The 69,512-nt window shown below is 39.7% G+C and overlaps 3 protein-coding genes across 8 annotated transcripts in view; 2 read left to right on the forward strand and 1 right to left on the reverse strand.

The window, feature by feature from the left end:
• The window catches only part of GCNT2 (glucosaminyl (N-acetyl) transferase 2 (I blood group)), a 16,866-nt gene extending 10,185 nt beyond the window's left edge, over positions 1-6,681 (forward strand). Inside the window, exons 2-3 of the mRNA XM_034429127.3 lie at positions 1,676-1,768; positions 5,105-6,681. Of these exons, the coding sequence (XP_034285018.2) occupies positions 1,676-1,768; positions 5,105-5,295 (284 nt within the window). The 3' untranslated portion in view covers positions 5,296-6,681. The remainder of the gene's footprint in view (positions 1-1,675; positions 1,769-5,104) is intronic.
• Positions 6,682-31,039: 24,358 nt separating this feature from the next.
• Positions 31,040-35,303, forward strand: LOC117672479 (transmembrane protein 14C-like). The gene is made up of 5 exons (XM_034429128.2): positions 31,040-31,349; positions 32,330-32,406; positions 33,381-33,482; positions 34,557-34,644; positions 34,847-35,303. The coding sequence occupies exons 2-5, from the start codon at positions 32,331-32,333 to the stop codon at positions 34,896-34,898; spliced, it is 318 nt and encodes a 105-aa protein (XP_034285019.2). The 5' UTR covers positions 31,040-31,349; position 32,330; the 3' UTR covers positions 34,899-35,303.
• A 4,689-nt stretch (positions 35,304-39,992) lies between these two features.
• On the reverse strand, positions 39,993-60,534 carry MAK (male germ cell associated kinase). 6 transcript variants are annotated; one of them, XM_087890317.1, is made up of 15 exons: positions 60,329-60,534; positions 59,622-59,676; positions 58,904-59,025; positions 57,969-58,048; positions 56,383-56,515; positions 56,133-56,304; positions 54,563-54,730; positions 53,159-53,479; positions 52,278-52,468; positions 51,055-51,182; positions 48,700-48,828; positions 46,611-46,682; positions 42,288-42,419; positions 41,082-41,174; positions 39,993-40,258 (listed from the first exon to the last, which is right to left on the reverse strand). In XM_087890317.1, exons 1-14 carry the CDS (start codon positions 60,427-60,429, stop codon positions 41,098-41,100), a joined length of 1,881 nt encoding a protein of 626 aa, XP_087746443.1. In that variant the 5' UTR covers positions 60,430-60,534; the 3' UTR covers positions 39,993-40,258; positions 41,082-41,097. The 6 variants fall into 6 exon arrangements, with proteins under 6 accessions (XP_087746443.1, XP_034285021.2, XP_087746442.1 ...); XM_034429130.3 differs by lacking the exon at positions 46,611-46,682; XM_087890316.1 differs by lacking the exon at positions 41,082-41,174.
• Between the last annotated feature and the right edge of the window lie 8,978 nt (positions 60,535-69,512).

Raw genomic sequence — 69,512 nt, forward strand, 5'->3', positions numbered from 1 at the left:
TGAAGTTACTGAACATCTATTCACAAATGCAGTTTTCTGAATATTAGTACTTGTGTTGCCATGTGTATTGTTACTTGTATGCTTCAGTTGATTGGCTTTTAGCCCTTGATTGATTTTTGTGAACATGTTGGGGCATGTAGGGAGACAGGAACTGAGCTGGGAAGCAGACTGTCACCAGCTTATTGTTGGCATTCATGTGGAAGTGGGTTTAAGGCAGGGGTCAGCAACCTGCAGCTCCGGAGCCACATGCAGCTTTTTGGGCCCTCTGCTGTGGCTCCCTGTCAGGTGATCCCACTGCTGGTTGGCACCGCCCCTTGCTTCCCCTCTCAGTCACTCCTCGCCTGGCCTGAGAAGGTAAGGGCAACAGCGGGGGATGGAGAAGCGGCCAGGGCAGAGACAGAGAGATACAGAGAGAAGGAGAGACATAGAGAGATACAGAGAGAGGGGGAGGGAGGGGGAGGGAGGGAGGGGAGAGAGAGAGAGATGTCAAAAGGATTTTGTGGTTTCCGGTGTTTTTTAACAACTGGTTCCCTGCCCTAATGACCAGCTGGGTAGGTAGTGGGGGGGGTATCATATGACTGGTGTAAGTGAGTGACATTGAGTTGGCCACACCCACCCATGTTTTCTGGCTCCCGGTGTTTTCTTTTTTGTGGGAAACAGGTTCAAATGGCTCTTTGAGTATTTAAGGTTGCAGACCCCTGGTTTAAGGGAAGGAGCAAACTCTTACCAGCTGGCTGCCAACACTTGCAGGGAGATGGGGCTGAAATGGTAAGTGGGCTTTAGTCTGTGAACATTCAGGGAGTAGGGCAGATGACCTGATGGACCTCCATAGACTACACTTGGAAAATCAGTGGTGTCCCAATCTGCAGGTCAACTGGGAGCTTTCCAAGGTCCTGATTTCTGATGAAAGAGATGTCTTTAGATTAGGCAAAAGAAAAATCCCACCCTTCACCAAAGCTCTCCTTTTTAAAACTATACTTAGCAGCACATATTTATTACATGTATACTATTAAAATTATTAACATTTAAATTCAGTTTATTAATAAGTTAGGGAGAATGGGGAATTGATGGTGAACTGTGTACACACCAGATTATGAAAGAATCTTCAAATAAGAATTTCAGTTATAAAATATTTGTACATAGAAAAAAGAGGTAATCACTTTTAAACCCTGCACACCTGACATAGGGTCACTGCTTCTCCAGGTTTGCATTCCAGATTATGACAAGAAGATAAAACAACAACAATACAGATAGCTCTTGCTTAATTACACTATTGGGACCAGAAAACTCATCATTAAGTGACACAGTCATAAGTAAACAAAAACACATGACCACCCTGTGTAGTGATGGCAGTTCCAGCAGTCCCAGTGGCCATTGTTAAGCAAGGACTGGACAGGTCATTGGATGTGGACTTCACATGACTGTGACGTATGACATCCTGCCAGCTTCCCCATTGACTTGCTTGTTGGAAGCCAGCAGGGAAAGTTGCAAATCACAATCACATGGGATATTGCAAGAATCATTAAGTACAAGGATTGGCCCTAAGAACCACTTGTTCAGCACTTGTCATTAGTTCAGCTGATCACCTGGCCATTAAAGAGCCTCCTGCAATTTACCTGGCACTTTAAGAATAAGAACTTGCAAGATCTTTCTCTTTCTTCTCTTCAAATCACAGGTGTCCCCGGTGCCATGCCGAATGCGACATGGGAAGGTAACTTGAGAGCTGTGAAATGGAGCGATGCAGAAAAGAGTCACGGAGGATGCCATGGTAAAATGAACATCATTTTAATGTTTGCGGAGGGTTTTAATATTTGAAAGATTAACAGTGTCCTAACAATGTAGTATCTCCTGCACTTGTTCTGGCACTGTTTGTCTTTTGTTTACTATGGAGATTAAAGGGATTGTAGAAAAACATACCGTGCATTGATTGAAAGATGCAGTGCATGAACCCAGAAATGCCCAGTTTGGGAAATGGAGAGCAGCAGGTTTAGCAACTTTAACCAAGTGGCTGTGGGGTTTTGGCTGCCCCGGCATCAGGGTTCTGCCATTTTGAGTTCTGCATGGGATGGTACTTCTCCAGACAATACATAATATGGGGGTCTTCCTAAGTTATTAGCTTCTGCTTAAAGAGCAGAGAATAGTTATGGCCAGGAAACCTTTCCCCAGATTCTTTGATATCTCAATTACAGCCTTTCTTATACCTGGGCTCCCTTTTTACAATCGCTCATGCCTTAAACATCTCACGTTTGGACTATTGAAAAGCAGGTTTTGTGGGGCTGCCCTTGAAGGCCAATTTGTGGCCAATTTCAGGCATGCCTCAGTATACACACGTGATTGCTGTGCAAGGTGCATTTGGTACTTGTGAACTTCAGGGTGCAATTTAAGATACTGATAGTGCCTTATCATCATCATCATCATCATCATCATCATCATCATTATCATTTTTGTGGCATAGGGCCTGGTTACTTGGGGAACCCCTTTCTCCCATTAACTTATTTTGCCCTGCAATCTCTGACAGAATAGGCATGCTCTGACTCCCGTCTTTGATACAACATCATCATCTAATACAGGGGTCTCCAACCTTGACAACTTTAAGACTTGTGAACTTCAATTCCCAGAATTCCTCAGCCAACAAAGTCCACAAGTCTTAAAGTTGCCAAGGTTGGAGACCCCTCATCGAATAGGTCTCAGGAAGCATCTCTTTTCTGGCCTGGCACCTGCCTTCAGAAAGAATATTTGTCCGGAAGTTCAAATTGTCCCAACCCCATCTTCCTTAAAAGTCATTCATGAAGAACTGGCTCTTCCTCCACACCCTGGGAGGGGCCATTGCTTTTATTGAAAGTTTTTCATGATCACTTCTTGTTTTTTTTTATTTTCCATTATTTTTTGGTTTGGTTTGCCTATCTAAATGGGTTTTAATTGTAAACTCTCAAGGCTTCATCAACTTGGGTGGCTCTGTAAATTCGGCAAAATAAATAATAATTAGGTTAATTTACCCAAAAAAACTCACCCACTTGCATTCCCCTTGGTACTTTGTGTACATGTACAAGCCACCCCGCATTAAGGTTTTTACAAACAATTCTTTGTTTAGATGTCAGCACCCTGTTTTCCAAATATATCATGGACTTTTATAATTGCATAATTGCCAGATTTAAATTTGTAACCACAGCAATTTAGAAAACTCATCCCCAAATACACATCTCAAACAGCAGAACATGGGGTGACTGGAATGACAGGGATTATAGTGTATTATCTGACTTGTTTAAGTTGCAGAAATTTTAAGCAGTTAGGAAAGACAAAAAGACAAGGAATGGAGGTGGGGGAAAGAAAAAAGAAATAAAAAGGAGGCCACAGGGAAATTATTAAAGAGGAAGAGGAAATGAATAAGACAGAAACTAAAGAAGTTTCAGACTATAAGATGCACATTAGCTTTAGAGGAGGAAAACAAGGGGGAAAAAATCTGCCTCTGCCTCCGTGGCCCATTCACCGCCGCCACAGCCTGTTCACCACAGCCCTTTCACCACTGCTGTGGGCCATTTGCCGCTGATCACCACGAATGGGTGGCAGTGATAGGCGGTGGCAATCCCTGCCGCCTAGAACAGTGGATTGGCGCCACACCAATCCCCCTCCCCTCCCGCCGCAATATTCACTCTATAAGACATACAGATATTTTCACCCACTTTTTGGGGGGGGGGAGCAAAAGTGCATCTTATAGTCCAAAAAATACGGTAATAGGTGGAAAACAAAGGGGAAAAGTGAAACATAATAATTTTTTGATCTGTTCTCCACCTCAGGATGAGCTGATGTCTTGTTTTAATATGAGGGCATAGCCATTAGAATGGAAGCAGCCTTGGGGTATACAAGTTGGGTGGATCTTAATTAATTTTCTTTTGTATTTGATGTTTTAACCTGTGCTGTCTCTAATGACACAATGCTAAAATTATAAAGCAAAACTAACTTTTATTTATTTAATTATTAAATGCATTTATATGACTGCCCATCTCACTGATCGTGACTCTGGGAGGTCTACAATCAATGCCACAAAACAATGCCACAACTGTTAAAACGCTTAAAAATAAATAAAAACAAGATTGTGGGAGAGTCCATATAAACATAGTGCAACCATTAAGCAGGTTGCCCATCGGATCCCCAAAGTCGGTAGAAGAACCATGTTTTCAGGGCCTTCTGAAAGGCTAACCTCATCTCACGGGGGTTGAGATGATGCTCCTGATAGCAGAAGCCACAGCAGAAAAGGAACATTATCTGGCTTCCATCAGATGTAACTCTTCAGCAGATGGGATCCACAACCTACCCCTCTGGCTTGACCTCATAGGATGGGTAGATAAAAGAGTCCCTCAAATAATCTAGACCCATGTCATGTAAGGCTTTAAAGGTCAAAGCTCTTCCTAGTATATAATCAGAATAATCTTTAAAATGTGTCTGTGTTTGAATAAAGTTTAAAAGCCATCAATAGACGTGGCTTAAATAGCTCATTTAACCTTTCCGTTAGTGAAAAACAGGAAAACCACATTGTCTTTTGTAGCTGAAACGTGCCTATTCTTCTAGACACACACCGGCTTGGAGTGGAAACTTTTCCTTTTGTCTGTATTTTTAATTGCTTGACTATAAATCACAAGTATAATTTGAGCACTGTTGCTTTCTGGAACTCTGTCTGTCTCAAGAATAAGGAGCAGCCCTTTAATTGTGCTAACTTGTAAGTTAAATTACTAAGTTGTATAACCTCAGTGTTGGATTCTTCCTTCAGTCTCTTGAGTCAGTTTTTGGTTTCAACAAAACCTTGTTAGCCACCCACAATTACTGGTAAAGTGCACAGCAATATAAATTGAACAAACAAACAATTAAAGCATGCAACCTAATAAAAGCTGAATATTTAGGGCCCACAAAGCTAATTTTTGATACTGATACTGAATAAGGAGAAGAGGATATGTTGTTCTATCCCTCTGTTTTCTTCAAATGTTATTAAAGTTGCCAGTACTTCCTTATTTCAGTATGATTAAACTGCAAAGACCTTAGTGCAAATATGCATCTTAATTCTTCTGTCCACAAAATGTCATTATAATATTGATATTTTATGCCTTGACAGGTCATTATGTCAGAAGCATATGTATCTATGGAACTGGTGACTTGCCATGGCTGCTGAAATCCAAAAATTTATTTGCTAACAAATTTGAACTCAAAACATATCCACCCACTGTAGAATGCCTGGAATTGAAACTTCGGGAAAGAGCATTGAATCAAAGTGAAATACCAGTTGAACCAAGTTGGTACTTTTAATTTAAAAAAAAAAACTTATTGGGGAAGACGGATAATAATAAAAACTGATCCTTTTAGAACAACTGTTTTTGCCTTGACATGAAGCATTTTTTTTTTTTGGGATGTTCAATATGGATACTTTTTTTAATACATGAAAAATCTTTGCATTTTACCGGACCTAAGGATTCTGCACCATCTTTATATTTCATTGAATTTTATTCAATTTTTTTTAAAAAATGTGGTGCTCATTTCGGAACAGGATTCTCCTTTTCTTCCATTTACTGTTTGCTAATACCCTCAGGGAATAAAAAATTATGAATAACGAAGTTAAAGAGTAAATTCAGATTATCTTACTAACTGATGATGGTTTAAATGGAAGGATTAAGACTTTCGTCATGGAAGATTCAAAGATGGGAGTTTGTCGTCTAGCTCAGCTTGCTATCTGCACCACCTAAGTTTGCTTCTACCTGTACTCTACCTGTTACTACTTGCTTCTGAATAGGCCAAATTCTTAGACTCTGCTTTTTCTATTATCTGCTAAATTTGGAAAAATGGCCTTCTGTACTACTGAAGACCTATCCACTTTAACAGCAGCAAATCAGCCTGTGAATCAGGGTAGGATAGAAGATCCGAAAGACTGAATAAGAGTGTATATTTTAAAGAGTAAAATATTCACTGGAAAAATACATTAATATTATATTGATTGTATGTTTCTACTTTTATAAAGTTTTGCTTGGCCACTTAATGATCCCAGAAATTATGTAAAGAAGAGCTTCTAGGTGTACAGAAATAATTTAAGATGGACCAATGTTTTTTTTATTTAGGAAGCTATCACTTATCTTCAAAGCAAAAGTGCTAACATTGTCTTTTATACCATCTGCTAATCTGTAAGTCATTTTCATTGTTCTTTAGGCAACCTTTCTGGACACAATTTGAATTTCATCCCATCTACTATGGAAAATGTAAAGGAAGAAATAGCAATATATACTAAAAGTTTTAGGGTGGAAAAAAAAACACTCAAAAGTCCACTTTTTCTGGAGCAACACAGAAAAAAAATCTTTATATTTTAGTTTGAATATTAAAATTCTACCAGGAAATACCATGAAAGATATTTATGGCAATCATTACACTAATAAATATCTATCTTTGCAGCAGTCCTTTAATCATCATATAATTTCAGTGTCACTATTTCTATTGTCTGTATATTTCTATTGTCTATATATTGTCTTATATTGTCTGTGTCCCCATTATTCTTTCTTAGTTGTTTTACTTTTAACTGAAATGGAATTATTTTTTCCCATAAAAACATGGGTTTGCCGACATTCACTGATTGAAGGTTATTGACTGTGATTCTTTTTTATTTTAAAAAATTCAGTTGGCTAATTTAATAAAGTAGTATTCATCAAACACTGTACAGACATTGCCTTTGTGACAGATTGCTTACCACAGATCCTTATTATATAGAGCAATGAGGTTACAGATAATCCTAATGTTTATGACTGTGCATCAGTTGTGGCATTCTAATTTTTTTTACTACCTGTTCTGTGGGCGTGGCTTGGTGGGTGTGGCTTGGTAAGGATACTGCAAAATCCCCATTCCCTCCCCACTCCTGGGGAAAGGGTATTGCAAAATCTCCATTCCCACTCCACTCTGGGGCCAGCCAGATGTGCCATTTTCCGGTTCTCCAACTACTCAAAATTTCCGCTACTGGTTCTCCAGGACCTGTCAGAACCTGCTGGATTTCACCCCTGCTGTGCATGCTTCAACAATGAACTAGGAGAAATGCTTTGGATCTCACACAACTACAGCTTCCTTTGTTATTTATTAAACTAGCACAGCTTTTTCTATCCAAGCAAAAAGATGCGGATGCTGCTTTAAGGATCATATTAACTTAAATAATCAGCCTCCTTATAAGAGTAGAAATTTTTTTCTAAGCAGCCGCCAGGGGCATTCCAGGAACATGTAACAGATCAGCAGGTATTTACTCCAAGGTCCCTTTGAAACCCAATTGGGTCCATCAGTTGCCAGGGTTGGACCAATCAAATGGGTCTGGCCTTTCCTCAGAGGAGGGGGGAAGCACAAGGGAATCTCAAAGCCACCAGGTGTGATCTGACCGTGTGACGGGAGTGGGGGCTAAACGAAGCTCCTCTCTCTGCTCACATTGCCTTTGCTCCAACAAGAATACTAAGTCCAAAATTAGGCAACTGTCCTGAGTCAATCCAAGAATGACCAGGAAAATGTCCATGGCCATCATGGAGGCCATGATCTCCTGGGCCATTTTGGAGGTTTACCCAGGGATGGAAGTTGAAGTCCCTCAGAAGCATAAATTTAGAGAACTTCATAGCCCTGAGATGGCTCCAGCAGCTCAAGCAGGGAAGTTGTTACACAACAGGGAGGCTCCCAACTGCTCCCTTGACCCTAACCTCAAGAACAGGGTCTCATCACTGGCAACTTGTGGAGCAGGGCCCCTGATGACTACTGGAGTTTCCCAGATGAATCATTCCTCCTCTGCCCTGCCCTGAGGACTTGGCTGGTGCCAATATTGCTGAGACAGCAATAACCGCCCACCCACCCACGACCAGCCAAGTCTTGGTAATATATACCAAGTCAGCCTGTTCCTCAGTTATGAAATCACTAATGAGGAATCTTGTTATTGACCAACTTGGAATGAAGCAGCATTAGTCGAAAACCCTGGGCCTGTCAGTCTGGTGATCAGGGCCTGAGCATGAGCACAGAGGGCCAGAATATGCTCTCTGATGTTAAGCACCAGGGGTGTCTTCCCCCATATGCTACCTGCAGGGCCGGATTTTCCTATAGGCTAACTAGGCTTCAGCCTAGGGCCTCAAGATCAAGAGGGGCCTACACAGTGGTGGGATTTGGGGGGTTCTAGGGGGTTCGGCCGAGCCCTTTGTTAAATTGCTGGCTCGCCCGCCCCTCGCCTCCCACCCGCGTGGCGCCAGCCTACCGTAGCCAGGAGTGGGCAATTGTGGCTCTTTTACAACCTGTGGACTTCAACTTCCAGAATTCCTGAGACAGCTTGGCTGTCTCAGGAATTCTGGGAGTTGAAGGCCACAGGTTGTAAAAGAGCCACAATTGCCCACCCCTTCCCTAGCCTGAGTTCCGCTGCCTGGGATCCACGTGGGCTGCCACGTGGTTCCCCACCGGCTCCGGACGCAAGAGAGCAGGATGGAGAAAGCCGCTTCCACGCCTTCACTCACCTTCACTCTCTGCTCTGTTGGATCGGCGGCCGTTCGCTTACCCCGCCCACTCCCAATCTATTGCTGCCTCCGATGGCTGGAGGAAAAAAAAAACTTCAAATTCTTGCTGGGGGGCTTCAAAGGGCCGCCCTAGAGCCAGTGCTGCAGCCGAACCCTTTGTTAAATTGCTGGCTTGCCCCGCCCCTCCACACCACTATTTATTGCCAATCAATAGTGGTGGACAAGGGGCGGGGGAGCCAGCAATTTAACAAAGGGTTCAGTGTTTTTTTTTGTAATTTTATTGGCCCCCGGAGCTTCAGCAGAGGCTAATTAGCCCTTGCTTAGATCGGCTCCCGACCCCCAGCTGATTTGCTCTCAGCTGTTTTGCTCACGGATCTGCTCCTTGCTTGCAAAGAGTGCTGATTTTTTCCCCCCTAGCTATACTGAAAAACAAAAGAGAAAGTAAAGCAGGCTGTTGGCTTTGCAGGTTGGAAAATTAGGCAGGCAGATTTCTTTTTCCTCACCAAAAAAGGTAGGTGCAAACAACAGGAAATTTAGGGAAAAAGAGGAGATTTTAAAACACAAAAGAAAAAAAGCTCTATTTAACTAGGGAATTGTAATAATTGAGATACTATTAATTGTATATTGTGTTGAAAGCAGAAATGGTTAAGTTGTGGTTTGGAGGAATATATGGGGGAAATTATTTGGTTTATTATTATTGGTAAATATAATTAATTGATTTATAAGAAATTGGATTGCATGGAAATAATTGGAATATTCATGTTCATATTGATTAATATACAAAAAAGGTAGTTATATAATTAATTGATTTATATTAAAATGTTGAATTCATATTAAACAACTGTAATATTACATAATTAACCAATGTGAGGATGGATATAAAAATAGATGACAATGGGAAGGGGTATAATATAGAATAGAAGGGAAAAATTGAATTTGATTAAGATTAGAGATGAGGATGAGGGTAATATTGGTTTTTTACAAAAATAGATGAGGAATAAATATGGCAAAAAGGAAATATAGAAATTGTAAATTTAATTGAAATGACTAAACACTGTTTAAATTTGTGAACCGGCCAAATACTCTGTTCAAAGAAAATACATTGTATGTTTGTATGTGTGTTTCTAATTATTGTTATTTATTCATATTTGTTCTCTTTTATTCTTTAAAGTTTAACAATTCATTCTTTATCTTAATATCTTTATATTTGTTTGGGGTTGGCTTTCTTCCCTTTCATCTTTTTTATTGTACAGCAATCTTTCTCCTCAAACCTACCACCTCTCTTTTCTTTCCTTCTTACTTTCTCTTCCTCCCCCTCTTCTCCTCCCTACTTCCTCTTCCTTTCTCCTTCTCCTCCTCTCTTCCTCCCTCTCTCTCCTACTCTAATTTCCCTTCCCTTCCTTCATCCCTCTCTATTGCTGTATCCTTTTATGCATATGGACTACTCAGAGGGCTGAAAAAGTTATTTCTGACTGGTCCTCGTACTTTTGATCAGTCCTCGAACTTACGACTGTCCTCACATTTTACATTTTTGCCCTATCTTGTCACCATGGTGAAGAGAAGCAGTTGTGAAATGAGTGACATGGTTGTTAAGAAAGCTGCACGGGCTTAAATGTGAGGATGGTCATAAGTGTGAGGACCAGTCAAAAGTGCGAGGCCCAATCAGAAATGACTTTTTTCAGCCCTCTGGGTAGTCCTTTTGTGCATATGGACTACTCAGAGGGCTGAAAAAGTTATTTTTGACTGGTCCTCGCACTTTTGACCAGTCCTCGAACTTACGACTGTCCTCACATTTTACGTTTTTGCCCTATCTTGTCACCATGGTGAAGAAAAGCAGTTGTGAAATGAGTGACATGGTTGTTAAGAAAGCTGCACGGGCATAAATGTGAGGATGGTCATAAGTGTGAGGACCGGTCAAAAATGCGAGGCCCAGTCAGAAATGACTTTTTTCAGCCCTCTGAAAAAAGTCTATGCACATAGCCACGCCCACCCGGTCACATGACGAGCTACCCACGCCTACACAGTCACATGACCAGCTAGCCACGCCCACCCAGTCACATGATTGCCAAGCCACACCTCCAACTAAGCCACGTCCACGTAACCTGTTGTTAAAAAATTGAATCCCACCACTGGTGAAAGGGCCTCATAAGTGGAATAGCCTAGGGCCTCTTTCAATCTAAATCCGGCCCTGGCTACCTGCCCTCTGGCTCTCATCAAAATGTCCCCCGTCCATCACCATTTAGATATAATGACCCCCGCCGCTGGATCTCCCAAAGATTTCATTACCCACTAGCCCTGGCCTGCTGGTTCCCTTACTTGAGAGGTCCTCCATCCCAAACATGCAACCCAGATATTCATGGTCAACTTGGAATGTGTGCTTCAGCCTCATTCTCAGCTCATATGGGACCCCTAATCACTAATTGCTCCTTCACCCAAGTGTGTCCCTCTTGACAAACTCCCTCACTGACTGGTGGGAGGACACCCAACTCGCTACTCCTCTTTTCCTGACTCTCACACATTTACCAGCAAGCACCTTTAGGCTCCTCCATGTCTCTTACCAGTGAGAGGGAGATCCACCTCTACCACACCAGAAGACACCCACCCCTCCCAGCTCTGCTTTCTGCATGGGGCATATAGCCGCAGTCCAGGTGGAAGTAAGTCTATCTACCAACTGATCCCTTTGTTGTTCCTTGGGCCAGTTATTCAGTGGTCTTTCAGACTGGCCACATTCCCAGGTGCTTCTCTGGTGATCCGGGAGCTCAGCTAGTTCACAGACTAATTGCAGCACCATTAAATCAACCAGAGATAATATATTGCAGACATTCTCAGAATTAAAACATTTTAAAAGACATGTTAAAGGGACTTCTTGGCACACTGTGGCTCTGGGGTTGCAGTGCGAAGCCCTTTACATTAGGAAGCCCAACGCCATCCTGGCCCAGCAGTACTGCACAAAAAGATTTCTTGGTGCACCACAACTCTGGAGCCACAAGAAGCCTCTGAGCTGCAGTGGAGTATGAAGCCCTTTGCAATGTGACCCAATTTGCCTATATTTATTCAGGATAAATTAATTAAATCTGTCTTATTCTTCATTTACTGGATTCAGTTAGTTAGCAGAAGTGACTTATTATATTCCAAAACAACAAATGACAAAAGGCACATTATACACAATAAGAGTGAAGGTGTGTGGGGTATAACTGAAGGGTAAATAAATACAATTGAGTTTCGATGAAATAAAATCTTTTCCCGCCCACATTTCACAAATGCAGAACACACAGTTCTATATACTGAAATTGGTAACATCTGACCAGGTTTTTCCTGGTTGCAACAGTACATTTACAATAGATGTCAAAATGTCATCCTGTGTATCATGTTGAAAAAATGTCATTCATTTGTTCCATTCAGTTTAAATGTATACTGACTTTCCCTGAGTCATTTTCCTCTCTCTCTCCCTCTCCCTCTCCCTCCCTCCCTCTCTCTCTTCCTCTCCCTCCCTCCCTCTCCCTCCTTCCCTCCCTCTCTCTCTCTCTCCTAAGGAAAGTAAAATTACTTTTGACTAAATCAAGCCTCTAATCACATTAAGTTTTCCAAAATGATAATACCTATATAACCTCATTTGGAATTGTGTTCCATTATAATATATGACACTTCTTTCTAGCATAAGCAAATGGAGAAACCAGTACCAAAACCTAAATCTTAGGGAAATTACTCTAGAAGGTGCATGATAATTGTCCTTTCAGCATTAGGCAAATATTATTTTATTGTCTGAGGCTTTTCAGTGTAGCTTTATGCTGATTTTATTTATTTATATCCATGCCCACACAATATATGTACAATACTTTATATTTACCTATAAGTTTGTCCATCTATCCATCCATCTGCATATCCACACATGCACAAACAGAAGCCTGAACTTAAAGTGTTCCAGGCACCCATATTATTCAAAACATTTTCCTTCGATTTTAATGTATTATAAGCTTTCCTTATAAAAATTGAGGATTTAGAAAGAAAACAAAAAAAAAAGGATTTGAAAAGTAAACAAAGGAAATGAACAGACCAGATGCACAGGCTTGTATAATTAAGGAGATTTTTAGAAGGAAAGGTTTTCTGGAAGTTAGGTTTGAATAAAAATATGTAAATAGAGAAGGCATTCAAAATGTAAGATTTGAAGGGGAGCTTACTTCCATTTAGCTAAAGCTCTGTGGTGCCTGCGGTACCTGAGACTAGGTAAACGGGTAAGAACCAAGATTTTAATGCTGTGAGTAAAAAGCATGATTTTCTAAAATACCTAAACACATTACAATTTCCGAGTCTAGCATATATTTACTTTGAAGAGTAAATTGATTAGGAATATGTCAATTAATTGAAGAAAGCCTGTTTGGTGTGGTAGTTAAAGCATTAACTGTGAGTTCTAGTTCTGTCTTGGGCACAAAGCTACCTGAATGACCTTGGGCTAGCTAGTGACTTTCTCGATTCTGGAAAGTGGGCAATGGTAAACCGCTTTCAAAATCTTGCCAAAAAAACAGCAGTAAAGTATCAGGAGTCAATGCTAACTCAAAAGGACATACCCCAAAACCCTAACTAAATAGTTGGATCCCCCGTGGAATTAGAATTTTGCATATTAGTCTCCCTGAAGTAACTTTTGAACAATTTTTATTTATACAAGTATGTTTATATATTAGGTCAAATCTGTATTGAAGAAACTACTGTGTAAATTATTTGGTATACTCAGCCAGTGATGGCGAACCTTTTAGGGACCGAGTGCCCAAACTGCAACCCCCAACCCATTTATTTATCACAAAGTGCCAACATGGCAATTTAACCTGAATACTGAGGTTTTGTGAGGAATTTCCCCTGCTCCCTGCTCCCTTCCCCCTATCCCCCACTTCATTCCACTTTGGGACAGAGGAGCATGTGCTGAAAATGCATGTTGGGGCAACATGGGAGCATGTCTTCTGACCCTCTGGCACTCAGCCCACAACTCTCCACACTCCTCCAGGTCCAGTTTGCTGAGGATGGGGGAGCAGCCCTGATGCCTCCACTGCCCCCCCCCGTGGTCTCAGCCATTGCTGCCTGGCTTCCTCAAAGGTGCAGTGCATTTCAAAGGTGGCAGCTCACGTCTGGACGTGCCAAAGAGTGTCCTGCTGCGAGAGCTGTGACAGGCCTCTCCACTGTCCGACTCGCCAATAGGTGCGCTTCTGTTGGGCCAGCCTTTTGTGCTTGGCACTTGGCTGGGGGAAGGAAACGCTTCCCCACACCATCCCCTTCTTTCTCTTGGCTCCGCCAATGAGGGAGGAAGAAGGCCAGGCTTGGGGGATGGCCCCACCCTGCAAGATCTGCCCCCGTTTTTTTTCACCGAGCCCTCTTTGCTGGTGGCAACAGCAAATGTACCGCAACAAAGGCGGAATGCTGTTGCCACGCAAAGGCAAGTGCTCACTCCCACACTGTCTCCGCCCATGACAAGGCGGAGCTCTTTCATCCTTCTGCCACAACAGGGTGACAGGGAGCCGCAGCAGAGGTGTGAAAGAGCCGCATGGGTTGCATTATGGCTCCACGTCGTAATGGGCTTCAGGATAAGGAGGGGACCCCGCCTCCCACATTGTGAAGTGCACGAGTGAAAAAGTTCACTCAATCAATTCCAACTTTGTGAGATCTTTTTCTTTCGTGAGAAGTTGGAATTGATTGAGTGAAACGCGATGAAGAAATGCAATTGGAGCTGGGCTGGGGCGACGGCGCACATGCCCATAGAGAAGGCTCTGCGTGCCACATCTGGCATGCGTGCCATAGGTTCACCATCATGGTACTAGGCTATTCCATCACTGCCCATAAACATCGTAGCAACAATATACTATTATTATGAAGGTGACTCTGGAAGCAGAATAAGAAGGAAAATAAATTATTTTCAGAAAGGAATTATTTAATTATTTTTAACTTCTAGCTAATCTCTCTCTCTCTCTCTCTCTCTCTCTCTCTCTCTCTCTCTCTCTCTCTCTCTCTCTCTCTCTAGAGAGAGAGAGAGAGAGAGAGAGAGAGAGAGAGAGAGAGAGAGAGAGAGATTAATTAGCCAGGAGTTAGAAGTAATTAAATAATGTCTTTCTGAAGCAAGTACTAGATATTTCTGATTGTCCTAATCTAAATAGAAATAGCACATCATCAAAAAAAAAAAAAAGGATTGTAAAGGATCAATTAAAAAAACCACAATAGTGGAACACTTTTGCTCTGTGAGAGAACTTGAAGGAATAAAGTTGACTTAAAATGGGGTGGGGATTATTTATACATTGTGGTAAAAATAATGAATGGCATGAAGGAAATGGAAAGTCTCTATTTTTCCCTCTCTGTTTCTTATAAGTATACAATGAACTGAATTCAGGACAAAGTGTTAAGTTGGGTGAATGAGGACGCAGCAAGCCAGGCAGTGAGTGACAACAGCTCTTTATTGTATGGTGAGAACCCAGCGACTGACCTAGGGAAACAGCTCCCTTTATATACCTTGCAGCTGTAGTGGTCAGCCAATCAGCTGAGGGTCAGTTAGTTCAAACTTCCCGCCAAGAAAACCTATTTACATAACACTCCTCCCCTCCCAGAAGTCACTTTGGGTTTTGTTTACATACAAAGTCTCTCAGGTGACTAGGGCGTGTACGTATCCTAGTCGACCTGCGCAGTTCAGTTGGAGGGGCGGCGTCGAGTAGGTCGGAGGGACTCCCTGTCTCTCCCTGCTCCGCCAATGGAACCTCCGAGATCTCTTTGTGGGTGGCGACTTCTACGGCCAGTGGAAACTCTTCGCTGGGGCGGCTCCGGACCCCAGGATCATCAGATAAGTCCCCCACTGCACTCGGGCTTGACGTAGTTTGTGTTTCTGGCTGATAGTCAGGGAGCGGTTCGTTGAAGTTTTCCTCAGCGTCTGTGGCGATTCGCCGTCTCAGTTGATCTATGTGCCTGCGCCAAACTCTCCCGTCCCCCATGTCTACTCTGTACAATTTGGGCCCCATGATTCCTGTGATTGTTCCTGCTTCCCAGAGTGGGCCCTTCCCGTAGTTCCTGGCATGGACTGGAGTCCCTATGGTGAACTCCCTGAGCTTTCTTTCCCCCCCCATAGCAAACAGCCCCCTTGCATTGTTAGTTCGTCCCATTTGTTCACGTACTGTTTGAATTCCCTGCTCCCAGTCTTTTCCGGCCATCCCCTCATCACCCAACTTGCGACCGTCTGGATCACATGGTCTTTGTTTGAGGCTCTAGCTACCTCTGCTGATGTGGTGGGCCCCGAGTCCAAAACGTCTATCAGCAGAATGGGGATGCTGGGTGTGGGATCTTCCAGCTTGTCTGGTAGTGGGCAGAGGCTGAGTGCGTCGGCATTTCCCATGTCCGCCCCTGGTCAATGTACCAGGCGATATGAGTAGGCTGCGAGGAAGATGGCCCAGCGTGTCATCTTGGGCGATAGGGCTGCCGGTGTTGGTCGGTCTCCTGCGATGAGACCCAGGAGTGGGCGATGGTCGGTGATTAGGTTGAAGTCCCTCCCGAACAGGTACTCGTGGAACATTTTTACTCCCAAGATGGCGGCGAGGGCCTCCTTGTCAAGCTGACTGTAATTCCTCTCGGCGCTTGACAGAGTTTGGGAGTAGTAGGCGATGGGTGCCTCTAGGCCATTCAGGAGTCTATGGCTCAGGACGGCTCCCACGCTGAAAGGAGACGCATCACAGGCCAGCCTTTCATTGAACACGTCCTGGAACTCCTGCATCAGGTCATCTCTCAGGGTGCTCTGGATGTTCCTCACTCCGGTGAATCCCGTGCCCAGGGCTCGAAACCAGTCCATGCCCAGGAGGCTTGGGAGCTTGCCGCTGACAATGGTGAGGGGGAGTCTCTCGCTGAACTCCCCGTATCGCACTTGGAACTCACCTATTCCTTCAACGGGGATGCGGTTTCCTTGATAGTCTTTTAGCCGGGGTCGCTGTCGTTGGAGTTGCCGCTTGTGTGCGCTGGGGATGGCTTTCTTGAGGTTGGCCCATGACATGATGGATATGGGGGATCCCGTGTCGATCTCCATCTGGCACTCACATCCCTCGATCTCGACCACAGTGTAGGTCTTCTCTCTGGGAGAGGTGCAGGTCTGGCCGATGCGGATGGTGTAGGCCTCAATATCTTCAATTTTCGCGCCCTTCCGGCTTCTGTCATCTTTATTGGGCCTCCAGCATGGCGTCATCTCAGATTGGCTAGTTTGGCCTCGTGGTTTGTGGCCTTGTGCTTGCTTGGCTCTGCAGACTCGAGCAATGTGCCCCTTTTTCTCGCAGAACCGGCAGATCGCATCCCAGAACTTGTGTCGGGGGTGGGGGCCTCTGCAGCTGGCGCAGTCATTCCTGGGTCCCCGTCGGTCTGGCCTGGACTGCTCTGTGCAGTAGACTTCCTCCTTGGACTCCCCCTCGCTCTCGGTGCTTCGGCTTCATGGTGCACGGTTGCCGACCTCTGCGCTGTCCGGCCATGGATGGTCCCTTGCAGTCTCTCGGCGGCCTTCACGGATGACTCTTGTGCTCTTGCTTCATCTAGGGTGATGTGCAGGGTCAGGTTCGATCTCACAAGTAGCCTCCGTTGTAGCCGGCCGTCCTTCACTCCACAGATTAGTTGCTCTAGGAGCATCTCATTTAGGTCTCGGTACTCACACTGGTTTGCAGCCTTACACAGGGTAGCGACGTACTCGCTGATCGACTCGCTGTCCTGCTGCAGCCTTTGCCGGAACTCGTACCGCTGGACGTACTTGGAAGGCGTTGGGGCATAGTGGTCTTTCAGCAGGGTCTGCAGTGTTGACCATGATATGGTGTGGACCAAATTCGGCTCCAACAAGGCTTCGGCTGTGTCGAACACCTGTGGTCCGCAGTGGCTCAGGAACAGGGCCTTCTTCCGCACGTCCGGTAGCCCTTGCTGGTTGTTGGCCACCATGAAGCACTCGAACCGGGACATGTAGAATCCCCACTTCTCCTCCCTGGGGTTGAAAGGCGCTGGTGGGATGTAGGCAGACATCGTTTGCAATTCTCCGGTGCTCCGCTCACTCGCCTGGCTGGATTCTGGCTTCGGGCTTTCCGCTTCTCTCTCGGAACGTGGTTTCAGCTCTTTTCGGTTGTGGCTTCAGCTCTTTCCTTGGCTTCTGGCCTCAAAATCCCATCCTCGTCGCCAATGTTAAGTTGGGTGAATGAGGACACAGCAAGCCAGGCAGTGAGTGACAACAGCTCTTTATTGTATGGTGAGAACCCAGCGACTGACCTAGGGAAACAGCTCCCTTTATATACCTTGCAGCTGTAGTGGTCAGCCAATCAGCTGAGGGTCAGTTAGTTCAAACTTCCTGCCAAGAAAACCTATTTACATAACAGAAAGAATGTTTGTCCAGTTGTTACCTCCCTGCAGTAAAATGACTCTTGGCAGTTTATGTAGATAATCAAATAAATTCAAAGTTTTGCAATCTGATTAGCCATCAAAACTTATACATAAGGGATAACAATCAATGACAAAAATAAGGAATAAATAATGATGCCATATATAAACTCAAGAGAATATATAAATAATAGATGGTTGTTATAGGGACAAGTGTCTTATGTTGCTTTATATTCTTTGTACAATGTCAATTCAATGCCATTTTCATCAGACTGTCATCAGAAAATGCAAATATCCAAGGCAGAGTCATGCAAAATAACTCACCAGAAAGCTAAGAAGTACAGCTTAGATGAGGTTTAAACAAGTATTTTATTAATCTAAAACTACCAGATTACCATGAGTTTAGCTCTTGATCCAGGAGCATCAAGAGCTAAGTTATAATGCGTTGCTGGTCTTCTATAAAAAATTTATCAAAGTCAGTTTAAGGGTAGATAAATACCAGTAGAAATACCAATAGCTGATGAGGATACAAAGTAATACTTGGAGAGATTCTTTATATAGAAAGAACAGAGGAGTGACTTTTAGATATGCAAGTAGCAGGGCTCCTTATGGCTCCTTTTTGCATTTAAAAAAAAGATATGCAAGGCTCTTAGTGGTCTAGCACAGGGGTCTCCAACCTTGGCAACTTTAAGCCTGGAGGACTTCAACTTCAGCTGGCTAGGGAATTCTGGGAGTTGAAGTTCTCCAGGCTTAAAGTTGCCAAGGTTGGCGGCCCCTGGTAGCAAGCTGTAAAATGCTTATCAAGAGTTAAGATGTACAACAATGCACATATATGTCTCTGCTTCTGTAGTTTAGAAGCAATTAGTCATTGCAGGCACAATCAAAAGCCCATTTATAAAATGAGATTTTATATAAAATATGGTACGAAATGTGTATGATACTGTATTAAGTATATGATTTCAGTAATTCAACCTGGTTTTTAATTCAAGTCTCCACAGCAGTGAAGTTAACCCAGATGCTTTCAAAATACAGCAGTCGGTTAGTTCAGAAAGATAAAAGTCCAAGAATTGGCCAAAAGCACCCTGGTATTGATGAGGTTGCTCAGGTTCTCGGTAATTCTATGGACCAACTCCCTCCACATTTTCCAGTCTTGTATGGCTTCTTTCGGTTGTTTTATGTCTGTCTGGTGTTGGTTTTGATGGTGTCTAGCTACTATGTTGTTTGGTGCAGTGGTGAAATGTAAAATTTGTTACTACCGGTTCTGTGGGCGTGGCTTGGTGGAGGGGGGGTAATGTGACTGGGTAGGCGTGGCCAACTTTTTTTTTTTACTTTTAAAAGCATTTTTTTCTACAACCTTAAGAGGTTGCAGAAAAAAATGCCTTTAGATGCCACTGACGATCAGGCAACTCAGCTGGGATCGCCAGAGGTTTTTAAAGGCATTTTTTTTTCTACAACCTCTTCAGCCGAAGGGGTTGCAGAAAAAAATGCTTTTAAAAGTTAAAAAAACAACCTCTGATGATCGCACGGCTCAGCTGGGCATGGGGGTGGGGCAGGGATTTTTGCTACCGGTTCTCCAAACCACCCACTGCCATCGCTACTGGATCGGGTGATCTGGTCCGAACCGGGACCATTTCATCTCTGGTTTGGTGGCCTCGTTTCCTTTTACCGCCAACCATTCCAAGTGTAACTGCCTCTTCTGTTGAGTTTGAATACTTGACATGGTTGAAATGAGTTAGAAAGGATTTTGTGATCATGCCTTCTGGCGATATATAATTTGTTTTATATGCTCAAAGAGGTGGAGGTGAGTTTTTGTCACCTTTGCTGTCCAAGGAACATGCAGGAGCCTTTTGCATAGCTCAAATGAGTCCATTTGCTTCTCCTGCCTACTGTATTTTTTAAGGGCCCAACTTTCACAACCATAGGTAACTATGGGAAGCACAACAGTGTGGACTACTCTGCATTTAGTTGCCAGGTTGATGTCCTTGCTTTTCCATGCTTGATTGATACTCATCATTGCTGTATGACCCAGTGTGATTTGATCCTAGCATTACCACAAGCCTGTTCCTAACTGTGTAAGAGTAAAATGGTTACAGGTGCTTATTCTGAAGTGGGAATGGAAGGGATTTAACTTGCCATCAATCTAGTTTACTTGTTGCCAATCAAAAGGTCCAACACAGGGGTGTCAAGCTCAAGACAGTCTTTCATCCACACAAAATCAGACAAAGACATAAGGTAGCCTGTTACTGGCAGATGATCACTATCAAAGAGCCTTGGTAGTACAGTGGTCTAAAGCACCCTGTTATTAAGACCAGCTGCCTGCAATTACTGCAGGTTCGAATCTCGCCAGGCTCAAGGTTGACTCAGCCTTCCATCCTTTCTAAGGTAGGTAAATTGAGGACCCAGTTGTGGGGGCAATAAGCTGACTTTGTATAAATATACAAAAGTATGAAGGCTATTGCTTAACGCATTGTAAGCTGCCCTGAGTCTTCGGAGAAGAGCGGCATATAAATCAAATTTAAAAAAAAAAAAAAAAGGATGTGAAAACCTGAAATAGAATTATAAACTTAAAGAAGCTTCCTGGCATGATTATATATTCAATGACTGATTTTATAACCAGCCCGGTAAGTGACTTCTGCTGGATGATCATTTGATAAGGAGTTGTTTAAATTGAGCCATCTGTGATAAAGATCTGCAAAAGTATAGACTTCTGATATTTGGAATAATGTACAAAGGAAAGCACTTGTCCTTTGGGGGAGGGGAGTAGGTAGAAATGATACAAGATATATAATGTGTTGTAATCTCGTCCTACACTAACATTGATTGAACTCATCTGCAATTGTGGCATAAGGTGAAGAAAAGAGCTTCATTGAAACCATTCATTATTAATCTCTGCTGGGCCCATGTTTCCTGAACTACAAATATATCATAGGTGGATAGAAATAGAAAAGTTGTGCAGGAATGCCACCCTGCAACATTTCAGGACAATAGGGATATTGCTCGTCTTCTGCCTGTCAGCTCTATTAAAAGCTTTTGAGAGACCAGCTTCTCATGTTGTTTGGTACATAGCTTTGATATCATGGAAGTCCATTTGACTAGATATGATCAGTTGTCAATTGGGTTTCCCACTTTGTCAGTAATGGCCATTGATCCAGTGCAGATTGCACATGAGGATTGTGTAACACTTCAAGTCAGTGTTGACTCCTAACGGCTGCTGGATTAATTCCTGTAATTTTCCGGGCAAGATTTCAGAAGTGGCTTGTCATTCCTTCCTTCTTACGGCTGAAGGACCAGTTTTGGCACATATGTCACAGTGTCCCCACAGTTATGTGATTGTGATTTGGGTGCTTGGCAACCATTGCACATTTACAATAGTTGCAGCATTTCACAATCACATGGTTGCAATTTATTATCTTTCCAGCCAGTTTTCGATAATCAATCAATAGGAAAGCTGGCAGGGAAGGTTGCACATCACAGTCAGGTAATATCTTACTTAGCAACCACAGCGATTCACTTAGCGACCATGGCAAAAACGTTTGCACAATGAAATCAGGTGTGGCATGTGATGCCTCATTTACAATTTCATACCATTTAGTGAAGAATTCTCTGGTCTCTATTACGGCCATAAGTCAAGGACTACTTGTAGTTTACTTACCGTATATCTGACAAATCCCAAGGATAAAACTGGTAACACAGTTTTGGTCAGTAGCAATTATAACATCTGACAAAGTGATTGTTTTCGTTATCTTTGAAACATAAATAGTTTATAGAGATAATGGTATGTGGGGAAGACCTTGGGAGATGGGGCAAAAAGATGTTGCCTAGGGAACAGTCAGATAACAGACCTCATATCTCGTAGCTGGATAGTAGTTGGAACAATAGGCTCAGAAGGAACTCTCCCTAGTTTCTTGGGCTGTAAAGGAGATGGCAGGAGAATTGTACTTTACGACTTGCAAGATTCTGTTAATGTATCTTTACAGTAAAGCAGAATTACCTTACAGTATCTGGTTGTGTTTCCTGTCTGGCTTACCTAGTAAGGCTGACAATATCAGGTTATAAATTTATGGGAATGATCTTTCAGACAAGTTTGGACCAAGTTACTTCTACCCATACTAAGAGATATGGGACCGTCTCTTCCCAATTGTTTCTACCTGGCAGGAGTGGCATGCCGCAGGTACTGCCAGCTAGGGAGTGACGGCTGGCAGGATCCAGAAGGAGATCTTTTTTCGCCAGGCACCTGCCTTCTGGAATGTCATTTTCCTAAGATTATATTAGCCCTTTCCCTGTTGGCCTTTTGTAAGCCTAGAAAACCTGGTTTTGTGCTTGAGCCTGGTTTCAGAGCCCATCTCCTGGTCAAAAATTCCGTTGGGCAGCAAACCAAAATGGCGGCTCCGCAGTGAACCCCAAGCTTAGGGAGGCGATGTTCGACATTTTCAGGGGTGTCGGGGATCAGTTAACCATCTTTTGACCCCCTCCCAGCGAGCCAAGGTGTTGCCGGCTCGATAGAGCCGTGGATGGAGCCCGAGGAACAGCTGACTGTCGGGGAGGAGGTTAGAGGACGGCAGCAGTACCTGGAGGCTTGGCTGCAAAGACGCCCCCGTTGTTGGTGGAGAAGAGGGCAGCATTACAAACGTTAGGATCCCTCAGTTTTTGAGGGATCTGGACACTCCCCCCCTTTTTTTCTGAAGCATGGAAGGGGTTTAATGGGCTGAATGGCCTAAAGATCAAGTTAATGGGGAAGGAACTGAGAATTGTCAGCTGGGGGATGACAGTTGGTCTCCCCCTTAACTGTTCCCCCTCCCCCCCTTATTAGGCTTAGGCCTAATAGGGACACTCAGCATAAATTTACAACTTTTGATTGATCTGCAGCCTTATTTGACCATTATTTGACCATCTTGTCCTCCCTGGGTTACCCGGATTATTCAATCATTTATTCCATCCTATGACTACACCTTGCTTTTTTCTGAACTAAGCCTCGGCTATCGCTGGTGTGAGAACGGGAGGAGGCACAGACACCGAGAGTCTTGGGCTATGGTGGGATGGACCATCTCTCATTTGACCTTATAACTCTGGTTTGGGTCACCTTGAAAGGGCGGCCTTTGAGACTTTTTTCCCCACCATTGAATAGACTTATTATAATCACAAGACTTCCCATCGTCATGATAGGACGATGATGTCCTGATGTTCTGATGTTTTTAGCATATTGTCTTCTCTTTAACATATTTTCCTCCCTTATTTAATCTACCTGTTTTTACCATCTCTAACACCCTTTAATAGAAAATGATCCTTCATCACTCTCAGCTCATTACTATTCTTTAATGTATTCAACTGCGGAGCTCCTTGCACTGCGAGACTCCCCCCTCTCGCAGGTTTGGCCCTCTCAACTATCGAGGGCTGCCCTTGATGACGGGTTTTGGAACCCCGAGAGGTGGTACGCTAAAAAACGGAAACTCTGGGGTTTTTTAAATAGATTTTTAGATCCAATTTTAAGGGGATCTGGGAGGAGGGTAGTTTTTAATAATAAAAATGAGACTGGGGGGTCTCTTTAATGATCAGCAGCTATGCCATTTTGACAGTCCCAGCGGGTTGGGGAGGTTAGGAGTCGTAGGAGATGCTCAGAGGAGGGTGGGACAAGCTATACCTGTGATGGTGGGAAGGGGCAGAAGAAATCGAAGTAGGGGTGAGGAGCATCACACCAGATGCATTCGGATGGTGACTTGCTCCCATGCCTCCTGCTCACCCTGCTTTCCTGGGGATATGAGAGCGAAGGACCCTGGTTTCTGTCTGATATGTGTGAATGCCAGGTCCGTGATGAATAAGGCTCTCCTCATACGAGATCTTATTGATGAGGAGGGTGCGGACCTGGCCTGTATCACGGAGACCTGGTTGGGGCAAGAGGGGGGAATCCCTCTCTCTGATTTATGCCCCTCAGGCTTTCATGTCCTGCACCAGCCGCGACACCAGGGAAAGGGCGGAGGGGTGGCAGTAGTTGTTAGAGAAAGTCTGAGTCCTAGGGAGGTCACTGTCCCTAAAATAGGCAGGTGTGAGTCTCTTCTATTGAAGTGGGACCCTGGAGTTCAGTCGGGCTTGTTGGTCACATACCTATCTCCCAGCTTTGTTGCCACAGCCCTGCCCACACTGCTCGATGTCTTGTCTGAGGTGGCACTTGAACTCCCCAGCCTTTTGGTTGTGGGAGATTTTAATATGCCTTCGATCGGTGAGTCATCTGAGACAGTCCAGGAGTTTATGGCCTCCATGGCAGCCATGGACCTGACTCAGGTTATTCAGGGCCCAGCTCATAGGGGAGGACACACACTTAACCTGGTTTTTCTCTCTGGGCAGTGGATAAATGGTCATGGTAAGGGGGAACTTTCCATCACTCCCGTCATGGACTGACCATTCCCTCCTTAGACTAGACTTTCAATCTGCCAACCCCTGCCGCTGGGAGACAGGACCCATAAAATGGTTCCGCCCTAGGTGCCTGATGGACCCAGAAAGGTTCTTGAAGGAGCTTGGGACATTCCCCACCTCTCAATCCTGCGATTCAGCTGAGGCTCTGGTGTCATCCTGGGAACGGGTGGCTACCGATGGCTTGGACAGAATCGCACCTTTGCGGCCTCTAACCCGACGCAGATCCCAGATTGCTCCTTGGTTTTCCATGGAGCTCCGGGAAACGAAACGTCGGAAAAGATGCTTAGAGGAGAGTTGGAGGTCCTCCCGATCTGAATCTGACCGAACACAGTTAACAACCCATATTAGGTCTTATCTAGTGGCGATGGAAGCAGCGAAACGTCACTACTTCGCCGCCCTCATTGCATCTGCAGAAAACCGCCCAGCGGCCCTGTTTCATGTGACCCACTCCCTCCTCAATCAGGGAGCGAGGGAAGACCCTTTGCAGGGCAGAGCTGAGGATTTTGTACAGTTTCTGCATGATAAAATCGCTCAGATCCAGATCAGATTGGACTCTGACTGGGCAGAATCCAATCGGGAGACTAGGGTGGATCTTGAGAATAATATCTGGATTGAGTTTGACCCTGTTTCTGTCAAGGAAGTGGACAGGATTGTGGGCAAACTTAGTTCCTCCACTTGCTTATTGGACCCTTGGCCCTCCTGGTTGGTTTCGGCTGCCAGAGAGGTGACTAGAGACTGGATCCAGGTAATTGTCAACACTTCGTTGAGAGAGGGGAACTTCCCCACCTCCTTAAGGAGGCGGTGGTTCGACCTCTCCTCAAGAAGCCTTCCCTGGATCCAGACTCACTTAATAACTGTCGTCCCGTCTCCAACCTTCGCTTCATCACGAAGGTTGTTGAGACTGTAGTGGCTCAACAGCTCCCACAATTCCTGGAGGAAATGGAATACCTTGACCCGTACCAATCAGGCTTCCGACACGGTCACAGCACAGAAACGGCATTGGTCGCTCTGGTGAATGATCTCTGGTGGGCTCGGGATGGGGGTTGTTCCTCCATCCTGGTCCTACTTGACCTCTCAGCAGCTTTTGATACCATCGACCATGGTATCCTACTGCAGCGACTTGTGGGGTTAGGGGTGGGAGGCACTGTCTTATGGTGGTTTTCCTCCTACCTCTCGGGTCGCTTTCAGTTTGTATGGGCGGGAGGGCAGAGATCCACCCCGAGGCCCCTTAATTGTGGGGTGCCTCAGGGGTCGGTTCTCTCCCCCCTGCTCTTTAACATCTATATGAAGCCACTGGGTGAGATCATTCATGGCTTTGGGGTGAGATATCATCAATATGCTGATGATACCCAATTATACATCTCCACTCCAGACCACCCCAGAGATGCCCTTTCCATGATGTCCCATTGCCTGGAGGAGGTACGGGCCTGGATGGGCAGAAACACTCAAACTCAATCCCTCTAAGACTGAGTGGCTGTGGATGCCGGCATCTCGGGTTTCAGAGGCGCCATCACTTTTGATAGATGGGGAAAAACTTGCACCCGTTGATAGGGCTCGCAACTTGGGTGTCCTCCTGGATGCTCGTCTATCCCTAGAAGACCATCTAATGGCCATAACCAGGGGGGCCTTCGGACAGGTTCGCCTGGTGCGCCAGTTGCGCCCTTTCCTGGACCGAGATGACCATTGCACAGTCACTCATGCCCTGGTTACTTCCCGCTTGGATTACTGCAATTCCCTCTACATGGGCCTGCCCCTGAGATGCACCCGGAGACTCCAGCTGATCCAGAATGCAGCTGCATGGGTTGTTATGGGAGCCCCTCGTTACTCCCATATAACAGCCCTCCTGCGTAAGCTGCACTGGTTACCAGTGGTTCTCCAGGTCCGCTTCAAGGTGCTAGTCCTCACCTATAAGGCCCTTCATGACTTAGGTCCGGGATATTTGCATGACCTTCTCCTACCTGCCTCTCACCGTCCTGTTCGCTCACATAGAGCTGCTCTCCTCAGGGTTCCGACGGCGAGCCAATGTCACCTTGCTGTGCCCAGGGGTAGGGCGTTCTCTGTGGGTGCTCTCACCCTCTGGAATGAATTACCTACTGAGCTCCAGATGGCTCCTGATCTCCGCTCCTTCCATCGGGACTTGAAGACTTGGCTTTTCAAACAAATAGGCTGAGACTGATTCCGGGCTTTATTATTTACTACTAATTAATTATTTGGATTAAATTATGATTTTATTGTACTTGTTTCTTAACTTGTGTTCGCCGCCCTGAGTCCTTCGGGAGAATGGCAGCATATAAATACATGTAATAAATAAATAAATAAATAAATAAATAAATAAATAAATAAATAAATAGATGATGGATTAGCTGGCTTGTGATTGAGCTTGGTGTTAGAGGCAAACCTTTTAGGCTCAATGTCAAAAATTTGGAAAATGCTTCAACACTGCTAGCATTAAACACACACACACATGGACACAGGCACACACGCACACACGCAGACACACACACAGAGTTCTCCATCTCTCCCCATCATAATATCCCTAAGAGAGATCAGATCTGCCTTCTGGTCTGAAATGTGGAGAACCTGGCTGATTATTAGCTTTGGGGAATTGTGGGATTGTCCCACAGCCCAGCACTTCGTAGGAATTGCTGCACACTGGTTATCTTCAAGCAGTGTTCTCTTTCTGTTGACAGGCCATACCTAAGGCAGCTCTGGGTTGCACGACGCCTTTGTTCTTGAATTAGCTCCAGAAAATGTTCTTTGGGGCCTCCACAGCCTCCAAAAACTGCACTAAAACATGTCCCATTCTCACAGGATTTTCAGAGACCCCACGTGATGAGAGCCTGTCCCTCTTGCAGGACTTCTGAAGGGTCTGGAGGTCAGGCAAGATCACACCCTCTGCACCCTCCAAAAATTGCAGAAGAACAACAGGAGTACTTTTCAGAATAGTTGTCAAATGTTGGTAAATGCTGGTGCATTACCCAAAATGTAGCATGTCAGCTTTACACGTGTAAATAGGCTTGATATCATTGGATTAGATCACACCCAGTTGTTACGTGTTTTTACTTTTGTTTGATGTTATGTATTTTGTGTTTTTTGTTTTATTGGTTATGGCTATATAAATTAAGAAGATAAATAGGCCTCCCGAGCACCGTTTTCACTGGCAGAGGGTTGCAGGAAGCCATCGCAGCTGTAAACGGAGCTTGGAAGCCCGTTTCCGCTGGCAGATTGCTCGGGCCACCATAGGTGCCCCCCGACATGAGTGACGTTGAGCTGGCCATGCCCACCCTGGCCCCCCAAGGTCAAAGACAACCCTGATGCAGCCCTCAATGAAATTGAGTTTGACACCCCTGCTCTAAGCTATCTTGCCAGGACCAGTATACATCCCCAATGGAAGAGTAAGTTAGGCAGTTATGCTCACGATGATGCTTTTACCAATTATATTGGCTTGAATGAAATACATTAATCAGGGGCTTAATATCTCAGGTGGTTTCTAGTCTAATTGGCCCAGAAGAATAGAACTTAACTGGTTTCACTTTGATTTTCTATTAAAGCCTCATTATCTATGAGGTTTGAAAAAGTCCAACAAATTATTTAAGCAAAGAATTTTACATGACGCACCAGCAGGTCCTAGTATCAGAAACCACTTATCCTGGAGGAGTTTTAAACATTTCCAAGCAGCCCCTTACTCATTTTACACATCATCTTACTCATCTAATCCTCTTGAAGCAGCATGGAAGCAGCATTTTTTTTGAGTCACCTTACTATTTTAAGTTTAGCGGTCTCAGAAGATAAATTTCACAATATCTCTAAGATCTGCCTTTTGGTCTGAAATGTACGGAACCTGTAAGGCTCATCGTATTCCTCTGTGTACTGTATAGGTAACAACATTGATTGATGACAACTATGAAAACAGGATGAACAAAGTACACTAGTAGAAGCATTAGCATTCAGTATTTTGGATAAATGCCAAGAACGATACATTTCTGCAGTTTTTTCTCCCCTACTGCTATTGGACAATACTAAACCTTCAAGATACAAGTGGGACTGTCGCCCCTGCCCTATGTGTCCCCATTAGTCATTCTGCAAAACCTGAGATATTCCATCACTTTCTGTGATTGAGAGAACAGGCATAAGCCTGGAGCATCAATCTGAATAGTAGCAACAGGATAACCATTGTAAAGATGACACAGATTGGATGGGAGGTGCCTATTTGTAATACAGTGCAAAAGGCTTGCTTTCCTGTCATGTAACTTTGACTATTTGCTCGGTAATGAGGTTTTTTTTAGAAAAAGGAAATAACTGCAGAAATCTGTAGTTTCACCTTTTGTGGGAACATCTGGCATCTACCGTACAGGGTAAGAGCATGAATAGATAGATCTCTTTACAGAGGTTTGACTTTAGCCCACTTTAGTTCTTGCTTCTTGGCCAAGACTGGTTGTCAGTTTTGAAAGTTGAAATTCAGCAACATCTGGTTGGTGAAAGGATGCTCATTCCTGAGAAGGAACAGCTTATGATCTCCTTTTTCCTGGGTTAAGAAAGCTATCTAGCTCTGATTCCAAACCACTCATGCTATTTGATCACTTTTCTGCTTCACTTTCTTTATTACTGCAGGGAAGATAATATGATTTAAGTCCTGATCCTTTTTCAGGTGCATTGTTTGATTCCCCTTTATCCAGTACTTTTATATCAGCTGCCCAACTTCTGGCTGAACTTAAAATCCCACATGCATGCAGTGCCCATTCAAATGGGGAAGGGCATCAATTCCATGGATGCGGACTGCCCCCAGCCCTCTGCAGTTGCCCCTGATCTTAGCTTAAGTAACTGAAGGAATTCTGACCAAGAACAGGATGGTATACAGAAGAGTGTGTATTTCACAGACCTGTGTAATTATAGAATGCCTAGCCCTGGAGCAATATTTTTCAACCTTGGCAACTTTAAGATGGATGAGGAATTCTGGGAGTTGAAGTCCACCATCTTAAAGTTGCCAAGATTGAGGGATATCGGCTTGGAGTGCTCAAGAGGTTGCATTTTCAGCTACAATTAGTTTTTGAAACAACAAATGCAGGGAAATAATATACGACATAACATAACCAAGCTCTGTGATGGCGAACCTATGGCACATGTGCCGGAAGTGGCACGCAGAGCCATTTCTCCGGGCACGAGAGCCGTCCAGTGTGCCAGCAGCTGGCGAATCTTTTCAGCACCGAGTGCCACAACGGGAGCGTGTGCTGATGCGCACATGCCACAAACTGGAAGAGCAGCTGGCCAGTGCACATGCGCACACTGGGAAGATGATCTTCTGGTTTTTGGCATGCGCCTGTGTACCGGTCACCTGGTCTTCCAGTTTCTGGCACACATGCAGACGTGAAGACCACCTGACCAGTGAGCATGCGTATGCCGGAAACTGGAATATCATCTTTCTGGCACGCACATGCCGGTTTTCCGGTTTCTGGCATATGCATGCTCACTGGCCAGCTTGTCTTTGTGCATGCATGTGGGCCAGAAACTGGAAGACCAGCTGGCACATTGGAAACCAGAAGTTCATCTTCCCAGTGCAAGCACGCCATTGGCTGACTGCTCTTCCAGTTTCTGGCATGTGCGCATGCGCGCATGCTCCCATTTTGGCACTCAGTGCCGAAAAGGTTTGCCAACACTGAGTCCTAACTAATTGTGAATAAAAGCATTAGGTCAGAAATCAGAAGACCCCAGGTTCTAGCTGTGCCTTAAGAATGGAAGCCAGCTACCATGTTTCCCCCAAAATAAGACCGTGTCTTATATTTTTTGAACCCTGAAATAAACGCTTGGCCTTATTTTCGGGGAGGTCTTATTATTTTGGGCGCGTGGAGCAAGATGGGCTCCTCTTGCCGTCTTACCTGATTTCCAGCTCTGTGTTTAAATATTTTTGGGGAGGGCTTATTTTCAGGGGGAGGCTTATTTTAACGCATACGCTCAAAAGTCCAATTGGGCTTATTATCAGGGGATGTCTTATTTTCAGGGAAACAGGATAGATGACTTTGGGCCAGTCACTCTTTCTCAACCCAACTCTCACCAGGAAAACCGTAGTAGCATGCCAAGAGTGACTCAAAGGCACAAAGGATTTTGTCTCCATCGATTTTGTCTGTGGAGAGTCTAATGGTCATGCTTGTCCCAAAGGTGTTTTTTTCAAAGGGCAGTTGGACTTCGTTTTTCACTGAAGATGTTTCGCTTCTCATCCAAGAAACTTCTTCAAGAATTGAGACACCACAGGATTTTAATTTGAGCAGGTGAGATATAACCATATCGTTCTCTTAGCGATATCCTAAGGCTTTAAGAAGCCTGAGTGGCACAGCAGACTAATGCTACTGTTAAAGGTAGTATTTAGCTTCCAGCTGCCTGCAATTACTGCGAGTTCAATTCTCACCAGGCTCAAGGTTGACTCAGCCTTCCATCCTTTCTAAGGTAGGTAAAATAAGGACCCGGTTTGTGGGGGCAATAAGCTGACTTCGTATAAATATACAAAAGGATGAAGGCTATTGCTTAACGCACTGTAAGCCGCCCTGAATCTCTGGAGAAGGGCGGCATATAAATCAAAATAAATAAAATAAATAGCGACAACCCCGAAGTGATTTCACGCTGCCTTCCTTGGGGATATTTTCCCCACTCCCCAATCTAATCCGCAGCATACAAGAAAAACAATCCCCCAGCGCTCTGCCCACTCACTCCTCAAGGGCGAGTCTACCGAAGTCTTTCCCATCAGCCACGGTCGGTTAAGTGCTGCCACCTAACGGTGCCTCAATTCATATCACACACCTATGGCCTATGCATGCCGATTGTGATGATGCAAACCTTTTCGGCAGATTAGCATTCAGATGTATGCAATTATGTAACCTTTTCCAAACCAAAAAAGAGCAGATCCCGTTGCATTTCCGACCAAAAACCTTGAGGGAGCTCCGATCCCGGCTCCGTTTGCCTTTTGACTCGGGGTTGGGAAACGTCGGGGGCGTTGCTGTGAGCCCGCCTCGACGCGACCTACCGCGAGAGGAGCCTGTGGGCGGGCAGTGGGACGTCGGTTCTTTCGCCCCGCTTTCGTCCCTGCACGCGCGACCTTTGCGGAAGGTTAGTCCGGATTCCCCTCGCGTCGCTTCTCTCTTGCTTCCCCCCCCACCTCCCCTTCAAGTTGCCTTTTTAGCGGGAGGGAGACTGGAAATAAACGAGCTTGGTTTGAGGGTGGCGACATCGACCCAGATTTGTTTTTAAGGAGAAGCGGGGGGAGAATTTCAGGAGCAAAATCGAAAATGTTTTGGTTTTTTTTTTTTTAGTTGCACAGGTAGCCCGGTGTGCACACTTTCCGATCTGCACCCTTTAAACGCGCATCTGGCAAGTGCATGGATCTGGCAAAAATGGTCAGGCGCAGGAAACATGCACCTGGCAAAATTGGTCAGGCGTAGAAAAGTGGTAGAGGTTTTTTTTTTTTTTTCCCCTTCTTCTCCAGCTTGGAACACGCCTCCCACCGTTATCTGTGGACTTTCTGCCTTTCCCTGGCCTGATAGGAGGTTGCGCAAACCCCGTGTTTGCGCCTTTGGTGCTTGCCCCCCACCCCCACCCCCACCCCCGGTCTGAAATTCGGGTTAAAATGTCGCGATGAAGCATAAACCGGTATCAGAAATGGGGTTTGTACAACCCATTCGGCTAAAACGTGTGCCCGATGCTCCGCGATCACAAGCCATGATTAATTTGCAAGATCAGTTGTCGAGACATGAGAACTAGTTTGGCATGTAGCTTGTCCAGACGATTAAAAGCAGCGTAGAAAGCATTCTCGAGTCCCAACACGTCTGGACCTGGTTTTGAAGAACCGCGTGTCTTCCTTCTGGCTTGCGAAAGTTTTGTGGGAATTTACTTTTGTCCCGAGATTTGGTATCATTTTTTTTCCCCAACGGAAAGTGTACACCGTTTTTTCAGCATAGGTAAACATTGCTCTATTTTTTTTCTTTTAAGTCGGTGGTATGAAATATTTACAAGCGGTTCACCTGAAAAGAAAGTCTGATTTAAAAAAAAAATCTGGATATGGTATTTATTTATTTATATTTGTGTTACAGCATGAGTGTGGATTGGATTGGCTATGGTTATGCTGCATTGGTCGCCTCCGGTGGAGTAGCTGGCTATGTAAAAGCAGGTATAGTATCCCCCTTGTTTTCTACAGCTTTCATCTTCTGTCAGTTTCTTGGCACAATTAAAATGCAATTTTTATTTGTCATGTTTATGTAGTGTATATTGAAAGTGGTGACCCTTTGAGAGCTCTATGCAATGAAATTTCATTTTAATGTATGCTGATAAGTGTACATTCAGAGTGACAATAAAGTTATTCTAAGACTAAGTCTATTTTGGAACGTCTTACTTCATTACAGTTTAAGATAACAAAACTGATTACTAGATTTGTCATTTTGCGAAAAGCTTGGGGTGGATTTTAAAAGTATAAGCAGTGCATGCTCCATTCTACCACAACCCAAGCCCTTCCTCAAGTTCCGGAACTTCTAAGAACAATGCAATTTCAATTTAATGCAATAATTTCAATTTAAAATATCTTAATTCCCAACTGCCAGAATGCTAGGATCCAGGACAAAATTCTTGGGCATGAATGCAAATAAACAAGATTACTATTCAAAGCTTGCCGTCATAAAGAGAATTACACTTGTTGCAGATTTCTCCTTGCAACAGTTTTGTACATGACTTTTTATAAACCCTGTGTTTATTATTCCTGATGTGTCCCTCCCCCAAGTTCTCTTTTCTCCAAAGAAATGGCTAACTTGTAGCTTTGATAAGAGAATTCCCTCCTACCAGAGCTTATCATAAGGCTTGCTATAATTTGTGATGGACAAAATTCAAAGGCACTCTGCAGTAAGCTTTTATGACCTCTCCCACTAGAGCAGAGGTGGGCAACTATGGCCCTTTTATGACTTCTGGAATTCAATTCCCAGAATTCCTGAGCTAACATGGCTGGCTCAGGAATTCTGGGGGTTGAAGTCCACAAGTCATAAAAGGGCCATATTTGCCCACCCCTGCACTAGAGTAAAGCTAGAAGAAACACAGCAGTTCATTGGGTTAACACATTTAATGTTGTAACCAAGTTTTGTTGTCTGCTTAAACTAGGCAGTGTCCCTTCCTTAGCTGCTGGTCTCCTCTGTGGTGGGTTAGCAGGATTGGGTGCTTATCAGCAGTCAACGGATCCAAAGAATATTTGGCTTTCTCTGGGTAAGGTTTTTTTTTTTTTTTGCATCAATATTCCACACACACAGACATGTTTACATCAATGTATGTTTGTGTATGCACCTACACTTTATGAGATTACCTTCAATACATGTATTCCTTTTGCCTTTAGCCTGTCCTGAGATTCAGTGTACTTGCAATTCAAGATTTAAATTAATGGCAAAAACATAGACCCATGAAGTATTTAGCTATCTAACAATGTGTTCAAGTTTTCACCAGTGATGTGTCATCTTTTTTGTTCACCTTGTAGTTTATATGCATTTTAAATTCTCACTTTATAAAGCATGCACTATTTCTACATTTATACATATTTGCAACCAAACCCTTATATCATATTCATACCAACCTTTTTTGTGGATCTTGGTATTCTTTTCCCACTTGTGTAATTTGAGGTCCAAATCACTTCTAACAAAGCAGCACATTGGAGACTAGTACAGGGAGTCCTCAACTTATAACAGTTCATTTAGTGACAGTTCATAGTTACAATGGCACTTTGTATGTGCTGTTACATACAGACTTATGACCATTTTTCATAGTTACAACCTTTGAAGCATCCCCATGAACATGTGATCAAAATTCAGATGCTTGGCAACTGGTTCAGTTATGACTGTTGCTGTGTCCCAAGGTCATGTAATCACCTTTTGCAACCTCCTGACAAGCAAAGTCAATGGAGAAGCCAGATTCACTTAATAACTGGATTACTAACTTAACTGTAGTGATTCACTTAACAACTGTGCCAAGCAAGGTCGTAAAATGCGGCAAAACTCAGTTAACTAATGTTTCACTTAACAGAAATTTTGGGGCTCAATTGTGGTTGTAAGTTGAAGACTACCTGTAATTGCATAACTAAGAGACAGTAAAAATTCCAGATTCATGGCTCTGAAAATAATGTATGAGGGCAGAAAGTAGCAAATTTCAGTATGATCCATACCCACATAAAAGGGGGTTTCTTATAGTATCAACCCTTTCCTGACACCATGATTTTATTTGATTGCACAGTCTCCCTTAAATATCATAATTAGAACACTTAATAATTTGGGTTGTCATTTTTTTTTCTAGCTGCATCGGGAACCCTGACTGTCCTGATGGGAATGAGATACTATAACTCTAGAAAATTCATGCCTGCAGGGTTAATTGCTGGTGCCAGGTACAATTCGTATTTTTCCATTGTTAATTGTAGGATTATTGTTTGAAAACAACAGAAAATTAGACAATGTGGTGGGTTTTCTTTGGATAAACACATGGCATAGCCAAGAACATATTGTGTAAGGATTTACTAGCAATTTACTGACATGTTAATTTATTATTTAAACTCTATTAATGGTGGATTTCTCTTTTTATTTAAACAGTCTATTAATGGTAGGCAAACTTGGACTACAGATGATGGAAAAACCTCTTTAGCCATAATTGTGCAACAACAAGAAAAAAGAGACCTACAGAGGACTGCCCTCCCAATGCCTGTTCAGAACAAAACTCAAGACAATATTAATGCTTTGTAAACGTTTACAATTTGCAAAGTTTTTAAACTTCAAATTCTGCTCAGGTTTTGTAAAGCATCAATCATTATAGAATTATAGTTTTCATATCTGTTTTCTCATGAATGCATTTGTCACAACTCCAAACATCTTATGATGATGAACATGTGAAACATGGTAAACAGGAAATACACTTAATTTTGTGTCATCATATTTCCAAGCTGAAATTAATCTCTCTGTATATCTGTAAGATGTTCCACTCAAAACAAAAAGTTTATAAGTTTTCTTTATAATTGACTAAAAACAATTAAATGTCTAAAAGCCTTTTGAATTGTGAGACTTATTCCTAATTTTAAACAAATGTGAATTCCAAAATTTTAAGCTGTAATCTTTTAGGGTTCAAGGCTAATTAGGCTAATTTTATGTTACCTGGAAACACACAGACTAATATTTTTATCAACATTTTTCAATGAGTACCTGTTTTCAAATATATTACTGAATTAATTCTGAATGTAATGACGCATTTAAAACTGTAATATCTGTACCCACAGATCTCCTGATCATTCTTCACATTTTTGTACAATTGGAAGTAGATACAAACATGCTTAGAGTAGTTCCATTGAAATAAAACGTCTGAGTTAATCATGTTTAATAGTTTTACTCCAGATATAAATAAATCAGAGTGCAATTTACTGCTTCTAGAAAGCTTGAGAACATTTTACATGGTAAGTCTTTATATGGCCAAATCAGTCTCTAAGAGAAATGGGCATCCCATTTGAAATTACTGAATGCTATGTATCAGGGGTGTCAAACCCTGAAAACAGCAAAGGACCGGCCCACAGTGCCTCTGCCAGCAAAAACAGAGCTCGGGAGGGGTGCATGTGGCCCTCCCGGGCTTTGTTTTCACTGGCAGAGCCCTGGAGGAGGCTGTCACAGCTGAAAACAGAGCCTGGAAGGACAATGGATTCCCCAGCCCCACCCGCGCCATCACAGGTGCCCCCAACACAAGTGATGATCTAGCCATGCCCAGGCAAACCCCCCCCCCAAGAGATCAAACCCAACCCTGATGTAGCCCTCAATGAAATCGAGTTTGACACCACTGCTATATATGTTTAATGTTGGATTAGGCTTTCCACACCCTACAGTTCACTAAAATGGACCCTGGTAGAGCGGCAAACTAAAGTATCAGCTGCCTGCAATTACTGCAAGTTCAAATGTCACCAGGCTCAAGGTTGACTCAGCCTTCCATCCTTTCTAAGGTAGGTAAAATGACCCAAATTGGGGGGGCAATAAACTGACTTTGTATAAAATATACAAAAGTATGAAGGCTATTGCTTAATGCATTGTAAGCTGCCCTGAATCTCCGGAGAAGGGCGGCATATAAATCAAATTAAAAAAAAAAAAAGTCATATGATTTGATCATTTTAATAATGTATATAAAATATAAGCAACTATCAACAGGTCACTTCTATTGTAAAGAAAACTCCGTTTCCCAATATTTAGAGAGTAATTGTGTTGAAAATGCAGACTTCTGCTTTTCTCAGGTACCCAGAAAAAAAAAAAACTTTTGTACAAACCTTTTTTAGATTTTCAACAGTAAACACTCAGGTAATACAGGATTCATTGCTGTATGTCAGACAACATGATGATGTCCTCTGAAGTGTTTAAAAGCATTTTAAAAACAGAATTCAGTATTACAGGTAGTCCTTAACTTACAACCATAATGGAGCCTGCTAATTTAGTTGTAAATTGTCATGATAAAGTGGGTCATTGTGTGATCAACCCGATTTTACCTTTTTTTTCTTTCTTGCAGCAATCATTAAGCAAATCCATTGTTAACCGTGGTGCATTTTCAAAAAATGGAAGTAAAAAATCAATTTTTGACAAAATTGTAGTCATGTAACTGTGGTAAAGCTACATATAAAACCATAAATGTGGGGTTGGTTGCCAAACACCCAAATTGCAGTCATGGGATTGCGGGAAGGACGGCCTTCGGAACCAGGTTAGAAGTAGTTTTTGTGGGGGTCTGTTGTAACTTTGAATGGGTGCTAAGTGACCGATCTTAAGTTGAGGACTACCTGTACTGTATTTTGATATACTGATAATACTTTATTGGATAAGAGCAAGAGCACGGATTAATTTAAGCACAAGCAAGGCCTTCTTTCTCAGTACAGAATTCCATCTCTTATTCAAGGAAAAAAGCCTCAGTTCAGCAAAAGCGAATGTTGAGCATATTTGGAGAAAACACTCATGTTTTAATAAAATTATGCCAAAAAAAAAAAAAAAGAGTAACAACAGAGTTCTTTGCCAAAACAACTATCCTGTAGTAATTTCTTCCCTTTTACATCACCAATTTAAACTATTTTATGTCAATATATGCAAAGGAGTATAAAACATCGGGATTAATTAACATGTCTATAATACACCCTAGTTAGCTCTATTTTTCAAGAGTATATAAAAAGGCAGAAAATTTAAAAAAATTATGAAGTGCAGAAGGCAGAAAATTAAGCTGCTGTTCACGTAATGATACCAGGATTACTCTTGGGTGTACTGAAACATATGCACAGCTTAATTATTTTCCAGGTGCCATTCAAAGGGCGTTTTTAATTTCTTAAACCTAATACGGTTTAGGCTTGATGATCTAAGAGATTACCTCTCTCTGGACCTTAAAGATCAGCAAACAAGGCCTCACAAAATGTCTAACTAAAATCCATTAATCAGGCACCTAGGACAGGCTATTCCACCAGTTCCAGGCTTTGAAACATTATTGCAGATTTTACACTTGACTATTTTTATCCCAGCTTATGAGAAAAGAATCAAGATTTTCCTCTTCAATCAGCCTTTTGAGCTGGCTGGAGATTATTTGTATAAACATATTTTATATGAATAAATTGTTGGGGTTTTTATTTATTTATTTAGCCTACCAATCATCTTCAAAATACCAGAAAATCAGGATGTACAAACAAATAAATATTAAGCTATAAATACATCACTTTTTCTGATGGAAGACTTCTATAATATGTTGTGTTCCTGAGAAGTTCACTTTATTTTTTTTTAAAAAAAGATTTTCAGTTGAAAACCAGCCTAATTGCAAAGGCAACTTTGTGCTGGTTTTTTAAGGTAGATTTCTTTAAGACAGCATTTCTAACACAGTGAATTATGTAAGTTTTGAAAGACTGAAATAAGTCAATTTAATATTACTGCTATTCTGTATTGGGATAAAATATTGCACACATAACAGCAACTTTAAAAATTATTCAGTAATTGGCCTTTATATTATTAATTCAAGGTTTCATTATGTAAATACACTTAACAGTAAATCCTACTGAAATTGAGACAGCATATTTACGTGCATTCTATCTTAAGTCTTAATTCAAATCAAATATGTCCTCCACAACAATAGTGTACAATTTAAAAAAATAAAATACATACAAAATACTTTTCAGTATGCAAATAACATTTTACAATTGAATAATAATATATAATAAGAGCTATTTTAACAAGGCTAGATTGTCAATTTCAGTATAACAAATTAAATGTATTTAGCATTTGGAAAAGCATAGTTTTAAGAGTGACTTCTGTTAGATAAAGCAAGAGTTCTTATATATTAAAGAAATCACTAAAAATATGAAGTTGAAATATCACATACATTTTGGGACATCGTACTTATGACATTCAAAATATGTCTTTAGGCCAAATAATGCTATCAATGCTATACTACAGAATTAAGTTTGAAGAATAATTTCTGGCAGTTATTACCAGATTTTAAGCAATTCCTTTAGGAATTAAGAGAGAATTCTGGAGTTATTCAACTCTGGTTACCAAGTGAAGGCACTATAGTTAAGTTGACTAATTCTGTGATCAAATTCAACTAAAAAAATTAAGGGAAAAAGCAAAGCTACAAATTTACTCAGATCTCCTGGAAATTATTTCTGAAATACCACCAGAATGCCTTCTTAGAGAGTCACAAGTAATAATTATTTAATTGCTTATTTTTGGTTAAATAATGTTATCTGGCATTCTTTCCAGGGAAGGATCCTTCCTGAATATCATTCACTCATTTCCCTGTTGCAAGGCCAAATCTGCATATAATGCCCTAGAAAACTTTCACCTCAAGCAAATGGCCCCACAGATGCATTAAGTTTCTATTTTCCAAACACTTCTGCAAATAAAAGTTTCCCTCTTTTCAGAATCAACAGTAACAGTTGATATATGCATATAAGTATATCTATGCAATACAGGATAGCCTGTAAGGTCTTGGAATCGGGACCAATGCATAGCACAGATGACTTATCTTTCTTTCCCGCCTAGAAGTTCCATAGTCATAACCCGAGACAAGTTGTTCACAGATCAAAGGAAAATGTTTTAACATCTTCATGTGTACATTCACAAGAATCATACACAAGAGTAATCCTATTCCTGCAAAATCTAAAATAGAACTGAACCTTAGGGGTACACCACTTTTTTACAATACTAGTAATAGTTGGCTCAGTGACTATGTCTTCATTCTCTACAATCAAAAGAAATAAAGGTATAAGTCAACCAATTAAGGTATAAGTCAACCCAAATCAAAGACAAATTAATTCAGCTTTAGTTTCTCTTGATTATAGTTGGGCAATACAGTGGAAAATTCATCTATTACTAATTTTTTGCTTTTATTGCTCAACTCAGTGTTATAGAAGTACCATATCTTGAAAGTCACTCTTTATTTTTATAATTTATTGCCTATTTAAATTAGCCATGATTGTCCAATGGCTAATATCTTTTACATGCCTTCGTATTTTTGACAGTTTTTCAGAAGAAATGATCAAAGGGACTGCAAACCAATTTCTGTTCATTTCAGTAAGAATATACGAATTTTTAGTTTTGGCAAGGTAACTTTATAGAGAATACTTCGTAATGTAAGCAAAACAAAAAAGCCTGCCTCAGAAGCACTATTTTTGAAGAATATTTTCTAAATAAATGTATTTATTTTCTATATTTTCCCCTTAAGAGATAATAAACTACAGGCTCTCATGTATTTCCAGAATTGTTATTCTATTAGTAGAAATATGCTTTAAAGTGTCCCGGAGGCAAAGAAATAAAGGATATAAATAGTCATGGTATGCATATGTGAGGCAGGAAAGGACTTCTACCGATGCCCTCCGTACTTGGCTACCCAGTCAGTTCTTCCATGTACAGGTTGCGCTGGTGGTGGGTGAGTTAAAATGTTCATGCCTTTTGTGGCGGGGCTGTAAGTAGGCCCTGGCAATTGGGCACGAGAAGCTTTGGTTTTCCAAGCATATTCTGAAAACAAAATTACAAAACCAATACAAGCAAATCCACTGACTATACATCCTGCTAATACTTATTCCCCTCTTAAACAGAATCGAGCTAAAATTCAAAGCATATACTTCCAAGTAAGGATCTTTATACAATAGATAAAACTATGCTATGTTCCAAAAAGGTTAGAACATAGTGATAAGAAAGGGGAAAAAATGTGTTAATTGTTGAAGAATGTTATTGTTTCTACAGTCACAGTAAGCCTTTGTTACTACAGCGATAATAGATTATGGAGCTCAGAAAGACAGCCAAACGGACACAGACTGACAAGGGATAAAGAAAGTGTCCAAAGCAGCTCTGATTCTATATACTGAGAAGTGGCAAAGTTCAGAAATAGCAGCATGATCAGGAATTAAATATATAATATGCTTTCAAATATAGATGTGTGACAGAAAAAATGGTAAAAATCATCTATTAATCACTCAGATGTCCAGAGAACTACTTTATGTATGAACAAAGAATTTGAATTGTATTCTGATTGCATTTGTGAAAATCAGCCTTAAGAATTCATTTTGTATTTCAAAATGATGATCATTAGTACACCATGGAGATTATTGAAGTGCTGAGCCACTAATGTGTTTATTTTATGAATTCAACAGTAAAGAAATGGGTGTTCTTTGCATATAATATCAGTTGACTAATTCACTTGGAATGGGGGAATTAAGTTCTATTAAGTTTCCCTCAATGTACATAGTAAACTTAATGTGTTTTTCCGATTTACCAAAGACCAAGCAGAGTAAAAAAGTCAGGTCTTGTCATCTCATATTGCTGTTCCAAGGTTCCCTACCTCAATACTGCTCTGCCTACACCCTGGGTCCATGTTCTCTTGCTAAAAATCCACTTCCACAGCCCTTATATCCAGGTGGAGGTAACGAGCCACCTGCAACAGCGAGTCAGTAAAAGACAGATTTTCTAATAAAATTGTCACTTTCCAGAACATGGGATTTCAGCTTGGGTTTTGCCCTGCACCCTATTCCCTTTGACATTTAAGCTTTTTTCAAGATAAAAAAATCCAATTAAATTTATACTATTCTGAACAGAAGAACATAAAAATAGTTTAGGGATGAAATGGTGCAAGCACTACAACAAATAAGCAAGACTATAGTGAGAATTCCAGTCTTGTTCATTGACTCTAACTGCACTGCTATGTCTGCCCATCTAATAAGGGTCAATTAATTGTCATGCAACTCTAAACTAAATATTGTATTATTCATGAATCACAGAGTAAGAAATTACTAAAACACAACTTAATACAATGCAATGTATGCCTGCTATATTAACATTTGGGATATATTTAAGAGGGAGCATTGGACATATTTTGGAATTTGCCAGTAGCAAAAGAAATGATTACTATATTTATCTGAAAGAAAGATGAGCCCTCCCAATGAAAAGCAGTCAGGAAAAAAATCTTACAACATAGACAAAAGTTATACGATGTCCACTTTCCACATCTTGTTAATCCTAGCTAAAATCCATCCTTAATATTTCCCTTCCTGAATAAATGCATGCATGTAATGCACTACTGTATGTATTTAGCAAATTTATTGCTAAATTTGTGCATTTTTATTTCCTAAGGGGCTAAAATAAAAAACTGAGCTCCAAACTTAACAAAATAGGCCTATTTGTGATTTTCCCATATGGTTCCCAGCCTGCAGAAGTTGTTCACAACAAACTGTGAATGGATTTTAGCAAATGGATGCTAAAAACAGGTCAAAATGATGGGGGTTTTTTCTATGGATTTGGAAAGAAACAAATTTTGTTCTGGAAAGGGAAGGTTAATTAAATTTTGGATGACGATAAGGATGATTGATAGGAATCTCCAATTAAATCTTGTTTAATATAAATTTAATTTAATACATTATATCCCGAGTATAACTCAGCAAATCTACCTACCTAGGCACCAACCCAAATCCTTTTTAAAAAGCACAACAGATGAATTAAACCTATATAACTTCATTTATTTCAGCACAATGTAAGTAAGATCATTTCGTACCTGTAACTGATGGACCAAGAGGTGCTAATTGTATCCTCTGACCTGCTGAACCAACCTCTTTTTTGTGAAATGAAGGGATATATCCTCCAGGAGCATTGTAAGCAGCACCAATAAAGCCAGCATTTCCTACAGCTTGATAAACAAAATTAAAATTCAGGAGGGGGCTAGATAGTAAAAACATCCTTGCAAATATGTTGCGTGAATGAGTAAATAAATCAGTCGATCAATATTATAGTGCTATTCATAAAGAGGAATATCTATTGTACTCTTTACTCATATATAACTAATTTTATTGTGTAATATATTATATACACATTGTATAATATATAACTTTCTCAAGAAAGCTTTACAACAAGAAGGCATGTGCAGATTGTCATTTTTTGCATGGGGATGGTCTCCCGGTTTATAGACTAGTGCCTTAACCAGTAGACCAAACTGGCCCTCAAAACTTTAAGCTATTATCAAAAAAGATGGAATATCAATCAATCAATGAAATAAGGAAAAGTACCTATTATAAAACATAAGGTTCAAAATTCTTCACCCCGAGTTAAGTTTTCCACCTACCATAGGTGGAACATAAAAGCCAATTATAGCATATTTTTTAAAAATTCTACCTCCATTCTCCCAGTGTTGGCTCCCATTACTACATCTTAACAAATATTGTTAGCCTATGAAGATAAGCTTTTGGCAGAGTCCTGCAAACAGGATTTTTGCTGTGCTAATCCAATCTAACTGATTTAATAATATACAGGTAGTCTTTGACTTGCACCACTCGTTTAGTGACTGTTTGAAATTATGATGGAGCTGAAAAAAGTCCAGTCCTCACATTTATGATGGCCTTCACACGTACCATCCCTATGGTCACATGATCACAATTCAAATGCTTGCCACAAGCTTGCATTTACAACCAATTATAGTGCCTTGCAGTCATGTGATCACAATTTGCAACCTTCCCAGCTGGCTTCCAACAAAGTAAGTCAAAGGGGAAAGCAAAATTTACTTAATTATTGTGTGATTGACTTAAAAACCATGGTGATTTGTTTAATGTAACAAAAAAAAAATGATCATAAAATTGGGCATGATTCATTTAATGACCACCTCACTTAGGTGTGGAAGTTTTGGTTCCAACTGTGGTCATAAGACAAGCACTACGTATATTCTTAAAATGCATTCCATAAACAACAGTAACAGAATAAGATGACAAAATTAATAATTTTGGATTAGCAATCTGTGACAACAGAAAGATATAAAGTGTAAATAAGCAGTTTTTTTGTATTTGGAGATATTCCTCAAGGGTACAAGATAGCTACTTTTTCATAAATTATACAAAACAATGGTGAAATAGATAAAGTAAAAAATCTTTATTGCTGTATATATAATACACAAATCAACAAAGCAGTTTTTGTTTTTTTCTGTAAATTTTTCTGCATTAGGAAACTAAACTAAACTAAAGATCTAACCGTTCTAACAGTTCAAAATGACTGTTAAGAGATGCAGATTAAGACAAATATGTTATTTATATACTGATGGGATTTAAGCAGAAGTTGAACAAATAGAAGAAAGATAATGAGGTTGAGACTGATTGCTCAGGCAAAAATCAATACAGGGATCTTTAAAAGACGAACTCATATCAGGGATAATCTAAAATTGTCCGGCTGTTCTTACAGTCATTTCTGTAATTATTTTACACAAGAACAATATATGATAGAGACATTTGGAAAATTGGATACTTCTTTGGGCATCCCACTACAAAAAAATTACCATATAGCTAAGAGTAAGCATAAAGTAGTAGATAAAATGAGAAGAGATTGGTGTGCTTGCCATTGAAGGAAACCCAACAGCCAAAAGAATTTGATGTTATAGCATTTATAAACTAATACTGGACAAAAATGGACAGATCAAAGATGTGATTTCCTTATTGTATACTAGAACCTGGGGCATCCCAATGTAATTGATTGCAGTAGATCCAGGACAAACAAAAGAAAACATTTCCCTCACACAACTGATGTGTGACAGTTCACTATTAAGTATAACTGTTGACAGAAATATGCTGAACAAAATAGTTCTTTGATCTGATGCAGCACGGTGAAATCTGAAACAGATATTGTATATCCTTTTCATTCACCAATATCATAAATGAATCCTAAATAGGTTTTAAAAAATAGATTGTGGAACTTTGGTTATTACGATTTACAAAAACGGAACGGAAAGAAGAAATGTATTTGGCAAGTGACAGCTTCAGCAATGTTACTTTAGAGACACTGGCCTTAATGTTTCATTCAAACTTTCCACAAGTGTAAAGTGTAACCAGATAATTATAGAACGGCATATCTGTAAATGAATGCATTTAATAAAGCACCCATTACATAGTTCTATCTGGTTATGTATTTGTGTATATGCTGTACACGATCATGAAGTAATTCTAGGCAGTAAGTAGGCAATCCTTCTTACTAGGGTTAAGAAAACATATAAGCAGTATATGCTGTATTCTATATTCATTAGAAGAGATTATGAGGGAATAAATTATTATGCACTACTTAGTGGCCTGTTGCAAGAGCTAAGTTTTTACAGCTATGCAACAGCTCAACAGTGTCAGGGCCATTCAAGGGAGGAGCTTCACAGGAGAGATGAACCTACAGAGAAAGTATGCCACAAGGTGACAATATTTTACAGCCTACGCCCTGAACCTCTTTCTTCTAATCCCTAGACTCGAATTTCAAAATCAATCCTTCCCAAGGCAGAATACTTCCCCACCCCTCGTACCAAACACAGTACATTCTCATATATTTATGTCACTTCTTTCAAGTGTGTTGGGCGAAATAGGAATAAATAATTGGATAGCATCTCCCTCAGAACTCAGTGAAAAAGGGAGGCAGGCAAGCAAACAATTTACTGGGACCAAGCCTGCCCTCTTAAGCTAGCTCTTCGAAGGAATTTTTTTTAAAAAAGTAACATCAAATTAATTGGCCTCACATAATATTCATCTCGGATCCTAATGACCTCTCCTGAATTCTTACAGTAAAAGGCAAATCGTGGATATCCAAGAAAAAACAAACAGATTTCTACAAGAAATGTAGAAGACCTATCCATTGAAAAACAAGGATTGTTTCGGCTTCTGAATTCCAAACAGAAGCACAGTAAAGTAACAAAGTGTCAATCCAGGTAGATTGGGGGGGGGGGGAGCTAAAGAAGTTAAAATCTATGTATGATTTATACTTCAATTCAAATTTAATTATTTAATGACTATATATTGTCATCCAAGAAGACTCTTTTTTAATACTGACATTGGTGTCCAGGCGGAGAACTGTTTACTCTTTGCAGGATGTCAATAAATGTTTAAAGTGCTGCCTTTCCCAAGAAAAATAAAATAAGGACTTAAAAGATGAAATGAAACAGCTAATATATCAGCAACCACACACAGTATTTGCTGGTACAGGTTTCTTTACAAATAACAGCAAGAATTCTTATGGGCACAATACATAAAAATACACAAATGTTATGTGTGATAGTTTCATTTCGATAGCAATGTTTTTGGCAAACAGAATGGTGAGTATATAATTTTCATTCATTAAATGGTATATGGAAATTTGCAAAAACATACTAATCTCTTCCGTCTTTGTGTGTTTACTTTTCTATTTTCTAGATTTAGAGAAGGAAGATAATAAAAATATGGATATTCCAACCATAAACTAGAAAGTATCAGGCATTATAAAGAAACAAATGATTACTATATCAAATGGTGTGAAATTATGTATTCACAGTTTTTGGATAGCATACAACAAAACAAGTAACTAGAAGGCTTCTTATGACTTGCCAGCCAATAAAGTCTATCAACTACATCCCTTTGATCAAAAAATATTTCAAAGGTAGTCCTTGACTTATGACCACAACTGATCCACTGCACCATTCACAAGTTCAATGCAATTCATCATTCAAAGTCACAAACGTTACCGGAATGTAGCAGCCCAAGTGGAAGCAGAAATGATATTCCATTCCAAAAACTAAAATTCTCCATAATTAAAACATATTGCAGATATGCAGGAAATGGACACCTGAGTTTTTATCAAATCACAACAATAATAACTCTACCTGATGTATTGTGTTTGATGCAAAACAGCACGATTAAAATACCATAATGCTTATGTAAAAGAAACCTTTTTTCACAAGGAAGATTTTCTATGTACATAAAACTGCTAAACTGAAGGAATGTTAAAGTATTATAGATTTTATAACTTACTGAGAAGTTAATTGTAATTATGCTTAGTTAAAAATAACAAATCTGAAAGGAAATAAATCATGTTATATGTAATTGCCATTCATTACCTTTGGGATCCTCTAATTTTTCATTCACTCTTTCTTTGCATGAGAGTTTTTCAATTGGTTTAATTAAGTTTTCTTCTTCAGAGAAGGCAATAAAGCAGATGGAAGAAAAGGATGAAAATAAATGCTTTAGAAAAATAGGAAAACTGGATGAAATGAATGGAAGAAATAATAAGAATAAGAAATAATAAAAAGGAACAAATCTGAAAATAAAGCGTAAACAAGCTTTGCAAATTAGTAGTTTCCTACCTACAGACAAGATCAATTTTAAAAACAGCAACCCTAGACCCGTGTTTTATTATAATTCCAAATAAAATGCATGCATTTTAGATTAGTAGAAATAGAAATGTATTATGAGAAGGTATTACTTTTAATAATCCACAAAAAGACTATTATAGAATTTTGAAATTGGTTTATGATTCAAAAAGAGTGCTTCAAGATTTTGGAAGAATGTGAACAGAACCCATCCATGTCTCATTAAAGAAACATTATCAAAGTCTAGGATCATGCAATGGCTGCAGAGAAGCTTCTGATGCAGTTGTGTGATCCTGGAAGTGACTTGCTTAAATGACTAAGGGGCAGGTGCTCTGTCCACATTATTTGCTGCTCTGAAACACCTTTCCTAAGTCAGATCAAGAATTGAGATGGGCAACTGTATAAATAAATAGCCCTATCAGAATATATAATTTACCCCAAGAGTGACGAATTCTGTCTGACTCCCAAATTCTTGATATAACCAGATTTTAATGTTATGCAAAGATATGAATTCAGTTTTTGTACTGTACAATTTTTGAATGCAGAATTCTTCCAGCCTTAGCCTTACATTTTAAGTCATCCACAAATGGATGGCCTCACCTTAGCCCCTATGAGCATTCATAAAAAAATAAAAATATCAGGTCATCCAATACTTCATTTTGAAGCATTCCCGGCCTTTGGGGAATGAAGGGAAAGAAATGAGAACAGGTAAAGTAGGAAATGAGATGGCATATCAAGAAGACAGTGAGGAATGGAAGGAATGTTGTTTGAGCTCTTTACACATGTTGTTCTGTGGGAGTGATGATATGTAGGAGATTTGTTTTAATGAGATATTCATAGTCTCTGGTCAATTTTAGGCAGCAGCTAGAGGGGTCTAATCAACTAATTAAGGTCACAAAGCTGAGCTTCTTAACTTTCCCTTAGCACCTTTTAGGTAAGTACTATGATGGGGAGAACAACAGTTCAGGAAGAGATGGCTTGTTTAAGCAATCTCTCTGCCTTGCCAGGGGGACAAACATGGGTCAGGCACAAGAAACGATACCACAGAACAATGGGCCAGGCATAAGAAACGATTTCACATTAATTGCTGAATGCAACAGCAGCAACCAGTGACCTTCACAGCATCTTCCTCTTTCTGTCACATGGCTGGCTTAAAGACTATGTCACTTAGTGAGCATGTCACCTGAACCAACTGCAGTCAGTCACTAAACGAGAGCTACCTGTATGTATGTAGTGTGTTTTAATTTGGAAATTTCTACGTTCTTCTCTGACCTGGTTTCAAACCAATGAAAGAATGATGGAAGTGAATTTGTTACGTGAACATGGTATATCAGCAATTTTCATTGGCTAGAAAAGAAAAGTCCTTCCAGGCTGTGCTCAACATTACATTTAATATATACTCTTCTTGCGTACAGTAAAATGAAATCAGTAATGTAGGGGGATAATAATGTCACAACTACGACTTAAATCCAGTTAATCTATTTATGCCATCTAGCAAGAAAGTTACACATCCTAATTATCTAAACACATAAGCACATACACACACTCTCTTACTTTTATCCATTTGGAGACACCTTCAAGCAGGATAAATAATATCTTGTGAACTTCAATATCTGTTTTTATACTGCTGAAAAGCTGAAATGTCATCAAACAGAGAAACAACCTCTGGGTACATATATGTTGTGATCATCTCTATGCAAAGCCAAATCCCTATTCAAAACTATGCATATTAAACTGGAAAAGGGCATTATGCTTGAAAATAATTGTGGAAATAATAAATTTTATAAAATACATTAAAAACAATATAGGATGTGTAATACTGTATTACATTAATTACCTGCATTGACTTGATTGAAAGCGAGACCTCCAATTGGTGCTATTGATTTTGAAAACAAAGGATTGTTGTAAGTACCATGGATTCTTTCTTTAGTGACCACTCCTGAGGAAACATTCTTAGGATTTACACCTTTAAGAAATTATTATGCTAAAGGTTAATATCTATCAGTCACTCAGGAAGTCACAGTATATAGCTTCATGAATACAGGAAGTATTAAAAAAATACTTCCTATTGAAACTAATTTTAGATTCAGAATTGAAAAAAAGTAATCCTTAAAGAAAGTCATAAATAATTTAAGTTACAGGTAGTCCTTGCTTAATGACTCTAATTGAGGTTAGAATTTCTGTCACTAAGTAAAGCAGTCATTAGGCAAAACATATGACCACACTGCTTAGCAACAGCAATTCTGGTAGTTTCAGTTGTGGTCATTAGGCAAGGACTATATCATTGTCAGATGAGGTCCTCATGCTTCTCTTATACTGTGTCTCACTCACTATACTGCTTCATCTCACTGCCTTCTTCCCAGCCATTACTATAGCATACAAACAAACTTCCAAAACATCTTAGATAAATCAAAAGATCTAGTAGACCAAGAAGAAAAAACAGGAGTCATCTATAACAGCAACAGTGCCCTAACAATTTGGGCACCAGGGAATGGTTCCATGGAGAGGTTTTTCTGTGGACGTAGTTTGTGTGCTGCCTGCATCTCATAGATGAGGCTTCGCTTGTTTGCACAGCTCAGTTTCTGCCATGCCATGGCCCGGTGCCAGTCCACCGACTGGGGGCTGCAGACCCTTGATCTATAATATACAGTTTAACGACTATTAACAGCCACTAAGTAAGACAGGCAGGCAGAAGATTAGTAGAGCACATCCGTGAACTCCAATTAGCAGTCAGAAAACACAATGAGGACTCTAATATCACAACACATTGACAGCCTCAATCATAGCTTCAACTAGAAAACTGAGCATCTTAGATCAAGCTAAATTCAAAAATGCTAGGGAAACCTGGCACTCATACACATCAGCCACCAATAGATACCTAGAGATAAACCGTATTTAAAAGAGACAACAAAAGCTGAGAAGGCGACAAAAAGATCAAAACATATCCTCTCCAGCAGCCTACACCCAGAGAAGCAGGGATTAACATTAGACAAACAACTGAGCAGAAAGCAATTCCCTAATCAGGGAAAATCACATCCCCACCAACACTGGCAAAGCAAGCTACTGTATATAAACAGGGAGCAAACCCCACCAACAAACATCTGCAAGCAAACCACCAAACTCAGAGAGCATCCAGCGCTCCACTTCTAACTGGAATGCAATGCATATGCATGGTATGGAGGCTTGGACCTCTGCTGATTCTTATGAAAAGTCTTCAAACTTTTCAATTAAAGTTAAAAAGAAAACGGAAAACAAACTACCTCCTGAAGGGACTGATCTCAATTACTATCAGTTGAGGGACAGACAGCACCTACTATCAGTTCAGGGACCAGCTGCTTCCTCAGCCCCCAGATCAGAGGTGGGTTTCAGCAGGTTCTGACCAGTTCTGGAGAACCGGTAGCAGAAATTTTGAGTAGTTCGGAGAACCGGTAAATACCACCTCTGGCTGGCTCCGCCCCCATCTATTCTCTGCCTCCTGAGTCCCAGCTGATCGGGAGGAAATGGGGATTTTGCAGTAACCTTCCCCTGGAGTGGAGAGGGAATGGAGAATTTACAGTATTCTTCCCCTGCCATGCCCACCAAGCCATGCCCACCAAGCCATGCCACACCCACAGAACCAGTAGTAAAAAAATTTTGAAACCCACCACTGCCCCAGATCTCCCATAAACACAAACATACCAGAACATGTTCACACAGCTCAGATTTTAGTCTGAAAAATACAAGAGAAGATAACTTCACAGACCCTAGATTGCAGACGATATTATGAAAATCAAGGCCAGTTACTACTGGCTTAAGTCATGTCCTTACCCTGCTTCACCCAGCTCTGAAAGAGAAAATGAAAACAGCAAAGGCGAAAGGGCACCTATTAAAGCTTACTGAGGGAAAAACTACTCTCCTGATGGGCTCCATGACACCTGATTTTCTTGGGCTTTGTTATTTTTGATCATTAATCGTCTGGTCATATCAGCTAACTATTCTTTTATTATTTCAGTATCCAGACATTTTAAAGTGGATTTTTTTTTCATATTCGCTATAGCAGTATATTGCATGGAATGAGATTACTGAATGAAAAACACTTAAGTCAAAAAAGGCAGCAAAAATGAAATAAACAAGCATATACAGTATATACATGCACACACACACACCATTTTATTAACTGAGTCTGATAATGCGTTAAATAATCTCCTCTTACCAGGAACATATCTTGATTGTTTCAAATAGTACTGTTTTGCCGAAGTAGTTGATATTCCAGAGTCGTTTCTCTTCAGAACTTTGTTTTCTCCTGACCTGCCAGAGGTAGGAGACTTAGACTCAGGAACGCTGAAAATAAAGATTATGGAACATCACAAATGAATTCCTAGTCTTCTTATGATCTTAGGACTCTTATATTTTAATTCAGCAAAGAGTTGAATAGCACGTAGCAAGAAATTACATGCGGGGATAGGAAAATACATGAAAGCAAATCTTTTCCAAATAAACTTAAAATAAATTTAAAAACACAGCATTTTTACTGTACCATACAGTACCAAACACAGATCCTTTCTAATCCTGTGGAGAATTATTGTGATGTATGTGAGTATCACTATAGGTAGTCCTTTACTTATATTCACAATTGGGCCTGGAATCTCAGTCGCTCATTAAGATGTCACATGACTGCTTCATTCAACAACTATAATCCAAGCTCTCCGTGTTGCAGTCATTAAACAGAGCGCTGGGGAGAAGGCTTGGGTCTCTCAGTCATAGTGGAACAAGAGGAGGATATGGGCTTCCCAGTATACCTGGGAGTCCAAGCCCTTTCTCCACCCGCCAGGGAGAATGATCATGAGAACAATGGCATTTGCTAGTATTTTTGCCAGATTTGACGTCTGTTCCTCCAGCGCATTTCCTCTCATTTTAAGTGTGTCCTAACTTTAAACAGTTGTCAAACAACTGGTTATAAGTTAAGGACTACCTATATTTATATGCCGTTGGACTTTCCTGCTTTTGTTTAAGGTGCTGTCTTAATAAAAAGGGTAATCATGTCACTGATCCAGTGCCAATTCCATATTCCAGGGGTTAGCAGGGATTGCCAGCCACAACCATGCAGTTATGCCTTTTACAATGTTTATTTGTACTATGAGCTGATAATTATTTGCCCAAGTACCTTTGTCCAAAAAAAAAAAAAAGATGCTAGCAAATGTCTATTAACTATTTTCATATTCCGGATTAAGTCTGTTCCTTAGCCTAACCACACCCTCTTTAAGTGGCTGGCATCATGTCCACATTCCAGAAGGAGTTCACAATCAATCCTACCTGTTGAGAAAATATAAGCTATATATAAAACAGCATAAAATACATATATTTAGCATTTATCAGGGCCAGATGGAGAGACTATATATTAATCACAAATAACAAAAAAAAAATGTAATACCTTACCTAAAAAGCGATTCTTTTGTTTTCTTTTCATTTAACACCACAATGCTAGGCTTCTTAAAATAAGAAATTCCAAATTCTGTATCATCAAAATCATCCCAACTATCCATTGCCTTTAACATAGTTTGACCCCACCGGCGTCGATTGTTTTTCATACCCATTGTACCATTTGAGGGTCCTATGGCTATGTGTTTCTGTTTTGATTACAAAAAATTAGAAGTTATTTCTGATATATTTTAGAAGTTTACATTACTATGTTGAACTGGAAAAACTGCAATATGTGTTTGGTGGGGGGTATTTATTTCTGAGTATAGAAATAAAATAAATCTTGTCTTCTTCTCACAGTAAAAAAATATAAACTACAATACTTTTCAAATACTATAAGAGAGAATTATAATAAATGACCCGTTATAATCATTCATTCCTGTGAAAGAATACAAATGCCAGGAGCATTACTGCTGCCAAATTAATCTAGGATTGGATATGGAAATGCAATGTATAGAAAAAAAAGAACACAGCTACAAAAAGGTTAACAGAGATAAAGAGATGTAGTTAGAGGGGAAAAAATGGGAAAAACATGTGGTATGCAGAAACAGCACAAACTACAGATGGAGAAGATTTTTTTATAAAATGGGAAAACCCAAGGAAAATTTTGTAATAGTTCATGGAGGAAATGGAGGGGGAGTGCAGAAAAACTGATTTATGAAGACAGGGTTAAAGAAATAAAAAATAGTAAACCAAAATGTCCTTGAACATTAACATGTGATGAAATATTTTTGAATTCACGAGAATATATTGTAAAACTACCTCTCAAAGTGGTTTGAACCGAGCACTTCTGGAGCAATTATAGACTTGGTCATAAGTTGTTTCTGAGTGCAACTTACTGATATTGAGTTTTTACTGATGGCTGGAAGGAATGACTGAGGCTGTTGCTGTACTGATGGTTGCTGACTCACTGCATTCTGAGGCAGCTGGATTGACTGGAGGGGATGTTGGTTATTCTTGGATGGACACTGTAGCTTATCAGTTACATCTAGTGAAGACTGAGATTCTGGCACAGATACAGCTTCTAATTTTGATATATGTTCAAGTTTGGGCAGAGATGGTTTTCGTTCTGTTAACTTGGGATATGGCTGTTTCTGATTGATGCATTGTGAAGGTGGTCCTAAAATCTGGCCCACTTGAAAGTAAGGAAACTTCAATGCCTAAGGAAAAAGACAAACTAATAAGTATATGGCAGCTAAAAGAATGCAACTAAAGATCTTGCCAAATAGAGGGTTGAAAAAATATATATAGGAGGTTATACAAAATGAAACAAACCAGAGTTACTGGAGTAGAACAGGACTTTTAATTTCATGGAAAACAAGACTACTGCAGTTTAGTGACTGAGAACGTAAGCTTGGAAGTTCAAATCTCTCATTAACCATAAACCACTTAAGTCATGCCTAAGCCACTAGCAATTTTCCAAAAACATTCTAATAATTTCTGTGAACCAACACTTTGCCTATGGTCTTTCCCTTCTACTTCCATATACCTTGTTAAATTTAATTCTTTTCTAGTTCATCATTCCTGCCCACATCTGGCTTAAGTGTAAGCTTGCCTGCCGATCATCAGTATCATCATCATCACTTTTAAAGTTCAGTATGTGGAAATGCATTTATACATCGAAAGGGTACTGTAATTAATAATATTTAAAATCTATTTTTGTTGACTTTTCTCAAATGCTCAGTGTACAGTAGCTGATAACCAGGCAGAGGGCAATTTTTTCTCTTTGTTTATCTAAAGCTTTGAGAAACAAGTTGTTGAAGATCAACAGGGAAAGACATACACATAACTTTTGGGAAGTATCAATTCATAAAGTCATTTCAAGCACCAAGAATGACAGATTTCTTGTTAAGAACTTCCTGATTTCCCTAAAGCAGGGTGGAAAATATGTAGCCTTCCAGCCTTTGTTGCGCTCCAATTACAGTCATACATATAGACACTTGTTTCTCAACAGAGTACATTTTCCATGTTGTTTTATTTAATAAAATTTCAAATACATTGCAATATGTTTTATAGTTAATCTTATGAAATAATAGGTTTTCCTTTCTTTTAAGATACTTGGTTAAAGAAAATTGCAAAAGTATTCTGTATATTGTGCAAGTGCTTCTAACAAAACCATTTTTGATTTTGATGAAGTGCTTGTAAATGACTCATGAGATTGTGAGCGGGTTTTTTTTTTGCAATAGCTTATACTCATTGTATAAGCAAAATTGCCATATTGTTAATACCACCGGCCTGCATACCTGACTTGCTGTAGGTCGTTTCTTTGGATCCCAGTTTAACATTTCATTCATGAGAAACAATGCCTCACTGCTGGCATTTGGAATGAGAGTCTTTAGATTTATTGAAACACACTGAGGGAATCGAAAATTCATGGCAGCAGCAAGCTGGTAACCTTCTGGCCAATCACTCTGTATAGGAGAACAACAAGGTAGTCTTTAAAACTAAAATAAGACAATTTTATTATTTATTGTTGAATGTGTACAACTATTATTTTTGGTTAATTTGTTTAACCAAAACCCAAACTTGTTCACAGGTAGTCCTCAAGTACTGATTGCAATTGTGACTGGCAACTCCATCACTTAAGTGACATGGTCACAACATGTAATGATATATGAGAATGACCTTGAGGGACAAAGTGAAGATATGTTGCCTAGGACAAAACAATGAGGAAGCCCCCAGTGGCTTAACAGTTAGAGGAAGAAACTTAGGATCTGCCCTAATTGATCTGGTGGTTAAAAGTGATGGCAGGAAATCTGTACCTTCAGACTTCAAAAATTATGTTAATGTAGCCTAACAATAAAATAGAATTAGTTCATCTAGTTGTGTTTCCTTTCTGGTTTACTTGAAAGAGCTGACATCAATCTTGCAAGTCTCAAAGTACACATTTCCTACTTGTGGCTTCCTTCTGGCTTTCCCCATTGACTCTGCTTGTTGGAAACTGACACTGAAAGTAACAAATGGTGATCCCAAGATCATGGGATACTGCAACCATCATACATGCCTTCTGATTGCCAAGTGCAACCACTTAACTGCGGGAACACCATGATACCAACTTCAAAGACCAGTCGTAAATCTTTTCCAGTGATGTCATTAACCCTGAATAGTCTCTGAACATGCAATGGGTGAGGATTACCTGTGCTATATACTGGAAAGTTAATTATAGTGATGATGCCAATCCCCACAATGAAAGAATGGGTGAACAAATAACAGAGCTAGCAGAGATGACAAAATTGATTGTTTTAATTAGAGAAAAGAATGCATCCAGCTTTGTTTCTTTCTGAAAATTGCTTCTGAACCTGATTTGGAGTGGCTGCTCCTGGGTGTGAGAGTGCTCAAAGGTGTGCGATTGGCAGAAGGGCATGGCATGAGCTCACAGGGACTTGGGGTGGTTGCTGTAAGGTGAGAGAGGGTACGCAAGTGGGGGAGGTATGGCATGAGCAAAGTGGGGCTTGGGGTGGGCATGCATGGAGGTGGAAGACTTACCTGAGCAACTTAAACAACTTTCCCTGCTGGTTTCCCCTTTGACTTTGCTTATGCAAAGCCAGCAGAGAACACTGCAGTTTGCAAACACAAGACCATGGAGTGTTGCAACTACTATAAGCAAATGCCAGGCCACCAAGTGCTCAGATCATGATTACATGACCAGGGCTGCTGGGACAGCCAGAACTTTGATAATCAATCTTAGCCACCAGTCATTAAGCGCCATAATTTCAAATGGTTGGTGAATGAGTGGTCGTTAACCAAGAGCTACCTGTCATTTTAATTTTATTTGCACCAATTGTAATAATATGCATTTTCAAAATACTTTACCTTCTTTGGTGTTCCTAACACCTGGCAAATTTTGAAAATTTCATCAACTTCACTTGTTCCTGGAAAAAGTGGTCTGAGTGTATATAGTTCAGCCATTATGCTACCAACAGCCCAAAGGTCAATAGGGGAACTATAAATAGAAGATCTCAATAAAACTTCGGGTGCGCGATACCTAAAAAGGGTGAAGAGAAATAATTGATAACTGGTCAAGAGGCTTATAAGTGAAATCCCCATTAAAACTCACACTTACCATCTGGTAGAAACATAATCTGTGTACGGAGGCTGAGATCTTAGTTCTCTAGCCAATCCAAAATCAGCAATTTTAACAAGTTCTGGACCCATACAAAGAAGGTTTTCAGGTTTCATATCACGATGAAAAAATCCTGTAAACATGAATGTAGAATAAATAGATAACAATGGAGTGGATTTCAAATTCTATTAACAATAGGATTCTTTATTTTAAACTACACGGATTGCCATACAAATCTGCTTTTAAATTTTGTTTTCAAACTGCACTAAATACAAACTTCAAAAATTTATCAATCAGGTATAACTGGGAGCTAACCTATTTCACAGATCTGTTACTAACTGGATCAAACTACATTTAAGTCACTGGGTCAATTACATTTGATACGGTTATCAAAACTTTAAAAGAGATATTTTTTGAGATATAGAATGAAATTAAGAATAATATATGTTTAATGAACAAAAGCAAATAACTAGGTCAGATATTTTCATGATTAAAATAAATTTAGCCTAAGCATCATTCAGCCTACATTTAATGTAAATTTCTTCATACCCCTTTAAATACAGCCAAAATTGTATATTTTAAAAGCATATCATTCACAGCAACAATAATCTTTGAAATTTGTTCTCCCTTTTTAATTAAATCTTGCAATAATATCACAAGTGGTATTAGAAATCAGGAATCTGATTCTCTGAAATAGATTGCAGCAAGACCAATGCAGGAGTAGATAGACGTATAGATCATCAAATGGCAAAAAGATCATAAAATATTACAAAATAAACAATAAAATTGAGAGAAAAAATAAAATGTCAGGTAGCTAACATTTTAAGATGTAACAAATCAAAAGTCTCTGTTTCTCATAATAAATTTATATTATCCCAAATCCATACACTCTGCTACTAAAGGAGTGTCTTCTATAGAGTTCTACAAAGCTGCACCTAGCTCTACAATTTCTGTTGGTGCAGAACACTGTAAAATGCACTGCCTGCATTCTAACAACACAAATGGATAGGAACATTTGTACCCTCTAATAAAAATTAGGAAGCCAAATATTATACAAAGGCATAGAACTACTTTATTCAACTTAATACCATCTCTTGGATACTATACAGTACACACTATGAAATATGACAGCCCATTAAATGTCAATAATCACAAATGTGAACAAAGTGAATTAGGATTAGTGTGGTTTTGGAATAAGTGTTGGCCATCAAAAATCTGATTAACACTTACAAAAAAGTGTCCCCTACAAGAAATCAAATGATTAAATCTAGCTCATACTTCCATTTGAAGTGACTTTTTGTGCCCAAATAAAGCACTGTTCTGGATGGAATCCTATGCCAAGAAACTGTAACATTGACAACCATCAATCAATTAATATAGTTTCTGGGATTCAGGTTCCGGAATATTTGATTCTCAAAGTAATCTGATTTTTCTCTAAAATAGTTTATTTAGCAATTATTTTAAACTTTTTATCACTGGACTATTGGGACCATATATCATATGTCTATTACTTCTCCTGTTTGATAAAGAGTACATTAGTCTATTCACTCAAATACTACACAGTAGTAGCAATATATTCTACTCACCATGTTTATGGATAAAAGCTAACCCTTGTAATATTTGATACATAATGTTCCTGATGACAGACTCTGGAAACAGTTTATTTCTGTAATGCAACAAATGAACAAGGTGAAGAAAAACAGGATACTTTTCAGATACAAACAAATATGCTTTATTATTTCATTTATTTATTTATCCAACGCCTTAATCACTTTTTCAAAAATAAAAATCATTGTAACAGATGTGTGACCTTAAAGAATTCAAGTTTCAATAAAAACAGATCCCCTTCTATTAATAAAAATGCCAGGAACCAGGAAAAGTTCTTAGTTGGAAAAAGGAGAGAGGTGCATTATTTCCTCTTTCAAAATCCTTCATAAATTCAGCACATTGGAAAAATATTTTAATCTTTGGATCTTATTATTCTAGTGCTTATGATGAAGTAGCAATCAAGTGTGTGGCTTATTCGGGGAGAAATAATAAAGAGGCTTAAGGGTAAAAATTTTACATTTTTTAAAGAAAAAAATATACAATTCATTGCTATCAAATACCAATAATATAATCTGAGAACAGCATAGGTTCCACTTTTGGCTTACTGTATAATATGAATTAATTATGATTTAGCAACCATTACATCTAACATGGAGAGTCAGTTTGATGTAGTAGTTATGGTGCTGGTCTAGAAACCAGGTAACTAGTCCTGCTTTAAGAATGAAAGACAGGTGACTTTGGGTCAATCACTATTTCTCAGAACAACTCAGTCATAGGCCTTTGTTGTGAGGCAAATAGGAGAGAAAAGAATATTATCTATGTTTGCTACCTTATTAATAAAAAAATACAGGTGGGATTTTTTAAAAAATCTAATAAATATCAAAAATTATACTTCATTAAACTATTGTGTATGTTTTGAATACACAGAGAATTATTAAAGCAAGTGAAAACAGCAGATTGGTTCTAAACATACCTGTCTTTCATTAGCTGATACAGATTTTCCTTCATATATTCAAACACAAAATACAGATGGTCATTTTCTCGAATAACTTCTTTCAGCTTTATTACATTGGCATGATTAAGTTTTTTCAGAGACTACAATACAAGACAACAAATGGGAGAGGTTAGTTCAAACTTGAATAGAAGTATTTACCAATCCTAAAAGCATACAGACTTTGTTTCTATTATGACTTAAGATGCAAACTAAACCTAATGTGGAGATCTTTAAAATTTACAAAGTATATTGCCCTAAAATCTATATTCTAGTTAAATTTCTCTGGGTGCCTTTTCTTCCTTGTTTATCTAATCTATACAATCCAGATGAAATTACTGCTCACAAAAACCTACCCTAGAAAAGTCTGAAAGGGGGAGAGGAGGTTCCATTTTAGCATAGACAAATCCATTTGCATAAACTATTCTCCATTTGTATAATGCAAACCAAACAAAACAGGACAAAAGCACAAATTATTAGCCTTTATTCAGCAAATAACTTCCTTCAAGGATACTTTAAGAAGCCTTCAATCTATAAATGACTTTTATCAATACCAATTAGCCAAGATCTTAACAATTCATTTTCTTTCTTTCTACATATTAGAGAAGAATGTTAATTAGAATAGCAAATCTGGAGTATTTGCACTGAACATAATTTATCAGGTCTAAATATATTATTAAAATTATACTACCCTAATTACCTTAACTTCCCTCAGATTCATACATTCATCCCAAGAATAGAACTTTCTTTTCATTCTGAAATAAAAGTTAAAAGAAAACTTTAAAATAAGAGAATCATACCCCCCAAAATTGTATAAAACTTGTTAAAATATACTAATTTTAAAATATTATTACATAGGCTCTTACTTTAAGAGAAATCCAGCAGGAGAAACACCCCTCTGTTTTTGAGGTTAATTCTTTTAAAAATCCAGAATTGAATAAAAAGATTCATTTGGGACCATTTTGACAGTTACTGTTTGCAATATCCAAAATCTCTCCTAATTCACCAACATGGTCCCAAATTTGTACAGCATCTCAACAAATTCAACAGCTAGTGCAGATTTATTATCTTCTATCAGTTTCACAAGGAGAAAATTCAATTTTTTTTCCCAAATGGGGGTGGGGCAGGAACAAAATAAAAACACTAGTTCTCCCTTATTTCCATCCTGTAGCCAAAACCTGGCAGAACAATAAATAACCTGAAATTTCCATTGTCAAAATGCTTTAAGATAACAGGTTGAAGGTGAGCAAAGGTAGCAAAGTGGGGAAAGATATGCTAGCACAACCCTATAATTTGATCTCACGGAGATCTCACAAGGTGATATATATAGGACTGTGCCGTTAAGTATTAAGTGAACATCAGGATATATCCTGATTATATCCATTATATCAGGATATAATGACATACCTTTTGATGGCCACCAGCTCCCCTGATTCATTGCTCTTCCCCATCAGAACACTGCCATAGGTTCCGTCCCCAAGTTGCTTCAGAGTTGTATAACGATTCATTTTGTAAAAAGTAAGATAGCCAAATGCTCAAAAATCTTAAGTGTTTCTTTTTTCAGAATGGTGCTGTTATACCATTAGTAAACTGTCATAGTAGTTGCTTAAGTCATCAGTCTTCTTTCAATATTATAACCACTCTATCCAGAAATAATATAGTAGCAAATGGAGAAAAGCTGCCATCCTTACATGGATCCTTAATAACAAAATATATAATATAGAAAAACGTTAAACACAAGTGATTGCGCTGGTATAATACAAAATTCTAAATTAACATTCTTAATGTAAAACTATGCATTCAGATTGGACCCAAAACTATGCAGAAGATTGGACCCAAAACAACAAAACTTTCTTGCATATGTGAATACAGGTAGTCCTTGATTTACAACAGTTTACTTAGTGACCGGTCAAAGTTACAACAGCACTGAAAAAAGTGACTTATGTCCATTTTTTTACAGTTACAACCTTTGTAGCCTCTCCATGATCATGTGATGAAAATTCAGATGCTGGGCAACTGGTTCATACTTACGACCATTTATGTGACTCAAGATCATGGGATCACCTTTTGCAACTTTGTGACTAGCAACGTCAATGGGGAAGCCAGATTCACTTAACCACCAGGTTACTAACTTATTAACTGTGATGATTCACTCAACAACTGTGGCAAGAAAGGTTATAAAATGGGGCAAAACTCCCTTAACAAATGTCTCACTTAACAACAGAAATTTTGGGCTCAATTGTGGTCATAAGTCAAGGACTATCTGTAACCTTTTTTACCTCTACAGTTGCACAGGACTCTATCTGTATTCCGAATCTATTAATATTGGTTAAGGCACCAGGCTAGAAATTATGAGACTGTGAGTTCTAGTTCTGCCTTAGCCATGAAAGTCAGCTGGCTGACCTTGGGCCAGTCACTTTCTCTCAGCCCGACCTGCCTCACAGGGTTGTTGTTGTGGGGAAAATAGAAGGAGGGAAGTGTGTTGGATATGCCTACTGCTTGAGTTATTTATAATAATAATAATGGTGGGATATAAATATATAAGTAAATAAATAAAAAAACAAGCAAGCAAGCAGACTATACTTTGTTGTGTATGGAATATATCCAACATAATTATTATACACATTAGAATTATTCATCTACACATGTCTGGGAGAAGCAGCAAGGCAACATATGCTTTTTATCTATATTTGATTTGTTTTAAAGAGGGAGAAATGTAATAAAGAGGTTTAGTCATATTTCTTTGATGTATTTTATTCAAAATCATATTTTTATGTAAAGCTTTGTTTTATATATTATAATAAAATGAAAGGAAATACTGATAAAATGAAATACTGACATTGCCATTAATCGCACCTGAATCCACAAAGGAAACTCATACGCAGTAAGATTTAACTGGGTACATAAGGTGTGAGCAAAACTGAAACAAATATTAGAATATATACAGGGTTTTCTTTTAGAGGTTAGAACTGGAAATTTAATTTAAATTTCTGTGTAAAAAGATTAATGCATTTCACTGCAGATAATGCTAATGTATCTGTTTAGTGACATAACAGAGGGACTATAGAAGAGAGTATATAGCCTGAAAAAAGGAGCAAGAAGGAAAACATAACTATCCATTTATTATTTAATTCTATACCTGATTCTCCATATTTTAATACTTTTAAATACTCTGCAAGTATTTATTATTATTATTCTATCAGGTAACCAGTTTGGGACCACAGAATATTCTATACAGACCCACAGAGTATTCTGTACAATGTCATCTGACCCATGCGAACCTATTGTAAACAACAGATTGTTCCTTATTGTTGAGAATAATCTACTCAAGTAGCATTAAGAAAGGATTACAGGAGAGGACAGATAGAGGACATGTTAACACAACTCAGAAATTCCTAGCAGTATGAGAAAATTCAGGAACAAAAAATCATGAATTAGAATTTAGAACAATGAATTTTAATGAGTTAGCTGATATTAGTAATTATTTCAATTGATAATAATGATAAAACTATTATTTCAAGTTACAATTTTGTACTTATAAAAGAACTTAACAATAGAAATTGAACATGCAAGAACACTGTATTTTAAAAAGATGATATATTTAATGATACAAACTACAGGTAGTCCTCAACTTACAACAGTTCGTTTAGTGACTGTTCAAAGTTATGATACTGAAAAATGTGACTTAGGACCGTTTTTCATAGTTACGATCTTTGTAGCATCCCCATGATCATGTGATCAAAATTCTGATGCTTGGCAACTGGTTCATATTTATGACCATTACTGTGTCCCAGGATCATGTGATCACCTTTTGTGACCTTCTGACAAGCAAAGTCAATGGGGGGGCCAGATTCACTTAACAACCAGGTTACTAATTTATCAACTGAGGTAATTCACTTAACAACTGTGGCAACAAAGGTCGGGAAATGGGGCAAAAGTCACTTAACAAATGTCTCACTTAACAACAGAAATTTTGGGCTCAATTGTGGTTGTTAAGTGGAAGACTATCTGTATAAAAATCATTTTAAGCTGACAAGACTGTGTACAAAATAATGCCATACCAAATTGAACCCAGATCTGTGCAATATTTCAATCTGAAAGCCAATTCTGCAAATGATAACATTCTGACTAGGGGGCGCTCAAACAACAATGTGCCTTGCCTCACCACTCGCCTCCCAATAGGTCAGATCAACCAATCAGCCTCCAGAATGTGCAACTCCACACAACACATAATTGAGAGTTGGGAAGTGTGTGTGCCGGCCCATCTGCAATCTAGCAGCGTAGGTATGTGTTGACACCTAAACACAGTTGCAGACAAGTCTAAATCGAGCTTAAATAGACAAATTTATGCAGTTTTCCTGACAACGTTCTCAGAAATGGTTTGCCATTGTATTTTTTCGAGGGTTGAGAGTGAGTGATTGGCCCAAAATAATCCCATTAGGTTCCATGCCTATGGAAGAACTAGAATTTAGGCTCTTGGTGCAACACCTTAATCTCTAAATAAAACTATTAAACAGAAGCAGCAAAGAGTGCTAGTCATTTATTTCTACCTTGTCCTAATGAAAACTTTATATGCAACATTCCATAGCAACTTTGAACTGGGAGAAGTTCAAAGAAAATAATTGCACAACATATTATTGTCAAAGACAGGGAAAGATAAATTATATCCCAAATCTGGATTGTATCACTATATGAAAAACTATGCATTTGCTGAACACAGGTTCCACTAAAACAGATTATTCCTAGATTCTGGCTTTGTTAATATAATGCAAAGGCTGATTAATATCATTCTATATCAATATTTAACGGTATGGTTTTTTTTTTAAATGGGCTGAATGACTGTTTCTATGCATAAAATACATTTCCTTATTTTGGTTTGACTTTGGGTGTGGCTTTTTAATATTAAAATAATAATAAAAAACAGCATGTTAACAAGTACAGTTACCATAGTCTATGGAGATCATGCTTATAAGATGCTTTAAGATGTATAAAGCATTTCACATAAATCTCATGCTGGACTCCTAATGCTTAGTCCTATAAATAACTGAAGCAGCAAATGAGTGGACTGTGCTATTAACTCTTAATTATGCTAGGTTAATACTTGATGGGCCTTACTCATGGAAACTTTATTTTTTTAAGATACACCCTATGGATGCTCAATTTTACTTTTTATTACACTTTTCATTTTTATGTTTTCTCATTGAAACAGTAAAACAAAATAACTATGTTCTAACAGTTTTAATTCTCACAAACAGAAATCAAAGGCAGTCTTCATACATATTATGCAAGTAAAAGCCCAGCTATTCTCATATTGTAAACACATTTGCCTCTGACTTCAAGAGTATTCATAATAGCTACACAATGTTCATTATTATTATATTTTGTTTTTAATCTGGAAATAATTTTAAATCTAGAATCTCAGCTAGAACTGATGGAAGGTGGCCACAAATGTATATTCATAAAATATACTTTTTTAAAAATATGAGACCAAAGAAACCTGTTCCTTCATATATAAGTAAAATGCTATGAAAACACAGAGCTAGATGCTACCCCCTCAAAACTCTGCTATTACGGTAACAATTATAAATTGAAGATGTTTTGATTATGAAAAAAGAAATGTATCTGAAATGAGCAGATTTCTTTCAGTCTTCTTCCTTGTTTACTTTTACAGGATAAATTGTTGTTGTTGCTAAACACTGACAAGGTGTTACCAAGGTGGTAAAACAGATATTGCTCATTCACAGAGTCCTGTGAAAACTAAAGTCTTCTTTAGACTTATGACTAAATGACATGAATTAAACTCTCTTTTCTTGGTGACTGTACATCTGTCATCATTTCTATATTTTCCTGAAAGATTAAGAAGTTTTTAAAAGCTTTCCACCATTTATTCCACAATATTTTCTTCACTTACTTAAGACTATTTTCTAATTTCAATGGAAGGTACACTTCAATCCTCTGAAGAATTGAGTATACCTATCGAATACTATGTATAGTTATTCCTACTTGTGAAAAAGGAAGTCAAAATACTGGATTTAATCCTTTTCAGTAATAAAAATACACAAAGTTTAGAGACCGTTTGAACAAAGTTCATTAACTGAATCACCAGATTATTTCATTAAATTTCTCACCAAATTGGAGGAAGAAATATTTAAGTTCACAGTAATAAATCTGAACAGTCTCAGAACAAGTAGATGTTTAAATATATTAATATTTTATTACATATAAAAGATTAGCGCCATCTGACTGTGCTTCATTCTGATCAAATTATATAAATGTACAAAGGAAAGAAATATCTCTCCTATTGTAGAAACACTGCTTCATCTATGCATACTAATGCTAAGATCAAAATTATCCAACTACAAACTTCATAGTGCGCTTACAAATAATTATTTTGCAACAGTGTTAATAGTTCAAATGTGCTAATTAGGCCCACATAGTTCATCTATGAAAATATTTTCCTTGTAAAAAGCAAAGGCAAAATCTATTCTAATTATTTCATACAGAGTCATGCACACATACCAGTACTTTATACTTATAAAATAAAATCTACTGAGTGCAGATGGCTCTAAAGGACTAAACATCTCTTATAGAAGAACAATCATATTGTCAGCAGAAGTGTGTCATTAACTTACTAACTAAACCCCAGGGCACCCATATTCTAATTGTTATTCCAAGCCAGGACAGTCCTTGGGTAACTGTCATTATCACAGATATTTTCCTAGTTCAAGAAGTTGTTGAGGAAATAAAATATGTAAAAAAAATGCTGCCTTTCGTTTTTTGAAGTATAATCCGTAATGAATCAAAGTATAATCAGTAATGAATAAATAAAATTGGAACGTTATTGCAGATATTTCACTGTTGCCCATTGAAATGTAAGTTTTAGAAGGTTTAATTTTTGACACTGAACCTAAACAATTCCGTATCTCTCTCATGCTTAGGCTTCATAGGCTTATTCTCAACTTAATCATGGGTCAAGTGGCAAAACTGAAAATAAAAGGCCTGAGTCTTTCTTTTGAGCAGAGGTGCACAAAATCAAATTGTAATGCAACAGTACTTACACCTAAGAGAGAGAGAAAAGTCCGGGAATAAATCGACCTGAAGATGATTAAATAAGTTTGTTCTTGTAGTACAATGAAAGACTTACTAGTTACTCTCTACATCAGGGGTCTCCAACCTTGGCAACTTTAAGCCTGGCGGACTTCAACTCCCAGAATTCCCCAGCCAGCTTTGCTTTTCTATTAAGCTGGCTGGGGAATTCTGGGAGTTGAAGTCCGCCAGGCTTAAAGTTGCAAGGTTGGAGACCCCTGCTCTATAGATGCTTTGGGACTTACTTCAACTCCCATCAGCCCCAGTCCCTGCAGCCAATTGTGGAAACCAAACTCCAAAATATTTGATGGGACCCGCGAGTCGCGAACTCGAGTCCCGCAGGAAAACCCAACCCTGTTTCGACGCGCCGTGACCGCCCACCATCACCCCCCCACATCGTTCTCTTCGCCCAGTCACTATGACTCCGTCCTCCCGGGCCGCGCACTCACTGCTGAACTCTTGGCCGCCCAGGGAGGGTCGAGGGCCTCCTCCTCCTCCTCCTCCGGAGCCTCCTTTCCTTAGCTGCCTCATCCCACCTCCGAACCGTCGGCAGCTCCCTCGATACTAGTGAGGCCGGGCTCCGCACCGACTTGTCACCTTGGCAACAGCCTTCTTAGCGAATCCCCAAGCGAACTTGCCGACGCGAGCGAGCCACGAACGGAGTGGGCGGGACTTAAAGAGAAAGATGAAGAAGAAGAAGGCAAAGCCAAGCGTGGAAAAAAAAACGGGAATCAGAGTGGGGTGGGGCGCTCGCGCTCGCTTCGAGTTTCTGATTGGCTGACTGGGAGACGATTCCTGACTACGGCCCGCCGCCGGATGACGCCTGCGCAGTACGTGATTTAAGCCTCGCCTCACGCTGAGGGAAGGTTTGGGAAAGAAGTTTGGAAAAGCCGCAGGAATCGTTGGCTGACGATTATCACGAATTCTTTTTATTTGTTTCAAATCAAACGTAGTAGAATTAACTTTACGTACAACTTTCTAGATTATTGTTTCTCAATTTGGCAACTTCCCCCGCATGCTGGCTTTGGGAATTCTAAGAGCTGAAGTCCACACAACTCAAAAGTTGCCAAGATTAAGCCTCGCTGTTCCTAGATCATAAACCATGTTAAAGACAATAATTGGGTTCTCCCAGCACACTGACCTAGGAACTATCTGTGGTACCCGGTGCTCATCGCTGGTGGTTTTTAAGAAGCGATTGGACAACTCTTTATCTGAAATGGTATAGGGCTCTCCTGCTTCAGCAGGGGTTGGATTAGAAGACCTCCAAGGTCCCTTCCAACTTTGTTATTCTGTTACTGTAATCACTTTTAATTTGGCATGTTGTGCAAAACGACAAAAAAAAAGTTGATTAAATACATCACCGGCCATGGTTATTCGTGGATAACCAAGTCATACCGTATAAGCAGGACTATTGAGACTTGTAACTTAATAATAACCAATTGCAGAAGTTAAGCCATTTTGGGCTTTGTATTCCTGAATAAAGGACTACCAGTAGCCTATCCTGGGAAATCAGAAAGCACTCTGGAATAAAGTGGTGGCAAACCATTTCCGTGCTACTGTAAAAACAAAGCACAACTGTATGAAGTCATCAGCAGCTCAGCTTGAGTCAAGCCTTTCCTTTTCAAAAATGCATATGGAATGGCAATGTCCAGTCATGTCCCTTGGAGCCCAGGACACTTGTGGGAGAGCCTGGCCTAGCACAATCTGCTGCCAGCCTGAAGCACCACTGTTATGAGAGAATGCTGAAAGGCTCCAGAGATGCACTTTTTCCTGACGTAGCAGGTATACTTGCAGTACAATAGAGAAAAAATTGGATTTGACAGATTGGGATCCTATATCTAAGAGAATACAGAATGTTCCTTTATATATGGAAGAACATAGAAACTGGATTAGAATAGCATATTAGTCAAACTAAAAGAACATGAGTAATCTATGGTTCTTTATACTGTGGGAGTGTAGCCATTCTTTTAGCTCATTGTATGAACTAGCCCATCAAATGAACTGTATCACAATATGGTTTAGGCATAGCATTCTGTGTAGATACAGGAGTATCTACCCAGAATACCCTAAACTTTTCTTGACAGGGCTATTGTAAAGTGTCTGCAGAGTTGCTTATCTTCCTTACCACAGATTTCAACTTGTGTTGACAGGTAAATTGATTCCACCGCAAGTCAACTGTGTAAAAAAACAGATAACAGACTCCATTCTCTAAAGGATAAACTGTTGAAAACATCACATCAGGTTAAAGAAAGTTCAAAAGAAACTTTATAACTGATGCCATAAGTTAAATTAAGTGTGGAACATTCCTGCTATTGTTTACAGAATATGCTTCTAGATTTAAGTCCTAGCTTAATGAAGAAGGAAAAAACAGACTAATTTGCATTTAAATAATAAGAAATGCATTGCCAATTATCAGTTAAGCTACTTGTAAGTGCAACATATTTGCAAAATAGGTATATGAAAAACTTTTCAGGGAATTTCAGGAGGTTCAATTCCCCATCCAGTCACCTGAACTTCATATGGACTGGGGCCTTTTGTTGCAGTTCTGTAAATTCTGTAAATTGGAATTTCTGTAAAATTGAAAATGGTTCAAAGTATTCCAGACTCCAAACAGAACTGTTTCATTTGGCATGCCATGTCTAAGATCTCTTGAATTACCTCCAGTTAAAGGGATTTATTTTTTGGAAAGGATTTACTTTTTGAAACCAAAGGACTTCCCCCTCAATGGCATGGTCCAGAGTGGGGAAATACAACAGTCTAGAGATCTCCATATTTGTTTTGTTTTGTTTGTTTGTTCAATTTCTGTGGTCACCCATATCAGTTAATAACTCTGGCCAGCTTACAATTCAGAAAATATATTATTTCACACCTGCACAGATACTCCCCCTACCCATTGCCTCCTGTACAACAGATATCCACATGCACACATGTACAATGCCTTCTGAACTAAGAAGCAGATTTGGAAGTCAACATTTATTGCCATATAGAAGGAAGGAAGGAAGGGAGGGAGGGAGGAAGGGAGGGTCCTTGGTGGTGCAGTGGTTAGAGTACAGTACTGCAGGCCCTTTCTGTTGACTACCAGCTGCCTGCAATTTGGCAGTTCAAATCCCACCAGGCTCAAGATTGACTCAGCCTTCCATCCTTCTGAGGTGGGTAATATGAGGATCCAGATTGTTGGGGGCAATATGCTGCCTCTGTAAAAACTACTTAGAGAGGGCTATAAAGAGTGCTATAAAGAGGGATAGCTATTGCTATCCTTTTATGACTTCATTTTTGTTGTTTTGTTTTATTTGTCTTGGATTATAACAGAAGGACGTATAGTGGAAGAAGCATATAGAAGTTTGACATAATATTGCAGACAGATCTACCCCTTTTTCTGCAGACTGGTAACATCCTGCTGATGAATAGTAGCAAAGCCAGAGGAATTAACTGGTTCCTTATAGTGCACTGCAGATGCTAAATCAGGACAATGGAATATTAACCAGTAGTACAGATGGTCTTTCAC

Source organism: Pantherophis guttatus, chromosome 3 (genome assembly GCF_059756535.1).
Source record: "Pantherophis guttatus breed Tessera chromosome 3, ASM5975653v1, whole genome shotgun sequence".
Classification (NCBI taxonomy): domain Eukaryota; kingdom Metazoa; phylum Chordata; class Lepidosauria; order Squamata; family Colubridae; genus Pantherophis; species Pantherophis guttatus.

Excerpts from the sequence above, each read along its gene's own strand:
- LOC117672479 (XM_034429128.2), top strand. The coding sequence starts at position 32,331 with ATGAGTGTGGATTGGATTGGCTATGGTTATGCTGCATTGGTCGCCTCC. Across the intron at positions 33,483-34,556 it reads GAATATTTGGCTTTCTCTGG|CTGCATCGGGAACCCTGACT; the intron begins GTAAGGTTTTTT and ends TTTTTTTTCTAG. Across the intron at positions 34,645-34,846 it reads GGGTTAATTGCTGGTGCCAG|TCTATTAATGGTAGGCAAAC; the intron begins GTACAATTCGTA and ends TTATTTAAACAG.
- MAK (XM_087890316.1), bottom strand. The coding sequence starts at position 60,429 with ATGAATCGTTATACAACTCTGAAGCAACTTGGGGACGGAACCTATGGC. Across the intron at positions 58,049-58,903 it reads TATCAGCTAATGAAAGACAG|AAATAAACTGTTTCCAGAGT; the intron begins GTATGTTTAGAA and ends GTTGCATTACAG. Across the intron at positions 42,420-46,610 it reads AAAATTAGAGGATCCCAAAG|CTGTAGGAAATGCTGGCTTT; the intron begins GTAATGAATGGC and ends TTGTTTATCAAG.